Below are 71,306 nucleotides of genomic sequence, written 5' to 3'. Positions count from 1 at the left end.
CAGATTAAATTCTACAGAAGAAAAGACTGGTGGACTTACAATACAACAAGTAGCTGAGTGGTGGTGGCGCACGCCTATAATCTCAGCACTAGGGAGGCAGAGGCAGGTGGATCTCTGTGAGTTCGAGACCTGCCTGGTCTACAGAGCTAGTCCAGGACAGGCTCCAAAGCTACAGAGAAACCTTGTCTCGAAAAATAAAATAAAATAAAATAGGTCTACAAAAAATTAGACCCCAAAAGGTGCAAATTAGGATAGATCAATTACGGACTCTTAATGACTTTCAAAGATTTTTTTTGGAGACATTTCTGATCTATGGGGAAAAAATGGGGTTAAAAAAATTGGGGTAAAAAATGATGAACTGTGTAATTTATTCAAAACCTTAGAGGGTGACAAGGACTTAAATAGTTCCAAGAGAATTACCAACTGAAGCTGTGAGAGAATTGGCCTTGGTAGAAAAGAAAATACAGGATGCACATGTGGATCATGTGGATCCAAAGCTTGACTGCATTTTGATTATTTTGCCCTGTAAGCTTTCCCCTACAGGAATTTTAATGCAGAGGAAAGATATTATGTTGGAATGGATATTTCTACCAAATAAACAGAGTAAAAAATTAAAAACTTACATTGAAAAGATCTCTAGGTTGATTTTAAAAGGAAAATTGAGACTGTCATTTGCCGGAAATAGACCCAGCAGAAATTGTAGTACCTTTAACTAAGGATGACATTGACAAATTGTGAGCAGAAAGTGAACCTTGGCAAAGAGCTTGCAGTAATTTGAGGGGAGAGATTAACAGCAAATATCACAAAAGTGATAGAATTCAAGTTATAAAGAGAGTTGATTGGATCCTGCCTCATATTATATGGGAAATACCCATATCTGGAACCCCTACATTTTATACACATTAAAACAAACAAGGAAAGGCAGGTTACAAATCAGAAGATTTAAGTAAAATGGTTCAAAGTCCTTATAATTCGGTTCAAAAATTGGCATTGTATGCTATTCTGATGGTATTAATGGATTTTTCAGAACCTCTCGACATAGTTACTGACTCTCAGCATGCTGAGTGATCTTACATATTAAGACTGCAGAATTTATCCCTGATGAGTCAGAATTAACTTCGTTATTTATTTATTCAGTTACAAGAAATAACCAGGAATAGGAATCATCTCTTATTTATAACTCCTATCTGATCCCATACGAGTCTGCCAGGCCCTCTATCACAAGGTAATGATGAGATTGATGAACTATTGATAGGAAATGGGCTGGAGGCCTCAGAATTTCATAAAAACATCATGTCAATAGTAAGGGTTTAAAAAAAGGTTTTTCCATAACCTGGCAACAAACCAAGGAAATTATAAGGAAATGTCCTACTTGTTCTTTTTACAATCAGACTCCACTACCATCAGGATGTAACCCAAAGTGTACTCAGAGGAATGAAATCTGGCAGATGGATGTGTTTCATTTTGCAGAATTTGAAAAACTGAAATATGTACACCACACCATTGATACTTATTCAGGATTTTGGTGGGCAACTGCTCTGAGTTCTGAAAAGGCTGATTCTATAATCACACATTTGCTAGAACTTATGGCCATCATGGATATACCTGTCCAAATTAAAACTAACAGTGCTCCAGCATATGTCTCTGGTAAAATGAAACAGTTTTTTGCTTATTACAATATAAAGCATATTACAGGTATACCACACAATCCTTCAGGCCAAGCAATCATAGAAAGATCAAACAGAACTCTAAAGGATATGCTAAATAAACAGTAATGGGTAACTAAACCCCTCAGAAATAGATTACATAATGCTCTATTAACTTTGAATTTTCTCAATGCTAATGAGAAAGGAACAACAGCTGTGGAGAGACATTGGATAACAGAAAAAAACTACAGAATTAAATCAGCCTATATACTTTAAAGACATGCTGACCTCAGAATGGAAACCAGGATATGTGGTACATTGGTGACAAGGTTTTGCTTTTGTTTCTACAGGAGAAGAAAAGCTATGGATACCATCAAAATTGATAAAGGACTACAGGCGGTGGTGGCTCACACCTTTAATCCCAGCTCTCGGGAGGCAGAGCCAGGTGGGTCTCTGTGAGTTCAAGGCCAGCCTGGGCTACCAAGTGAGTTCCAGGAAAGACACAAAGCTACACAGAGAAACCCTGTCTCGAAAAACCAAAAGAATTAATTAATTAATTAATTAATAATAAATTGATAAAGGTTCAATTTTAACAAGAGAGACCTCTTGATTAAATGAGGTGATCATTCATCAGCCAACATGATCATCCAATTTAAATTAACTCATACCACTAACAATTTCTTTTCACTTGGTCAAATATAACTTACAAAAAGGGAGCCTCACAAAAGTTAGGGTTGGGGGAGGGTTTTTGTTTTTGTCTTTCAGGAGAATGAAGGCTAAGGAATCTGAAGAATACTGGACAAATGAGACATCTGAAGAAAAAGGACAAATCATCCAGAAAAAAAATGTCCCAAGAAAAAGAGTAAATTGGCCTATTGGTATATCACATATAAAATTTCATAAATCTTCCTAAATATTTGTTTCTGCTCTTCTTTACAGACACTTAACACAAATGGTCTTTATGTAGTCCCAGTTCAATTAAAAGTTAAAGCTGGCTTTGGAGATGGAAAATGGATCTCTCCTTCTCTAAACCCAAGCATGTTTGTTAAAACAAAATGCAGCCAGGCAGTGGTGGCACATGCCTTTAATCCCAATACTCAGGAGGCAGAGGCAGGTGGATCTCTGTGAGTTTGAGGCCAGCTTGGTCTACAGAGTGCAATCCAGGACAGGCACCAAACTACACAGAGAAACCCTGTCTTGAAAAACCAAAAAAAAGAAAATGCAAAATCTCTGTATCATGTCAGAAGAGCCATCTGATATGGGACAGAAGAAAACTAAAATTAAGAGACTATTCTATTGCCACTAATCTCATAATTCTTTAGTTCTCTTTTGATTCTTTAAAACTTTTCTTAAGGTATAAATTTTGTATCAAAATTTATAAGGTTATATATATATATATATATATATATATATATATATATATATATTTAATTTTTTGTCATGATATTAATGGTCTTATAGGGTACTAACTAATTCTAGAAAAAAGGCTTCATCTAGCTGCCTGTACCTGTTTTCATGTTTGAGTCTTCATCAGTTTTCTGCAGGGAATCATGACCAAGCCTAACAGTGACTTTGAAGTCTCCAAAAAGATGATGGGACCCACAACAATGATTTCACATGGACAATAATAATACCACTAAGCTGACAAACACCACCCAAAGATCGACTTTGGACTACACACTGCTCAGGACAATTTGAAGATCACTAGGTGAGATGATCCAGCCTCACAGACTACTAGAGCAAGGACTGGAGACAAGCCCTGCACTTTTGCATTATGCAGAGACTAGACAACAAATGATACCGATACCTCTCCCAGAACTTGACAATTAACCCATAATTTTTCTTTTCAGGATCCCTTAAAGATGCCTTTGCCCCCAGACAGCAGGAAGTAATTTTAAGACCATGATGTACACGTTCCCAAGAGGTGGGGTGGCTGGTTTTTGGTCACTCTAAGGGTTTTGAATAATTGTCATTGTTTAGGATGATTGGTTACAAGTTGTTATTGTTAATGGTCAGGAAAAAGGCTAAACCAATAAATTTAAATTCAGGATTCTTATTTGAAAAAAAGAATATAGATAAGAGGTAGATTATTGAATCTACTCTGAAATAAAAAAGAGAGACTATAGCTATGATAAGATAAAAAGGTTTTAAAAGGCAACTATAAGTTTTAAATATTTTACATTGGATTGGATTTTTATATATTGTATACAAGTTTGTATTTTGCTACAAATTTGAGATTGATTTATATAGATATAAGATAAAAAGGTAAATTATTGAATCTACTTTTAGAAGGTAACTGCTAGTTTTAAATATACATTGGATTGTTTTTTATATTGTATACAAATTATGTATATTAATATAAATTTGTGATTAATTTTGTTAGAATATATTGTACATTTACTTCTAATGATGTTCAAGTATTGTACCTATACAGCTCATTTAACAATGTAATGTAATTTGCTAGTCTTTGAAAGTTATTATTGCCAAATATTTAGTATATAAAGAAGTGAAAGTTAGTAGTTAGTCATTACAATTAAACTTATAGTCATATTAGGTATGTTTTCAAGGTCAAACAGATATATTTTAGATAGAAAGTTCATCTTCAAACACTTCAGAGATTTACAGAATATGGCATTTAAGATGTCTTAATAACATAGATTTTTTTTTCTTTTTTTTTAATGACAATGAGACATGTCTGCTCCTGGCAGCACCAATCTAGTTAAGAGAAGATGATGGGCATTAAAGAAACTCCACATGGAGTTCACTTTCATTATGGCAAAGGTTAGCCACTAGGCAAGAAAGTGCCCTTGCCTTGACTGCTGGCAGTATGCTGTCCAAAATGGACAAGGAGGACACAAAACAAAGGACTGCTGATCCTTACCAAGACAAGGTAGGAAAGCTCCTTAGAAAATCCTGCTTCACAAATGAGTCTATCAGATATGACAAGCCTGTAGGCTGAAGATGAGCCCCAATGTTGCAGAGAAACCTCAGGTGACTGTCCAGGCAGCTGGCTGTTTCTGTCATAACTCACATTTTCTGGAAGTCACTTGTTTGCACTTCCTGTCTTACTAGGTATTATTATTTCCTTCTTGGGTCTCTGAGGGAGTTGAAGATTAGTTAGTTACAGTTTTCCTTGTTAAGAAGTTCAGAAAAGAAACTCACTAAAGAGGTGTAAAGTGCATAAGTTTGAAAGACATCAAAAGATAGTTTGGGTTATGCAAATTAGGATGGAAGGTAAATTAGATACAATTCTTTAGATTCACAAAAATAGGACAAATAATGGAATATTTTCTCTGAATTTGTCAAATGCAAAATAGACTAGACATTGTTGATATATTTATTGCTTGTATATATTGTATATAGTTATTGTACTTATTGTATATAGTTTTTCTTATATTAGTTATAATTTTTTATTTTAGATTTTTAAAAAGGGGGAAATGTGATGATATTTTCTCTGTGCACTCCAATAAAGCTTATCTGAGGATCAGAGGAAAAAGCCAGCCACTATATTAAATATAGAAGTCAGGCAATGGTAGGACACACCTTGAATTCTAGCATTGGGGAGGCAGAGATCCATCTGGATCTCTGTGAGTTCAAGGCCACACTGGTGTAGCAAGAATCTTAAAAGTTTTTATTAATAAAATCAAACCTGGAGCCAGGTATTGGGGTGAACGCTGGAAGATCAGAGAAGCAGAACAAGACACAGCTTCCTCACCTCGCCAGTTCCTCTGTTGGTTTTGTTTCCTCAGACTGCAAGCTTCTAAGTACTCATCCAGAATGAATCTCAGCTGAACTGTGCTGCTCCAGGCCTAAAAGCTTAACCATCCAAATGCTTAACCAGCCGAATGCTGCTAGTTTCTGGTCTTCTCACCTTATATATCTTTCTCTTTCTGCCATCACTCCTTGGAATTAAAGGCGAGTGTCTCCATGCTGGCTGTATCCTTGAACACAGAGATCTGCCTATCTCTGCCTCCCAAGTGCTGGGATTAAAGGCGTGCACCACCACCGCCCAGCTTCTGCTATGGCTTGCTCTGACCCATTTTCTAGCCACCATTTTTAGCTTTGTTCTAGTGGCTGTCTGTTCTCTGACCCCAGATAAATTTATTAGAGTGCACAATATTTTGGGAAACACAATACCACCACACACTGAGGAACAGAGACAGGCATGGTAACACACATCTTTAATCCTAGCACTAACCATAAAGAACTGGAGGTCTGTACAGACAAGCAGAAAGTGATGTAGCTGGACAGAGAGAAGTGAGATACAGAACAGAAAGACATATAGGTGTAGTTAGAGTTTTCCTGCCTGGCCCACAGTCAGGACAAATCTCTCTTACCCGCCAGTCCCACAGTTGCTCAGACCCAACCAAGAAAGCACACAGAAACTTACATTGTTTAGAAACTGTATGGCCGTGGCAGGCTTCTTGTTATCTGCTTCTTCTATCTTAAATTAACCCATTTCTGTTAGTCTATAGTTTGCCACATGGCTTGTGGCTTACCAGTGTCTTTACATGTTGCTTTTCATGGCGGCAGCTGGCGGTGTCTCACCCCAGCCTTTCACCTCCCAGAATTCTCTTCTCTCTTGTATCATAGGTGTGGGTATACAGGAAGTAGGTCTCTTTGGAGACTGAGGTGTCTGTAATGTGAGGTTGGCTGTGGCATTTCCTATTCCTCTGATCTCTCAGGTTTTTAACCCAATATCTGGCTCTGGGTTTTTTGTTTGTTTGTTTGTTTGTTTTATTAATAAGACCATTAAGTAATTCGTGTTACAACCACCTCCAGTTTTTCTTTGGGTGTGCTGTCAGGGTGTGCACTTTGGGGGTATGACTGTTTGAAAATCTCCAATGTCATTCCTCAGGAACCATCCACTTTGTTTATTTTTATATATTTACTTAGTTTGTGTTCATGCATGTGTGTCACCCATATGCCAAAGTGTGCGTGTATGTATGTGTTAAGGTCAAAGGACAACTTGTGGAATTCATTCTTTCTTTTTTGACTAGGCATTGAACTTAGTTCATTGGGCTTTGAGGCAGGTTCTTTTTTCCCTCTTGTTTTTTAACCTGTGAGCCTTCTCACTGGCTCCACCTTGTTTCTCAGGCTAGATTTTGTCAAGTAGACTAGGCTGGCTGGCCAGTTAACCCTGGGATCCATCAGTCTCTGCCTCCCTAGTGCTGGGATTACCAACATATGCCACCATACTCACAATTTGTTTCTTATGTTTTTAATTTTATTTACTGGGGATGGAGTACATTCAGGCCATGGCAGAAGACAACTGTGGGAGAGAGTTCACTTGTTGCACCCTATAAGGTCCCTAGGATAAATTCCCAGGTCATCAGGTTTGATAGCTAGGGCCCTGTCCATAAAACCATCTCACTGGGCTCCATAAGCACTGCTTTTGTTTTGCTGTTTTGTTTTCTTAAAGCATGGGTTCTGGGCATGCAACTCAGACCTCTAGGCTTGCAAGGCAAGTGTTTTGCCAGTGGGGCTATTCTTCTAGCCCTGCTTGTTGTTTTTGTTTTGTTTTGCTTTTAATTAATTTAAAATTTAATTGTATTTTAATTGAAATAAAATTGCATCACTTCCCCCTCCTTTTCCTCCCTCTGTCTCCTCACACATACATTCTTTCCATGTCTCCTTCCTCCACTCTCAAGTTGATAGCTTCCTTTTTCTTGATTATTATCGTTGCATGCACACACATGTGTATGTGTGCACAAATATATAAATACAACCTACTGAATCCACTTTTATCAATTGTAGGTTTATATAGTGGGGGCTAGCCACTCTTCATTAGACAAACAACAAGCTGGCTCATCCCTGGAAGAAACTACTTCTCCCTTTCCCAGCAGTCATTAGTTGCATGCAGTTCTTTGGGGTGGACTCCACAAATTTCCCTTTTCTACATTAGCATGTCCATTGATGCTGCCACTGTTCAGTCTTCTTTGTGAAGCCATCCCTAGTAGACACTGCTCCACACCTGACTTCCTGGTGTTCTGGCTCTTACAACTTTCTGCCCCGATCTTCCTCAATATTTCCTGAGCCATAGATGCAGAAGCTGTGATGTAGGTATGTTCATTGCAGCTGGGCTCCCCCTGGTCCATTGTGTCTGGTTGTGGTTTCCTGTGATCATCTCAATTTGCTGTAAAGAGAGGTTTCTTTGATGAGGAGTGGTAGCTACACTTCTCCAGAAAAGGTGGCTAAAGAGCCTGTTGGTTTTTGTTGTTAAGGTCTTGCTATGTAGCCCCAGCTGGCCTTGATTTGAGACAAACTTCCAGCCTCAGCCTCTCAAGTACTATGATTACAGAAGTGTACCACCCTGCCCCTGATCCCCTTACGGTTCTTGTTTCTCTCTCTCTGAAGCTTGGTCAGTAAGATGACAGGCACACTGAATACGGCATGCTGAGTATTAATAGGGTCAACATTTCAATAGCTGGTTTGGTTGCAATGGCTCTGCTGTGTGCTCAGGGCAGAGGGAGCTGCCAGAAGCCCCTGTTAAGTGGATTCTGGTCTGTCTTGATGCCCAGTGCGGCTGACCCCCAACTTGGCTACCAAGGAGTGCTGCTGTGGCCTAACTCTCTGAGAAGCCTTTCTGCCAATGTCTAAGCCCAAGCTTAACTTGCTTCCCCAGGTGTGCTGTCCTCTCAGAACCTGAGGTGGGAGGAGATCATGCTGAGTTAGTATTCTAAAGCAGCAAAGCCAGTTCTCTGTATGTCAGTGTCTTCCCCATGAGCCTCTTATTCTCTGTGTGTGGCTTTTTCTTAGAATATTGGATTTCTTGCTGATCATTTCCTTACCAATGATAAAGTCTTGAGCTTTGAGCCCAACAGATCTAGGGTTGAATTCTCACTCTGTGTGACTTAATCACTTGAGTCTCAGTTTCCTCAACAGTAAATGGAAATAAAAGAATGCATATGAAGATCAGCAGGGGTGGGTGTGTGTGGCTCAGGGTTTGCCTGGCATGCTCAGTGGGGAGATGGCCCTGGGTATATCACCACTACAAAACGAGAAAATCAGAAGAAACCAGGAAGGTGTGATAACCAGATGTAGTGCTACAACCCAGATTGAGCCATGGGACAAAACAAAAGGATGTTAGTAGGAAAACAGATGAAATACAAAAAAAAAAAAAAAAAAAAAAAAAAAAAAAAAAAAAAAAAAAAAAAGTGTAATTTAGATGTAGTATAATATCAATATTAATTTATTTTGGTAAATGTACTTTGGTTATGATGCCAGGTGCTAATCTTAGCGGAAGCTGGGTGGAGTCTAGATGGGTTCTCTTTGTGTTACCTGCAACATAAATATCCAACGTAAATGGGCAGAGGCAATTATGCATATAAAGCTCTGAACTCAGTATCCGGATCTAGTTAATTTCTTTTAAATGTAAGCTATTACTTTTGTCACAATGATGACCTTATTTATTTCATACAACAACCCCTAGGAGATAGCTCAGTCGTCAGCCTTAGGTGGCAAGCTTAGAGGGTAAGCCGCAACAAATAGCAGGATCCAAATTCAAACCCCACCACAATTTAACTCTGATACCTACGCTCTCACACACACTCTCTGCTTCCCACTACTCAGAGCCATCGTTATGACTGTAACGAGAGGTGATAAATAATAAGTAAGAAAGGAAAAAAGGGTACTACACAGAGAATTTAGACCCGGAAATTCTTGAGCTCGAGTGCTACTGCTGCTGCAGACCCTGGGAAGTTACTGAACCCCGAGAAGCCTCTCTTTAATTGCTTATTTGGAAGGGAATGCTCATGCATAACTGAGCTGGTAAGGGGATAACACATAAGAGAGCCTCAGTCATTGCTAGTCCTTCCAGCAATGTCGTCACTGCATTCAGCAACTGTAGAGCTGCAGGAACACAACTCAGAGCTAACTCTGACCCCACCATTTATTTTCTCATCCCCCAGACAAGTCTCATTACATCTCTCAGTATCAGCTGTTTGAGTGTAAGCAAGTCCCTGCTTCATGGGCTGGGTGGGGAAAGTTCTTGCTATGCAAACATGAAGAGTGGCGTTTGATCTTCAGAACCCACATTAAAAAGCTGATCTAGGCAGTGTGCATTTGTAATCTCAGTGCTGGGGAGGCCAGCTCAGTCTGATGGCCAGGTAAGAGGCCTGTCCCAAAAACAAGATGTTTAGTAGCTGAAGAAGGACATCTGAGGTTAACATCTAGCCACACACATGTACATACACAGTAGGCTAACCTGTCCATACATGAACATGCACACTAATGAGCATGATGCGCGCACACACACACACACACACACACACACACACACACACACACACACACATCTTTGCTTTAGGGTATTTCTGAGGATACCAAGGGATATATCTGAGAAAAACCCTCAATGCATGGCATGTGCTAAGTTCTCAATGAATGACAGATACCATATAACAAATATTTCAGAATATTTTTCTGGGAACATAGTCAGGCTGTACCTCTTGGCCTCTTAGAGGTGTGTGACATGTCTTTGTTATAGATATACAACAGGTAGGAACACCACTAGCCAGTCTCAGTGGGTTATAAAGAGAAAAAAAGAAGATATGAGGTTGCAAGGGGTTTGGGGGGGCAGTTCTGGAAGAAATTGGCGGAGGATGGGAGTGTGGGTGGGTATGATCAAAGTACATTATATACATATATGAAATTATCAAAGAATAGATAAATAAAAATGTTAAACTGGCATGGGTCATGTCCAGGCAGTCCTTACTGTCACTGGAGGGGACATGCTGACTCCTCTTGCCCACTGGACATAATGACCACAAACAAGATGGCACTGCTCCCTTAGTCAGAATCCCTTTGTGACCACATGAGCACAACATAGAAATGAAGTAAACTCTTACGTTAACAGCTGGTTATTGCTTGTATTGTAGCAAAACCTTGCTTGCTCTGACATGTACAGTAGTTGAACTTAATAACAATTAAAATTTTTTTTACCTCCTATAATTCCAAAATGAAGCTTTAAAAGTAATAGATCTGTCATCCTAACAAGACTGTGGCTTATGTCCATTTCATGAGATCAAGTACATTTACCTAAAGTCACACACTGGAAGCAACTGAGTCCGAACTTGAGCCCAGTCTGCTTATTTACAGCATGGCTCCCAGCCACAAGCTGCAACATTTGAGGTGGAGTCAGGTTGGCAGGTTGGACCTTTGAGAGATGTCTGGGAAGGGAGCTGTGCTCAAGGGAAGTGGTGACAAGGCCGGCTTCTTTGTTCTCTTCCCATCTCTGCCTCTTACATCTTGCTTTGCTTTTTCATAATCTTACTATCTGAAACCTCGCACCAACCGTGTAAGTGATGTGGATGTTTTCAGGAAACATGTGCTTGATGTGGATGTTTTCAGGAAACATGTGCTGGGCACATGATCTTGGCTTAAGCTCTAGCGCTTTGTAAGATCTGATGGTTTTTTTCCAGCCAGACAGACACTTCTCTGCCCTGAACTCTATTGAGTGTTGTGTCTTCTCTGTGAGTTTACTTTACAGTCTTACCTGATTTCTATCTTGTTCTTTCTGTAGCCCCAAATAATGCTATTTATTGTTACAAATTTTATTTGAAGTGGGTTAGTAAAACCAACCTCCTATGTCTAACCCAAAAGACAGAAAGAAATAATTTAAAAGTCTTTTGCCAACACTGTAGTGTGGACCCAGATTATCAAGTTTCTAGTATTTTAATTATGTATTCAACAGCAGACATTTATTGAGCATGTGCTGTATACTGGGTTGGGGACTGAAGATAATAGGAGTCTGAAGATAATAGGAGATAATGCTGTTGTATACGCTGTCAAGAAAGCAGTATACTATCATAGGGTAGAACATGTGATGACATTCGAAGAACCTGGATTCCACTCTGTGTTTTGGCATTTGTTTTTACCCTGAAGATCCATGATAATGGTATCAGTGTTCCCCTCAAAGTATCACTGTGAGGTTTAAATAAGGTGATGCCTGGAAAGTACAGTTCCTGGTGGATGGTGGGGCCATTGTGATGAACCTCATTCCAAGCATAGTGGGAGCTCTAGAAACGCTTTGCTGAAAGGATAGAGAGATGTATGGAAAAAGGAAGGATCTAGCCAGATGGACTTTGATAAGAGAGAAGGTGAGGCTGCTGAGTTTAGCCCCAATCTCCTTCAACTATAGAAAGTCCCCAAGGGTCTGGAGATCTTGAAGCCACCAAGGTGTTTTGGTCCCATCATATAGTATTATGAGGCGTGCTTCTAGCTAGCAGTCCTCACATGGACAAGCAAGCATTAACATCAGCACAATAGTGAGAAGCCAGCATGTGTAATGGCTAATGCAGAACATAGGGACAGACAACCCTGCAGGGCACTGACTTCCTCTGTATGCTCAAGTTGGAATTTGCTCTAGGCTCTAATTCTAGAAAACAAGTTCCCAGACTGGGGTGATAGTTCAGTGTTACACTATGTGACTATTACGTGCAAGTCTTTGAGTCCCAGCACCAAAATATAAAAATTAAAATGGAAGCCAGATTCGATAGCCCACACCTTTAATCCCAGTACTTGGATGGCAGAGGCAGGCGGATCTCTGTAAATTCAAGGCCAGTCTTATCCACTTAGTGAGTTTCAGGACAGCCAGGGCTACACAGAGAGACCCTATCTCAAAATAAGTAAATAAATAAAATAAGATAAAAACAGAGGTTGGAGCTGCAGCTCAGTTGGTAGAGTACCTGTCTCACACGTACAGGGTTCTATCCCAGTAGGTACAGCAGCACTCACCTGCAATCCCAGCACTATGATGTAGAAACGAGAGTCCATGGTCATCTTTGGCTCGATAACAAGTTTGAGGCCAGGCTAAGTGAAAGCAGATCCTGTCTCAAAAAAATAAAACCTAAAATAATCTTCAGTCTGGGGATGGCTCGGTAAAGTACTTGTCACACAAGCATGAGGTCTATCATCCATGTAAAAACCAAGCAGTTGTAGCAGCTGCCTGTGATCTCAACACTTGGAAGAGATAGGGAGTCCTTTATCGAAATTGGTAAACTCTGGGTTCAATTGAGAGACTGCCTCGGTACATACAGTGGAGAGTAATTAAGGAAGACAACCAAACGTCAATTTCAGGCTTCCATGTGCTTGGTCACACATATGTGCTCATACACACGCACATGCTTAAAAAGAAGAAAACAACAACAAAACAAACAAATAAATAAATAAAATGCTCAAAACCTGGCTTCTATTCAGCGGTGAGGCATATGTGGGTAGCTGTGATAGAGTCAGGCAGATCCAGGTTTTAGGATTTTTTGTTTTGTTTTATTGGGAGGGGTCACTCTTGCCACAGCATGCAAGTAGAGGTCAGAGGACAGTTCTGTGGTGTTGATTCTATCCTCCATCCTTACACGGGTCTGGAGATGGAACTCAAGTCATCAGACTTGTGAGTTTACACCGATCCATCTCACCAGACCCAGACCCAGGCTTGCATCCTGGCACATCACCTTCCCTCTGGTTAAATAAGACCCTCTCAGCTTAGATTCCTTAGCTACCAAGCAGAGATGATACCCTGGTGAGTTATCCTTATCCTCAGTTGACAGATTGGGAGATCCAGGCCCAAAGCTGGTGAAGGGTTGAGCTAGCACAGTCTCTAGCAATGCCTGTTTGGTTCATAGCCCTCCACTTTGAATGCCTCTATATTTGGGAAGACACAGGGAAGGGACTAGCCTAGTTTAAAAAAAAAACAATTTGAATAATTAAATTTGACAGCAAAAAGCTCAATATTGGAAATACATTTCACCACGCCATTGCTGAATCTGTTTAATGTATTTTGAACCAACTTAGCTCATCTAGTTAGGAAATCCATCAGGAGTTTAAAACTTAAAACTGGCAGCAAAGAGTTACAGGGGCCTGTGTCATGCTTCTCATGAGGGTGGGAGTGAAGCCACCCTCACCTCTGAACTCACCCAGGGTCCTTGGAAGTCCAGAACAGCAGATAGAAGACACCAAGGCACTGAAGGCCTGAAGAAAGCTTGTGTCTGAAGCCATTTATTTTCATAACAAGGACTTTTCATCTTCAAAGCTCTTTACAAGCCATAATTAATCTTCACAACACCTAAGTGAGCTGGGTGCACAGCATCACCTAGGTTTTATAGACCAACGTAGCCCAGAGGAGGTTTTGGGCTGGTGAATGACCCCTGGACACCTGACTCAGAAGGAGCGATTAAGCTGCCCCACCTCAGCCTGGCAGGCAGATCCGGTATTTCCCAACCCCATTCCAGAACTTCTCTATTAATCTTTGGAAAGTGTTTCCTGATGCCAAAGCAGGCCCTGGATGGAGGAGAAGACCTGGAGACAGGTACAAACAAAAATGCAAGCCCTGGTGTTATCACTATTTACACATGGCCAACTTTATTGCTGTTATACATTGTTAGCCTGATTTAAATCACAATAAATAAGAACACTCATATTTCTATATGCACACTGAGCATTTCCAAGGCTCTTTCCCACACAATATCTCAGGTGATCTTTATGACAGTCATTTTGGTTCAGGTGTGTTTATTGGACTCTTATTCTGTACCAGGTTGAAGATATAGCAGAGATGAAGGCAGATGGAAGCTTGCTTTCAAGGCATGGTTCTTAGTAGTGGTGGGAGAAATGCCATTTTCTCTGACATACCCCTTTTTGAGACAGGGTCTCATGAAGCCTGGGCTAGCCTCAAACTTAACCATGTAGCCAGAAATGACCTCAATTTCATCTTCCTGCTGCCCCCTCCTGAGAGCTGGCATTACAGGCCTATTACAGGACTTCTTCCTGTCCTCCTCCTCCTCTCTTTCTCCTCCTCCTCTCTTCCTCCTCCTCCTCTTCTAATGGATATTGGATCAGAGGCTTAAGGCCATACAGTGAGCCCACAGAGGAAGCCCATTTCTATCCCAGATTCATTTGATTGTGCAGCTTGTGTTCAGCCAAGTACAAAGATGCTCATTGCATCCCTGTTACAATGACAACGACCTGGGAGAAAACCAGGGTTCCCACAGGGAAAGCAACAGACAACATGGGAAGTATATGAAAAATACCACACCAGTCAAGGGGACTGGCTTGTGTTTACCTATGTAAGAAAAAAAAAAAATGAAGAACATGCGATTGTGTCCACAAATTTTTCAAACTGCTGAAAACAATGCTATGTGCTGTATTTAAATATATGTGAGTAAAGGCACAGAAGAATGATTGAAAGTCTACACTTTAGGTACACAGAACCGATGCTTTGGAAGTAAGGTCGGGGCTATGAATTAAAACCAGACCAAAACCTTGGGGCTAGGTGGGGACAGCAGGTGCCATAAGCCAAGGGCTTGGCTGACAGACTCAGTACACAATCAATGCCGGTAAAGCACACTCTGCTCTTTTGCAGGCTATGTTTTCTGCCTTCAATCTCAGTGTTGAAATTGCCTTTCGAACTTGAACCAGCCAAAAAAAAATTCTAAATGAAAAACAGGAATAAAAAGAGCAAAGTCTGAAACCAACTTGAGAAGTGAACAGTGTGTTTGGGCTGCACATGGGTGCCGAGAGCGTGTGACAGCCTTCATGGAGCAGGCCCTTCCTCGGCCAGGCCTGGCTGCTGGGCCAGCTCCGCCACCATGTCCCAGAAGCTGTGGGGCAGCAATGGAAGTCATGTTTGGAGGTTTCCCACAGAAGCTTGTTTACCGACTCCTCAGAGCCCGCTTGCCTGCTTCCTCGTTGGTTTCCTGCCACGGCACGATCGATTCTTACAGATACATTTCTCTAGAAGTCGAGTGGTGCCAGGCAACCCGTGCCAAAGCAGTCTCATTTCCATGTGTGGTCTGGGTGGATTGGGGGAGGCTACAGGCAGAACCGCTCCGATTTCAGCAGCATGCTTGGAAGAGTGTCTCACCCACCTGAGCCTCCCTAGAGTGGTCATCTGACCTAGTCCTTCCCCTGCTGGAACCCAGGGCACCACATTACCTGCAATAAATACAGACTGGGAACTCAGCCATGTGCAGGGCCACCAGGGATCTGTCTTGGGCGCTATGATCCCTTCCCACTGCTCTCCTGAGCATTTGCATCTCCATAATGCAACTGTCCTTTCGGTATTGCTTGGGCCAACTGGGATGCTCGGCCTTGCCTTGTCCCCACAGCTAGTCCAGACTCAGCTGGAGAGTCCAACTGAACCCAACAGCCCTACCTTCCCTTTCTCTGCTCCACCCAACTGGAAAGAATCAACAACACCCCCCTCAACCCCCTATGAGTTCTTATGTGCACCGTGCTTATGACAGGAACTTGAGACAGGATGTTTCTTAAAATTCAAAATGTTCAGTTTAAAAAAAAAATAGAAAAAAACAAATACCATATTTGGTTTATTTTTTGAGACAAGGTCTCACTATGTAGCCCAGGTTGGCACCAAACTGAAAATATACCACCACCCCACTAATTTCTCCACAGTCTCACCAGAAAAATATGCTATTTTCTGTGTTTTGTGTATCTTTTGGGGAGAAATGTTTATTCAAGTCCTCACTTTTTAATTAGTCTTTTCTTTCATTTTTAACTAAACTTCTGGTTGCAAGTACTGGGGGGTTGAGCCTGGGGCTTCACGCACACCAGGCAATTGTTCTATTGCTGAGCTACATTTTCTAGTCTATTATTATTATTAATTATTACTACTACTATTTTATGTGCACATGTGTGTGGATATGGCAGGGGGCACACCCTTGTGTGTGCATGTGCAGAATCCAGAGGGTCAGTGTCAGTGTCTTTCTCTTTTGCTCCCCACCTTGCTTTTTGAGACAAGGCCCCTCATTGACCCTGAAGCTTGAAAAGTAGTTGAACCAGCTGGCTATCAAAATGGGTTCCCCAGCACTGGGGTCACAAGCACATACCAGGAGGCCCCATATTACATGTATGCTGGGCATTCAAATTCAGATCCCCTACTAGCAGATCAAGCACTTCCCTCCCCAGGCCATCTCCCCAGCCCTTACTTTGATATAGTGTGCTTCTAAGTTGACCAGGTTGGCCTTGAACTCATTCTATTGCTCAAGGCAGACCTGGAACTTTCCATTCTCCTGCCTTTGCTTCTCAATGAGGCTTGTACCACCAGGTCTGACACAGCAAAATGTACAGATCACAGAGAATAAGAACAGTGAGTCTATAGTGAACACATTCCCTTTCCTGCCTCGCTTCCCTTTTTCTCATGCTCTGGCTGAGCTCAGGGAAATAGATGTGAGACAGAGAAAGTCCAGCCTGAGACAGAAGGCTCCTAGTCTAATAACAGAGACACAGAGCAAAGCACATCCAATCCAGCCTAACACGTGCAGTGATGGATGTGGGGAAGAGCACCATGTGGGCATGTAATTCTCTCTCTCTCTCTCTCTCACACACACACACACACACACACACACACACACACACACACAAAGAGAGAGAGAGAGAGCTCAATCATGTACACCCTCTGAGCCCTCAGCCCTAAGAGTCCTCCTCAGCTGAGCCTTTCTTCCAGATGGGTATGGAGACCATCTGTGGTGCCAAAAACAGGCATGGAACCTGGCGGACGTGGTGAGGCAGGCTGGTAACCGTTCGTTTTCACCTGGTCCTCATGCTGCTGAGACATTAGAGCATCTCCATGCTTAGCCACCTGCTGCCAGCTGTGCAGTCTGGAAAAAAGAGGCAGGGAGACAGAATATTTGTGATTCTCTCTAATCTTTTGCCCAGTCACTCAGCCATCACTGGCCAGCCCTGACTTGTCCTGTGTAAGACCTGCCTGTGTGCAGGCAAGGTCCAGTCTGAGACAGGAGGTTCCTAGTCTACTAAGGGAGACACACAACAAGGCACCTCCAATCCAGTCTCACACGTGTAGTAGGCACCATGTGGGCATGTAATTCCATTTTGGCTCAGGAAAGCCTGGACCAGGAGGTATTTCCAGAACTGAGTTGTGAGAGTCAGCATGAAGGTCAATAGAGTCTAGCTAAGCAAGAATGAAGAGAAGACACTATCTACAAAAAGATACAACAGGTGGAAAGACCTAGAAGCTTACAAGAGCCTGTCAGATCCAGAAAGCTGTGTTCAATATGGCTATGGCTGTGTGTGTGTGTGTGTGTGTGTGTGTGTGTGTGTGTGTGTGTGTGTTTGGAGTAGGGATAGGAAGTGAGGCTAGAGAGAAAGGCAAGAGCCAGGTCACAACAGAAAGTCAAAATGAAGCTAAACACCAAGGCCTTGGTCTACAGGATGAGGGTCACTAAGGACTCTCACCACAGTGTTTGAGCGTCTAGTTGTGTTCTCAAATGACCCCATTGCTTTAAGCAAAAATAGGAGGGGGAGCAGAAGGCTGTGGGGTGCCTGCCTCTCCGAGGACCACAGGAGCCAGCCAGTCACCCGAGACATACAGTCCTTTCTCCATGTAGACCTTCAGAGCTTGAGGAAAGGCAGCCCCAAGCTGGCCATTATGGCCCCTGAATATAGTCTTGCCTTCTAGGCATCTGACTTGATCATAGAGGGTGTGAAGAAGGGACATAACCCACCCCTCTGGCGGGAAGGGTCCAGAAGTAGAGCCCTGTCACCCATCTGGTAACCATGTGTCTAGAGGAGTGAAGCAACCCCCAGTGGCCCTTCTACTCAGTTTTTGGGATGCTGCCTGAGTGTTGTCCTGTTGGGAAGGCCTTCACATCTGCTTCTGACTCACAGCAGGTACCAGGCTCCTGTCCTGCACCATTGCCTTCTGGCTATGTAAGTGTGGCATGTCACTACACCTCTTGGTTGCATTCCTCACATGTAACACAAAGTTCTGGTATTCACCCTGGGGACCTGGGATGTTTCCCCAAAGATAATGTAAGGGTTTGGCTTAAAGTCAGACATTTATGGGCACCATCACCCTTGTATTCTCTAGTGGCCCTGGGTAGGCATCCAGTGGACTAAGTCTCCCCACTATGCTGTGGGGAAGCCACCACAAGTAAAGGACTTCCCACAGTGTCTTGTAGGCACACAAGCTCACAGTAGCACTTTGTATGTATGTAGCAAGCCTGCTACAGCACCTTGTTATTTGAGTTTCTCACAAGAATTTCAGTTTTGGAACTCACCACTGAAGCCAGGACCCCTATATCCTGAGAACCAGTATAGGTACAAGTTGGCTCCAGCTTTGACAGAACACAATTTAAATTATACTACTACCAACTGTTGTTAGCCCATTTGTGATAGCCCAGATCTTGAGCTGTAGAGGCTGGCTAGACTCCTGCCATGGATAAACAGACTTCAGTTCATGCCACAGTCCTACCCACCCCACACCCAACATCAACCACCACTCCCCTACCTCCCCAACCATGCTGGACTAAAGCTGAGGTTTATCACACTGTTTTGGGCCTAAGATCCCTCCCTTGGATGTCCCAGCCTCTGACTTTTCCACTACCCTTGTTCTGAGGATCCAGCATGCCTTGAGCCAAGATTCAGTATGTCTTGGAAAGATTCTGAGGGTCAAGGCCAGCTGTGCCCTCTTACTGCTCTGTACCTTAAGAGCAGGACCTGCTCCAGCTTTCACTTTCTGCCCTGTCTTCAAACCATAGCTGTGAACAGCATCTCCACTGTTGTAAACTGCCGGGGAGCTCGAGCCAGTCTCCTTGACTTTTCCCTCAGCACGGGCAGTAGTTGAGAAGTGTGACAACTAGCACTGCACAATCGATCCTACCGAGTCTATTTGAGGAGTGAGATGTGGGTTGTGTTCAGTGAATTAGTCCGCTAAGCTTCACACCTGAGGATGCTGAAAGCAACATTTACTCAGTCAACAACCCCCATCCTGTCTCTGTGCCAGAGAGGGCTGCCGAGGGAAGCACGCCGAAATCACTGCTGCTTATCGGCAAGCAGACGAGTTACTGGATTTTCCTAGGTAGATGATGTAAGCAAACTTCATGTCTCTGAGAGAAGAGCCAAGAGGAAAATTATTTCTCCTCTTCCAACAATTCCATATGATGCTTCCAGGTCTGGCAAAAGCATTCCCTCTGTTTAGAACCACCGAGTAGTTGCTTTCCAAAAGAATTCTAAAGTAGCAAACAGCCCTGTGGGAAAAAAGTACAATGTCCTTCCTGAAGGCAGAGACCAACTCACCAGCTGAAGGGAAGGGCAGGACACGACTGACCTTCACAGTGTACCATGCTGACATTTGCAAGGGTCTCTATCCTCTTGCTTACCATGATTTTTCTCTGGTGAAATTCTAGCACTGGTGGAGATTGTCTTTAAGAAGGAAGACCTAGCGGGCAGTGGTGTGCACACCTTCAGTTTCAGCACTCTGGAGGCAGAGGCAGGTGGATCTCTGTGAGTTCAATGCCAGCCTGGTCTACAGAGTGAGTTCCAGGACAGCCAGGGCTACACAAAGAAACCCTGACCAAAAAAAAACCAAACAACAACAACAAAAAAAACAAAAACAAAAAGGAGGAGGAAGACAAGGAGGAGGAGGACAAGGAGGAGGAGGAGGACAAGGAGGAGGAGGAGGACAAGGAGGAGGAGGACAAGGAGGAGGGGGAGGACAAGGAGGAGGAGGAGGACAAGGAGGAGGAGGACAAGGAGGAGGGGGACAAGGAGGAGGGGGAGGACAAGGAGGAGGGGGACAAGGAGGAGGGGGACAAGGAGGAGGAGGACAAGGAGGAGGGGGACAAGGAGGAGGGGGAGGACAAGGAGGAGGGGGACAAGGAGGAGGGGGAGGACAAGGAGGAGGAGGAGGACAAGGAGGAGGAGGAGGACAAGGAGGAGGGGGAGGACAAGGAGGAGGAGGAGGATAAGGAGGAGGGGGAGGACAAGGAGGAGGGGGAGGACAAGGAGGAGGGGGAGGATAAGGAGGAGGAGGGGGACAAGGAGGAGGGGGAGGACAAGGAGGAGGGGGACAAGGAGGAGGGGGAGGACAAGGAGGAGGAGGAGGACAAGGAGGAGGAGGAGGACAAGGAGGAGGGGGAGGACAAGGAGGAGGGGGAGGATAAGGAGGAGGAGGAGGACAAGGAGGAGGGGAGGACAAGGAGGAGGGGGAGGATAAGGAGGAGGAGGAGGACAAGGAGGAGGGGGAGGACAAGGAGGAGGGGGAGGACAAGGAGGAGGGGGAGGACAAGGAGGAGGGGGAGGACAAGGAGGAGGGGGACAAGGAGGAGGAGGGGGACAAGGAGGAGGAGGAGGACAAGGAGGAGGAGGAGGAGGACAAGGAGGAGGGGGAGGACCTCAGGTGGGGTGTGGTGGTTCAGGTATGTAACCCCAGAACTCAAGAGGTAAAAGCAAAAGAATCAGAAGTTCAAGACCATCCTTGGCTACATTTTAAGTTCAGAGATATCCTGAGCTTTGTGAAAGGTAAGGTGCGAGGTGGGGAATGAGAGAGGGAGGAAGGGAGGAAGACAGGTCCCACAGTGACAGCCATTTCAGAATAGGATCTTATGGTCCCAGCCAGACTGCTCAACAAGTAAAAGCTCCTACCAGGCTGAGTTTGATCCTCAGAACCCAAGTAAAGGTGGATGAGAGAACCGACTCCACAAGGTTATCCACCGACCTCTGCATGCACACCATGCCGTGCACTCCTAGAATGCACATTATGTGCACATACATACAGTGAGAACAATAATAGCTTTAAATAATCTTGTGGGGCTGAAGACTTAACTCAGTGGTGGAGACCTTGTTCAATTCCATCTCTACCTAGCACCAGAAGAAATAAATCAGCATATTTTCCCCCAATACCTTTGTTTTTTCTCTCTACCAAGGTAATACATGTCTATTTTTAACCATTCTAATGTTACTGGAATGTTTAAAAAATAAAAGTCACAGGTATTGCCCTCCCCAAAAATAACAGCTGCTAACAATATGGGACATATTCTTCCAGTCTTTTGCTATGAAAATATTAATAATGCACAGAAAAATTATAATGCTTGTTAGTATTCAAACACACTTTTTTAAAATTTAATACTGCATTGAGGATGTCTTTCACAGCATACTTACATAACCCACCTCCTTTATTTTAAGGGAATTAATTTATTATTTACGTGTATGTGTGTGTGTGTGTGTGTGTGTGTGTGTGTGTGTGTGTGTGTGTTGGGATGAATGTGCATGCATGTGTGTACAGGTGCATGTAAAGGTCAGAGGTTGACTTGGGGTGTTCTCAATCACTCTCTTCCTTATTTTAAGACATGGTTTCTCGCTGAACCCAGACTCACCAATGTGACTAGATGGGCTGGCCAGCAAGCCCCAGGGGTCCCTCCTGTCTCTGCCTTTGCAGCCCTGGTGCTGAGGATCCGAACTCAGGTCCTCATGGTTGTGAAACCTGAGCTTTACCAATTGAGCCATCTCCACAAGCCCCTAAGCCTGGTTGTTTGGCTTTTGCTTTTTGAAGTTCTGGGGACATAGGGCTTCACACCTGCTAAGCAAACCCTCTACTCCTGGGCTGTGTCCACAGCCTTGCTTTACTGTTCTCAAGAAGCGCCCGCTAACCCATTGTGTGGATGGAGACCGTTCTCACCGTTCCTCTTGGGTGAATATTCGGGACACTGCCTAATTTTCCTTGTCAACAAACACCATTAGAAGGATTTTTTCCTTAGGATTTGTTTTTTTTTTTTTTTTATTTTACGTTTATGAGAGTTTTGCATACATGTGTGTTTGTGCACCACATGACTGCAGTGCCTGTGGAGGCCAGAAAATGGGTCTGATCCTCTGGAACTGGAGTTAGCTGACATGTGAGTGCTGGGAACAAACCAGAGTTCTCCACAAGAACAATAAGTGCTCTTAATCACTGAACAATCTCTCCATCCCCCAACTGGGGAGATATTTGACCCTTGTCTCTTCACCCCAAATGTTCTTCACTTAAAGAGCTTAATGTAATTTCTATTAAGGAGCTCCATAAATGGCTATTCAAGATGATCCCCTGCTAACTCTCCAGTTTCTGGGAGATGCAAGGGTCGCATCTGTGTGTTCAGGAGACTATCTCAGAGCCTCATTCACTGCCTGGAACTCACTAGATTTCAATAGATCATTTTTCTTAAGCAACTAAAGGAACCAACTGCTAGATGGATCTTACGTTCCTGATTGTAGGGCACATTCCTAAAAGGAAAAATGTTACATCAAAGGATATGTGTGTTAGAGGTGGTTGGGTTTTTTTGTTGTTGTTATTTTTGGTGGTGGTGGTGGTGGTGGTGGTGGTGGTGGTGGTGGTGGTGGTGGTTTGTTTTTTGTTTTTCAAGGGATATTTTCACTGTGTAGCTCGAGTTGTCCTGGAACTTACTCTGTAGACCAAGTTGTCCTCTATCTGCCTGCCTCTGCCTCCTAAGTGCTGGAATTAAAGGCATGCACCACCACTGCCCAGCCCTTGTTTTGTTCTTTAGCTCTCAACTTGTCTTTTGAAAACAGTGAGCCAGCATGAGGGGACTGGAGAACTGATCACATACCTCAAGAAAGACAATTTGGGGAACAGGAGGATACAGAGACCTAGTCCATCTGGTCCCATACTGGGTGCTGAGAAACCAGGGATGACTCTTCTGCACCTTGCCTTTGGAGAGTTCTCATCTGCTCCCCAGAGAAAAAGAAGAGCACACATGCCCTGCTCCAGCTGGGGAAGACAGCCCCTCCCCAGCCCAGGCGTGGCTGCCCACTCTTTGCTATATCCCACCTTGTCTCTGGCTCCTGGGCCTCCTAGCTCCCTGTCAGCTAGCAGTTAAATAGCCTCAATGTGGACACCCCTGCCGTCTCCTCAAAGGCAGAGCAGGAGCAACACCCATCCTGACTAAATGCTGGAAGGAATGCCTTACCTGCACAGGGTTGGACGCTCTGGCCCTAAGCCAGGTTTGGTGTGAGCAGGAGCTGGAGGGGCTTGGAATTTGACCCAGAGGTCCTCTCTGCTCCCGTACTGAGTGTAGTCTGGTTACCTGAAGGATCGATTAATGTAGTTTCATATGTATATGTGTACCAAGAATGGAAGTTCTAGATGCAAAAACACCTTTTGTCCTATTCTACAGGCATCGACCCTAGTGGCTGAATGCAATGGGAAAATGAGTCTCTGTTTTAGTGGCAGGCAGCTGGGGTACATTTAAGCTGTACCCCTTCACTCATTCGTAACTTTGAGCTGGAAGATTATTACATGCTAGACCCTCCTTGGGACTCTAGCAGCTAAAGTTTCTTTGTATCTGACACTCTCCTGAACTTTATATTTTAGGAAGAAGAGTCAGGGAGTTAGAAAGATGGCTCAGTGAGTGGGTAAAGGTGCTTGCTGACAGTCTGATTCCCAGAATCCATGTGTCTTAGTTAGGGTTTCAATTGCTATGAAGAGACACTATGACCACGGCCACTTTTTTTTTTTTTTTTTTTTTAGCTGAGGATTGAATCCCGGGCCTTGCACTTGCTAGGCAAGCGCTCTACCACTGAGCTAAATCCCCAACCCCAAACACGGCAACTTTTATAAAGGAAAATACTTAATTTGGGTAGCTTATAGTTTCACAGGTTTAGTCCATTATCATCATGGCTGGAAAACACGGTGGCATGTAGGCAGGCAAGGTGCTGGAGAAGGAGCTGAGAGTTCTACATCTTGATCTTTGGGAAACAGGAAGTGAACTGTGACAATGGGCACACCTTGAGCACAGGAGAATTCAAAGCCCACCCCCACAGTGACACACTTCATTCAACAAGACCACACTTAGTCAACAAGGCCACACCTCCAAATAGTGCCACTCCCTTTGGAAGCCATTTTCTTTCAAGCCACCACACCATGTAAAGGTAGGAGAGAACCAAATTCCACAAAATTATCCTCTGATTCCCACATGTACATCATGATATTACCCTCTCCAAACATGTTTTAATTTAAAAAAAATGAAAAAAGAAGCAAACCATCAGTGCATAAATAAATAAATGTACCAAATGGCATCCATGAGAAATATTTTGAATGGGTACAGAGTTACAAGCAGAGGGATATTAAGGACATTGGGAACTCAGAGCAGGGAGCATTTGATTCTAAAAGGAAGGATGGGGAAGATTTCCAAGAACACATGATGTGTGGGCTGTGCCTTGAAACCCTGAGCATAGCACAGGCACACTGAGGTGCTTACTATGAATTTGTTAAAGCAAGAAGGACCTGGAGATGCTCTTTAGTCAGTGTTACATGAAGCCCTGGGTTCACTCACCAGTACCATATAAACCAGCATGGATGATTTACACATGCCTATAATCCCAGCACTAGGAACACGAGGCAAGCAAATAGACAGAAGTTCAATGTCAGCCTTAGCAAATAGACAGAAGTCCAATGTCAGCCTTAGCTACACAAAGAGTTCCAGCCAAACAAAGGCTACATAAGACCCCATGAAAAGAAAAAAAAGTAAGTCTTTATCCTAACACTTTGGAGGATGAGGCCGGAGACTCTAAAGTTCAAGGCCAGGGGCCAGGAAGATGGCTTATTGAGTAAAAGTGCCTACCTCCAAACATGGTGGTGACCTAAATTCAATCCTTGGGACCCACGTGATAGAAGGAAAGAACCAACTCCTCAAATTATCCCCTGATTTTTACATGTGTACTTGGCATGTGTATAACTCCACAAATGCCCTACAACACAGAAAGAAAGAAAGAAAGAAAGAAAGAAAGAAAGAAAGAAAGAAAGAAAGAAAGAAAGAAAGAAAGAGAAAGAAAGAAAAGGAGAGAGAAAGAGAGAGGGAGGGAGGGAGGAAGGAAACCAGGAATGGTGGCATATGCTTATCCCAGTACTTGAGAGGCAGAAACAGTCTGAGTTCCAAGCCAGCTCGAGCTACATATTAAGTCCAAGTCAGCCAGAGTTACACAGTGAGACCCAGTCTCAAAAAAGATATTTTACTTATATATACATGCACACATATATAAAAATTCAACTGCAAGGCCCATCTGGATTACTTAGAAAGTTTGAGGCCAGCCTGAGCTACGTGTTAGGGCATGCTCTTCATTCAACCAGGCACAGAAAGGTGTTATGTCTTTCCAACATACTGACCTTTCTCCTGGCCTGTCTCTCTCTTTCTTTCCCCAGGGGAGCATTTGAATTTCCTGTTGTCACACCTTCAGTCTTTGTTCTTTCTACCAGATCATTCATTCATCAGCAAACATTTCTTGAGACTTCTCTGTGCTGGGTGTTGTGCTCAGGGATGCATGCACCAAGGTAGATGAGACTTGACACCTGGTCTTAGGGAGTTCAGCATCTAAAGAACAATGTAGACATGTAACACAGTGCATCATGAAAGGGCACATGTTGACATACCTACCTATGCACTGGGGTCTTCTGATTGAAAGTGATTTAACTAGTTTCTCTAGATACGGAAGAATGGACTAGAGTCTGAGGCTCTGTTTTAGAAAGTTTAAAAAGGGGGGTGAGAGGGTTGAAGAGATAGCTTTAGTGGTTAGGAGCATAGTTTGCTCTTCCAGAGGACCTGAGTTCAGTTCCCAGTGCCCCATGACAGGTGGCTCATAACCTCCTATAACTCTAGTTCTGGGGATCCAGTGCATCTGGTCTATACAGATAGCTGCATACATACACAAACCTACATACAGTCATACACAAATATACATATAATTTTAGAAGATTTTTTAAAAGAGGAGACCTGAGGGTACAGATAATGGTACAGTACTTGCCTAGCATGTGTGAGACCCTGGGTTTGGTCCCTGACACCATCCAAAGAGAGTGGGAAAAGACTGCATCAGAGTTCATCAACTGTATGAAGCAAAAAGGGTATTATATGGGCAAGATGAATGGGGACAGTGGCCCATGGCTCCCTAAAATGCAACGCTTTCAGGGAGCTGAGTAGCAAGGGTCAGGTGAGACACTCACAACTGTAAAGTGTCTTCAGGACCACCTTAAGGGATCTGGACTTTGTTCCAATGTCAATAGGCAGTTGCTTAGCAGAGGTCTATGGATAAAGGAGAGGGACTTTGATTGCAGGAAGTGCCAGGCCACCAGTTCCAGTCAGATGACTTTGAAAAATAATGTGCCTCAGTGTCTTCACCTATGACATGGGGCTGACAATGGTGGACACCTCATAGTGTGGCAAAGGGAGATACTCTAAGCCTTAAGGTCTAAGGAAAGCCCCTTGTAAGGAAACTTCACAGAAGGTAAAGCTTGGGGTAACAGATGTGATTATTACAAATTAAATGTGACATCACAGAGGACAAGAGTGATGTTAGGTGTATGTACAGTGCTGGGAGGAACTGTCACATTGTCCCTCAAAACTGGACCAAGTGGGTCTTGTCCTCGCCCAGAAGCCCTCACCTACCTGTGAACTGGAGGACAGACAACCCAGGTGATGGGAAGGATGGCTCCCTAAGCGTCTCAGCCATAAACCTTGGACCAGGGATGGGCATCTTTGATGTGCAGCTACAAAGGTCTGGCTGTGCCTGCCTGGGATAGCCACTTCTGCACAGGTGCTGATACCCCAAGCCATTCTCAAAGATACCTTTAAAAAAAGGATCATGGAATGTCTAGCTGTGTCTGCAAGGTCTCAAAGGCCAGTTTTGGGTAAGTCTGGTTAATGTGGCCACAGAACAAACTTAGGACTTAAAGCAGCCACACCTATGTCAGGAAGGATTTCTCCTAAGGAGTGATGTTAGGCTGGGGCCAGAGGTCTGAGGAGTGAACAGGCAGCCAAGATGGAGGCTGGGTAAGGGAAAGCATGTGACTGGCAGAACTGAAGGCAGAAGTAAAGAAGATGGAGGAGATGATACTGGAGGGAAGGCAGAGGTAACTTCCAGATGTGCTTTCCCAGACAGAGTCACCATAAAGATCTGACTCAGTGGTCAGAGTCCCTCGGGACTAGAAAGTAAATTTCTATAGCTTGTACATTGTGCATACTGTTACATTATACAAGAGCTCAGATCTGAGAACAGTGTATGTTATAAATTGCAGTGTTATCATTATTATGTGTATGATCAGAAACAAAATGATTAATTATAGAAGCAAAGACTTCTTATAATTTTCTACTATCATTCTGCAGCATGAAAATACCAATTTAGTATATCTTTGGTTTGTTTTGCATTAGAATATCAGAATAGGGACATACCTTTTATCCCAATACTGAGGAGGCAAAGACAGAGTTCAGTGTTGTTTGGTCTGCAGAGTGGGTCCAGATCAGCCAGGACTACATACTGAGATCCTGTCTCGAAACAAACAAATGAATGAATTGCTGTTTGAGGGCTAGTGAGATGATGTCTCAACCATTAAGAGCACTGTTGCTTGTGAGGATGACCTGAGTTTAGTTCCTAGAATCCAACATGTTGGTTCACAACAATCTGTAACTCCAGTTCCTTAGGATCCAAACCTTCTTCTGACCTCCAAAAGTGCCAGGCATGATTGTGCACATACATACATGCAGGCAAAACATTCATACACAACAACAACAACAAAAATTTAAGCTATGGTTTTATAAAGGATTGCTATTTCAGGGAAGGAGAGATTGCTGAGTGGGTAAAAGCACTTACTCTGCAAGCATAAGGACCCGGGTTCAAATCCCCATCACATATATAAAAAGGCAGGCTTGGTCATGTGTACCTATAACCTCAAAGTTGGAGAATGGAGATAGGCAGACCCCAAGAGCTCACTGGCCAGGCTGCCCAGCCAGTTGGTGAGCTGCTGATTCAAGTAGCGGAATCTTGTCTCAAAAATATAAAACTGAAGAAGTGACTCAGTGGTTAAGAGCATTGGCTGTTCTTCCTGAAGACCCAGGTTTGGTTCCCAGCACCCACATGGAAGGTCACAGTACCAGATGATCTGATGCCCTCTTCTGGCCTTTGTGGGTACCATGCACACATGTGGTACACAAACATTTATGTAAACAAAATACCCATGCACATAAAATTAATTAAAATATAGTAAGGTGGAGAGTAGTTGAGGAAGACACCAGCATCAGCCTCTGGCCTCTTCGTGCATACAACACACACACAAACACACACACACACACACACACACACACACACACACACACACCATCATTTAATGAAATTTAGCTTGGATTTAGGACAGAATGATTTCTCAAGTGACCTTAAAGATACTTCTGTCATTTTGTGCTATGTGCTATGTGAAGCAGTGTTTTCAGCACCAACAATTATAAAATCAAAATATCAATCAACTCTGAGAAATGTTCAAAATGTTTCACATCCTGCAGTATCAAATATTCAACTAAGAACTGATCCTTTAACTAAAAATAAACAAGCATATTCACAGGTGTAATTTTGCTTTCTTCTTTAATAAATGATAAAATTACATATATATTAAAGAACTGTTTTAAAATAAATGTCTTGCTTGGCGGTGGTGGCACATGCCTTTAATTCCAGCACTCAGGAGGCAGAGGCAGGTGGATCTCTGTGAGTTCGGGGCCAGCCTGGACTACCAAGTGAGTTCCAGGAAAGGCGCCAAAGCAACACAAACTCTGTCTCGAAAAACCAAAAAAAAAAAAAAAAAATTGTCTTATGGTTTATTATCAGTTGATGTCTGACTTATACACCTGTGTATACACCTATATACCTGGGACCCCCTAAAAATTTCTCAGGTGAGGGTCAGAGAGTTAGTTCAGGAGATAAAGGTGCTGCTTCCAAGCCTAACAACCTGAGTTTGATCCTCAAGATCAAATATGGAATGAAGGAACTGTCAAATAATGGAAGGAAGGAACTGACTCTAACCTTCATATACTTGCATGCACATACACACAAAAATAATAAATAAAGTTAATAAGTAAATGTGAAATTTTTAATTAAATTTTTCTCATGTGTAAGGGGAGCAGAAAACGTCTTAGAAACCCTTCCTTAGAGCATGCCACTTAAAATGATCACCTCTGTCTGCCACTAACCCTGGGGGCCCAGCCAAGGATATCTTTCCATTGCCCAACCCACAGAGAATGCTCCCCACACAGGGAGGTGTCCTAGGTATAGATATAGTTTGTATATAAGCACAAGCTTTGAGATCAGACAATCTGGCCCTGCAGCCTGGCTTTGAGAGCAGCCAGTTTACACATTTAAGAAAACCACTGCTTCCTGAGCCTCAGCTTTCTTACCTATGAAAGGGAATAGTCGCCAACTCTGAGTAGAAAAGCTGAGCTGGCCAGGCAGTGGTGGTGTACTTGGGAGGCAAAGGTGGCAGATCTCTGTGAGTTCGAGGCCAGCCTGGTCTACAGAGGGAGATTCAGAAGAGAGACTCCCTATCTCGGCAAACAAACAAACATACAAACAAAAAATAGAAAAGCTAAACTGAGCCATGAAATCCCTGAGCTCTTTGCCTGGCTCAGAGCAAACATCAGCAAGTTCACCTGCCATGCCCATGGTCAAAAGCTGGCCATGCAGACAAAGACTGAAGGACGTGGAGACTCCACACCCACCAGTGGAGAACCCACAGGGCACTTGTGAGCAGGGTTTCTTTCAGAGGCCTGGCTGAGAACACTGAAGAGTCTAGATTGGCCAAGCCAAACTCTTCCCGTCCCTAAAATCTATCTTCACTTAAATTTTCTATTCTTTGTGGGCTGTCAAGATGGGTCCAGGGGTGAGGCTGGAAGCTAGCAAACCCCAGGAGGCAAATATCTATGGGACATCACTGCACCAGTCTTTGAGAACTAGTGGCCATTGCCCATGCTAGTTGTGGTTGATCAAATATGATACCTTTGCCCCCACAAGGAAAGTGGAATCTATGAATAAGAAATCATTGGAAAAAGTCATTGCACATATAATTGAATTAAGACCTTGAGATGAGATCATCCTGGATTACACAAGCAAGTCATAAATATGATAACAAGCATCCTTATCAGAGATAGACACAGATGCAGGATGTGAGTGCCATATGAGGATAGAAACCATCCAGGTACAAGCTACACCTAAGACCTTCAGAAGCCTAAGGAACAATTCTTTTTAAAGAACCCTCTCCAGGTGGATCTCCACGTTAGAGACAAGCCTAGTCTACAGAGTGAGTTCCAGGATAGCCAAGGCTACACAGAGAAACCCTATCTCGAAAAACAAAAGGAATCCTCTCTTGGGGCTAGGGTCATAGTTCAGTTGGTAGAGTGCTTGCCTAGCATGCACAAAGCCCTGTGTTTAATTTCCAGCACCCCATATACTGGGCATGGTAACATGTGCCTGCAATGTCAGAGCTCAGGAAGTAGAGGCAGGAGGGATCAAAAGTTCAAGGAAGAGGCCAGGCTGTCAAAATTAAATAGATAAACCTTTCCCTAAACACTCACGGGGTTGAGACAGGAGGATCTCAAATTTGAGAACATCTTGAGCTACATAAAACCAAGAGCTGAGGGTGCAACTCAGTGGTAGATCTTTAAGCTCCACCCCCCTACACACACACACACACACACACACACACACACACACCGAAAAAGGAAGGGAGGATGGGAGAAAATAACTCTCCTTTGGGAAATGGAGCTGTAGGAAAACCCTGGGCTAGAGCCCTAGTTGAGTGAGTTGGGGATGGAGAGGGCATTTGGACATACCCCAAACAGGAAAATTCATTCCCATGTTTTGAGCCCCACATTGTGGTGATAAGCTATAACAGTCCCCATCTCTGCCTACTCTTTGTCATAAGCTTTTTGGAGTGGCCTCACTGCCTCAAAGCTTGCTCCCTTAGGCCCCTGTGCCTAACTGTGGATGCCAGAGCCATGTTACTAAAACACACGATTGTGTCATGTTCTTGTCTGAAGCCTGTACTCTGTTCCAAGTGACAGAAAACCTAACCCAAACTGGCTTGAACAAAAAGGAATTTACTGGCTTGTGAAAACAACAGGGCCAGGGGCTACAGCTGCCTTCATCTTGGCTGGATCTAGGGCTCAAACGATGTCACCGGGGTTCCTTTTGCTTCATTGCACTGCCTTCTGTGGTGCTGGCTTTGGTCTCAGAATCTCCATGGTCCTGAAATGGTGACAGCAGCCCCAAAGCCTAAATCCTGTCAGATTAGAGACCCACAGAAAGGATTTAAGACCTATCCCAGGTCCTCAAGCCAAAGCTCTGGATCAGCTCCCACTGGGTGGAATCACCATCCTCCTCCAGTCACTGTAGCCACTAGAGTAGGGTGCACTGATTGACTTAGGTCTTGGTGACGTGTTCCCTCCTGCATCGTGGAGGTCTTACCTCTACCCAAAGCATTTGGACTGAGGGAAGGAGGAGTAAGACTTGACACAAAAAGCCTCTCCTTTCACTTTTAAGCATTGCAAACGCATTGGAAGCGATACTAAAAACAGTAACAACAAAGTTGAAAAACAGTCAACAATATCTCTCCAGATGTTCTCTGACGTTTATTGGTGGCCCCAGCCAACAGGATCAAGACACAAGTCCTTGGTCTCTACTCAACCACTGATTTGCTAAGCATATTGCTATGTTTGACCATTTGCCTTTGCCCCACATGGGTACTTCTGCCTACATTTTTTTTTCTTTCTCTTCACCCTTATCTGATTAGTCCTGACTTCCTTGAGAATTTACTCAACAGGAGTATTCATCTCCACTTTGGGCCTCAAAACTTCTATTATGATCCTTAACTTGTTGGACTGAACTGACTGCTAATCACTCAATCTCCTCTGCTGGGGCATACACCCCATCAGAGCATGAATTTACTTAACTTTACTTAACAAACATATAAATCCTATTTCAAGAGATGAACACCATTCTTGGCCTTTACAAATGTGAACTGTTTTAAGCTAGGCATGGTGACATATGCTTATAACCCTGTATTCAAGAGGATGAGGAAGGATTGTAAGTATGAGGCCAGATTGAGCTACATAGCAAGGCCCTATAAAATAAACAAATCCTTATGGTAAACATATGCAGTCAGTTCTGTTATTAAATGTGACATAAAGATGAGAAAGTGGGTCACAGAGATATTATAGGTAATTCACCAGTGCATTGCCCATGGAAAGCTCAGGGCTAAGCATAAGGTAGATTTTTTTAATACATATCTTAGGGTTTGGGGTGTGGCTCAATGGTAGAATGCTGCCTAGCATGTACAAGGCCTGAGGTTTGATCCCAGCACTATACAAAACCAAAAATTTTAGTATTTTTCAGGTTGCCTCTCCTCTCCTAGTCATTTCCAATCCCATGGGGGTGTCTAAATCTTTAGAGTCTTCCACTTTCCATGATAACTCATCTTCTGGGGCTTCCGAGACTGAAGACAGAGTGTAGCCAAGGAACATTTGAGGATACAATACAAGCTAGCATCTCTCTGGCTCCGTTACTAGATCCACATGTCCTGAGGAAGGAGCCTCAATAAGCCCCTCCTCCCCATTAGTTTGTGAGATGTATGAGCCTGAGTGACACCAGGTGGCCACCTGCCTCTTTCACTCAGGGCTCCTAATCATCCCCCTAGATTTCCAAAGCCTAGCCTATGGGCCTCATCCCCACAGTCACATGCCTTCCTGGACTCCTGAGGATTCTGGGATTCTGAGACTTCCTGAACACTACCTCCATTTGCCTCTGTCTGAGCAGAGCCACCTGCCTCTCTCCTCCTCACCCCTGGGAGGAGGGGCTGCCTCAAATTCCCTTCCTTCTTCATGGTCCCTTGCTATCTTCATCTCTCTCAGACTTTTTCTACCTGCCCTTCTCGACTGCTTCACCTGAGATGTGTCTCCCTGTTGTCCTTGGCATAGCTGTTGTCTATCTGTCTTTCACCTCAATTTGCTCCATTCTTAGTGACCTGGTATGTCCAGGAATGGAATGTTATATATGGTATGTTAACTGGTATGCCTTAGGAATGGGCCTAGGATCTCTTGTTACCTTAACAAAATGAGAAAACCCTTCAGTAGCAGGGCAGCTTCAGGGCCCCTCCACACATTAGATCCATCCTAAGAGTTACCCACTAGCTCCCATTGCTCCCTGGAGCCCCTTTTCTCAACCCAAGGTGCAAGAACCCTCAGGGCCACATGGGCAGGGTATCTGTCTGCTGCCCCAAAGACCAGGTCTCTGTGGCTTCTCTTAATGAACCAACCTTTAGTGACACATTCATTATTCCTGTTCAGTCTCTCCGAGTCAAAACTGATTAGTTACACTTACCGTCGCAAAGATGTAATGATTTTATTGTTTATCTTCAATTTATTTTGATTAACATCTCAGTTCTTTTCATTGCAAGTGCAATTAGGTGCAATCTAACAGCGACTACTTTAATTTTGTTGAAATTAAGATGAATAAGTGACGGCTTATGGTGCTTTGTTTAACAAATAAATCATAGTTAAGAGGAGTGTATTAGTAATAAATGAAAAAAAAGACAGCTTAATTAAAATGCACGGAGCCAGTCTCTTGATGTACATCCAAAAACCAAATCTGGATTCCAAAAATCAAAAGGAGCCGAGGGTTAGAAAGACCCTTGCTGCCTCTGGATATGGCGATCAGAGGATGACAGACGGGCTGATCCGGTTTTGAAGCTGCTGCTGAGTGTAAAGCAGGCAAAATATGATGGTCCTCCTGAGAAGGTCCCACTTTGTCACCAGGGGAACCTGGGGAAAAGCAGGTGTGGGCTGGGGACGAGAGGCCTCATCACCCCTTAAGAGACCGGGGTAGTCCGCATCCCGATTCTCTTCCGGAGACTACTACAAGCAGGGGACAGATCCCCGCCCCCCCATCTATGTGTACAGGGAGGTCCAAGTCGCCCAGCCTGGGGAGTCCCTGGCCTAGCCCAGACCCCAGGGCAAGTTAGCTCTCCTCCCCGCTGGGCTGAGAGGGACTTCCCCATCTCTTGATTTGGAAACAAAGTGCAGAAAGTCAGCCCTGGAAAGTTTCCCCGTGTGAAGTTTAAAAGCGCTTGTGCGGAAGAGGCCGGCTTTGAAGCAGCTGGCGGGGCCCCTCGGCAGGCTCCTGCGAGTCAGAGGGCCGGCCTCGCCTCAGATCCGCGGTGCCTGCCTCCGCAGGGCTGGGAAATGGGAATTGTTTTTAAGTTGAAAAATTACTTGCGAAGCTAACTCCTTTACCACCGCCTGTCCTTTGTTCTCAGCTGTCTCCTTCTTCACTCTGCCTTCTTTTTCTTTTGCTTCTTCCTTTTAGCGAAAAGGAACCAGCAGGCGTGGGTTCAAACCCTAATACAGGTCGTGCGGGACTTGGGGTCAGGGAGCTCACCTTTCTGGACCTTAGCCATTTATCGGAAAAGGGAAAGTAACTGTGCCCAAAAGGCAGGGATGCCGTGAAGGCTGGCAGACGTTACTGCACGAAGTGCCTGACACCTACTTACCTGGCTCTTGAGGAAGAGCTCCCATGCTCTCTAAAGACCTTTCTGCCTGCTGCTGGCTACCTCTTCCTAGGCAAGTCTCCTCCCCTGGAGCTCATTTGAGTCCTGCTTCCTTCCCAACCCTTTGCATGGAAGCTTTATTTTGTTCCCTTCCTCTCAGTGTGTGTTACTGAGTGTTTGTCTTATGGCAGGCATTGTACCACACCCTGGGGGTCTAGTATGTAAATTAATTCAAGGCAGGCCTACCCCCAGAGAACTTCCAGTCTCAAGCATTCTCTGAGCCTTCCTCATACTGGTCATCAATGCCCTGTATTCCAAAGCGTCTATGATTGGTTTGTGAGGGCAGGAACAATGCCCAACACATAGCCTGTCACACAGCAGATGATCCCCAGCCACTAGTTGTTCAACAGAGCTGTTTGAGGACAGTTCCTGTGTACCTGATTGGATGACAAAGGGAACTAACCCTGGCTATGTGCTCTTGGGAGGATCACTTAGGTAAAGAAAGAGATGACACTTTAAGGTGGACAGTGCTTGAGACAGGGTGGTGGAGGACAAGAGATGGTAATCTTTAAGAAAGACGAAAAGCAAATGGCATGTCTTGCTGGACCTGGCTTCTTCCAGTTCAGAAACAGGAAACTAGGACTAAGTGGTTGGTGATTAATATTAATATGAACACAGGCAGTTCCCATCACTGAGATGCAGTTCCCTACAGAGGTGCAGGATCCATAGGACTGGCTCCCTCAGCGTGGACCAGTTCTCCAGGCCCACTTTCCTCCCCACACTTGGGTTTCTGGCCATGACATTTCTGCCTGTGCCTAGAACACAGCTTTCACCCATTCCTTTAGCATGCCCTGCTCTCTCCCTCAGATCTCAGCTTTGATGACCACACCTCCTTCCAGATCAGTCCCCAGGGTGCTTGTTTCCATCACACTGACTCTGCTGTCACCAGATGTATCCCTGCACTCTAGTCTGCCTCCCCAGCTAGGAGCCAGTGTAGATTGTCGGAAACCACACCTGGCTTGTGAGTTGCCATCCCTTCCACAGAACCTGAATTAAAGCTAGGACAGACCAGAAACCTTCCATAAACTGGCACATTAGACAAACTACTAATAATCTAACTCATACCACCAAAGAGAAAAGTGGTAATTGTTTCTGTTTCCTAGATGAGGAAACAAGCTTGGGATGGTGTGACCTGCCCAAGTAAGCCATCTCGAACTAACATCTGTTTGACTCTGAAGACCACTCCATCTAGGAAGCACCTCTTGGTGCCTAAAGGGCAATCAGAGAGCCTGGTAAGAAGGAACCAACAGATGACACAGCCTGGTATATCAGACCCAGCTCTGGGGCGTGCCAACAAAAATCTGGAGCAGGGGTTAAGAAACCACAGTTAGGATTCAGGAGGGGCTTTGGAGAGCCCAGAAGAAACCCTTGGCGCTCCCTGCTAAATTGGTCTCAGGATGCCCTGGTCGCCAAGCGGCTGCCACGGTGGCTACTGCATTTACTAATGTGTGATTCAGGAGGGGATCCAGAGCCACTGGCACGTCCTGCTTCCATACCCTGTTTCACAAGCCTTCTTCCTTGTTTATTAGCTTGTGTTAAAGATAATGAAACTGCAACTGAGGGGTTAGGGTCCCAGGGCAGGGAAATTACTTGAGTTGGATTTGGGGGACCTCTGTCAAACAGGGACAGGAAAGAACAGCCAAGCAGAGGGAGAAGGGAGTAACGGGGGAGGGGGGCGTAGAAATGAGAGGGAGGGAGAAAACGGTGAGAATGAGCGAGGAGCGAGGGGTAAGAAAGGCAGCCCCACCTTGGGAAAGAGAGGCACAGTGAGAAAGATCTGGGGACACAGGGAGGGTTCCAGGGAGGACAGGAGACACAGAGATAGACAGACACCGGGGATGGATGGAGACAGAGGGAGGCGGGCCGAGCCAAACGGGAAGCGGGGACAGCGAAGCCGGTGACGGGGCCGGGGGGGGGGGGGGGGGGGGGGGGGGGGGCGAAGCCCAGCGGGCGCGGGACGGCAGCAGGCGGGGCGCCCAGGCCAGGACGCTGCGGCGCGGTCGCCTCCTCCTAGAGCTCCCGCTGGCCCGGCCGCCCCCGCAGCCTAATGACCGCAGCGGGTCGGAGCACACTGGAGGCAGCGGTCAGCTGGCAGCGCGGGGCTCTCGGGGATCGCGCGCCGCAGCCAGGGTGGCAGCTCCCGGGGCTCTGTGGGCCCTGATTGATTTGTCAGCCCAGGCGAGCTAGCAGCTTCTCCGACCGCTGCGCCGCACGGGCTACCCGGCCGGCCCCTCAGGCTGGAGCGCCCCGCCAGCCCCAGGAGGGAGCCCCTGGTCCCTCGGTCCGCTCCCCGGCGCCCCTCCCCGGCCCCCTGCGGGCATCACCAGGCCCCGGGGCTGCCCTCCGCCCGATCCCCCCCTTTGGGCACCGTGCCAGCCCTTCCAGTGTTCGCCCTGCTGCTGCCCTCCAGTCCTGCACCACCGCCCCCCGCGCCCCGGCCCTGGCCCGGGGCTGCCCGCAGAGCCGGCCACACCCGCTGCCGAGGGCTCGCCAAGGTAAGAGGAGGCGGGTCGGGAGGGCTGTTCGCAGGACGCTGGGCTGAGCCACCGCGGGCACCGGCAGGTCGGCATAGAAGCTTCGGCTGCCACCCAGCCTGGAACCTGCGAGGGACCTCCAGGGACACGAGATAAATTGTGGATTGAGACCCTGGAAAGAACTGGGTGATAGTTACCAGTCTTCCAGTCCTGGGAGCGGAGGGTCTGGCTTTCGGGTACGGAGCTCTAGGGTCCACCTCTTTTAAGGAATTTTCTTCCTCTCTCACCATCATCTCTCGGTCTCTAAAGTCACCATTTCTGAAGTCTCTTTAGAGACATATTTCTTCTCCTTTCCCTAAGCAAGAAGTGGGTCTCTCTATTCCTTTTCCCAACAAGCATGTTTTCTCTCCCTCCCAGTTTAGAAAGGTTTGTTCCCTCTTTCTCACTCTTCAGTTTAGAAAGAATTTCTCTCTGCCCACAATTTACAACCATCTCTGTTGGCAGCACCCTCCCATACTGAAGGCTAGGCGCTCTTCTCTGTTACCCCTTTACCCTACTTAATTAGATGTGCAGTTGGAGTCTTTAACACGGGGCAGGGGCCTGGTGTTTTTCTAGTGTGGGGGCAACGCAGAGAGACTTGTCACTCAAAGCCGGGTACCAGCCCTCCATCTCCGCCAGAACGGAGGCAGCTGCCCAGTCTCAGTCAGGTGCGCGAGCGTTTGCGTCCAGGGGCCAAGAGGGAGACTTCACCCTCAAACAAAGAATTAAGGCCAAGGAAGCCTGTTCTAGCACCTTCTGAACCTTTGGACAGGGGCTACACCTAGCTTCCCTCCTGCACCCCTTAACTTTAAAGTAGTTTAATGAACACACAGAGAGAAATCATTTGTTTTTCACTGTGTGGTGAGCAGTCTACAAAGAAATAGGAAAGGAAGGAGAGAGCCTTATCTCTGATCCCCGCAATTAGTTCCCTGGGACGAGGGGGGGGCGGGCAACCCGGGAGCCTCAGTTCTTCAGACACAAAAGCATTTAGATCGCTTTAGACCGGTTAATCCTGAGTCTGGCTCGGGTCTCTTTTGTTTCCCAACTCCATTGTGGGTTTTGTGCAGTTTCTCTCTGTTCGAGTGATTGACTAGCCAATGGATGGTAATTATCCAAATGTCCCCTCTGTCCTTTGACTGACTTCTCTGTATTATGGGCAACTGTCATGCATTCTGTCATTCCATATCATATTACACATATTATCATATGAAGTCCTCCCTCCTTTAAAGAAGGGAGCCTCGGCCCAGATGCTGCTGCTTTTAGGAGGGAGCCTCCCCCCCCCCAATAATTTGTGCTGGGCACAGTTTGCAATACAGAGCAAGGAAGTCCGGAGATGGGAGGTTCTGCAGGTAATTTTTTTTCCAGGCTGGGGGTAGGGGTGGTCTCTGGGGTTGAGGTTCTAAGGATTTATGCTGGGAGCTTGGGGCAGGTCTACCAGATGTATTCTTTGGGTCATATCCCTAGAGTGATTTGAATGTATCTGTGGGTTCCCTTATGGAGAAACTTGGAAACAGTTTTCTGGGCCCTGAATATAAGAAATTTTGACACAAATGGCTCCTTTTGGGGTAACTAGATCAGAGTGGCATATTCTCAGGAAATCAGCCCTTAGGATCCTGTGGCCCTTTACTGGACAAGTCCTTGGACTCTTGCCCCAGTTTGCTGTCTAGCAGATTGGGGGTGCAAGAATCAGCTGTATATATTTCAAACCACCACATGCTGATCCTAAAGCTTTGAGAAGGGACCAGCTTTTTGTGCAATGCTTTTGCACAGTAAACTTAGTGCCCCTTGGTGCAATTGTGTGTGCCATCACTTAAGAGGAAGGCAGGATTTATAACAAGGAGGCTTGCACACAGAGACTCTGGGGTCCTCTGAATCTGTGGGCAAGACTAAGCCTTTCTTCCCCTAAATGTGAAAAAGGTGTTTTATTATTGCAATGGATATGAAGTGCTGCCCAGATGTACAGCCTTGCAGTTAATTACCTTGGTTCTTCATCAAATATATGAGCAATAAATTCTCCAGGAAGGAGGTCTTTCTCTGTCTCCGTCTGTCTCTGTCTGTCTGTCTCTGTCTCTGTCTCTGTCTCTGTCTCTGTGTGTGTGTGTGTGTGTGTGTGTGTGTGTGTGTGTGTGTGTAAATGGATGGATAGATGAATGCAGGAGAGAGAGCAACTCACACTCTCTTTTAAGACCACAGAAAGAGACAGACTATTTTATGGGAAGCTTGATATACTGCCAAAGATGCTCTGAATTTTTCAATGATCAAATATACATGATCAAGCTGTGCATGTTAGGGCATGAAGTGTGCCAATGGTCAATGGCTATTGATTAGGCTGTTAAGTATTTCTGCTCAGTTTTAGAAATATAGATAGATCCCAGATGATTTAAAGAATTGGATAACTAAGAAACTAGCATTTGGTTTCTCAGGCAAAGGGAAATGGCTAGTCAATTGAATAACATCCCTACCATTGCTTAACACCATCTGAAAAAAAGAAAAGAAAAAAATTTAGAAAATGGGAATCTCATTAACAGACATGCTCAAGAATGGAATAAAAATATTCCAAATATCTTACTTAGAGTCTGCCAGAGCAATCACTTTAACCTGACCCAGCCTTGTTCACAGGCTCAGAATTTACATCTGCCTGTCTGCCCGTCCATCTGTCTGACACACACACACACACACACACACACACACACACACACACAATTTTGCAACCAGTTTTGACCCACATTGATGCACCAATGAAGAAATGGGGAGGGGCCATTTCTGGGGTAGGATCTAAAGTCCCCCACCCCTTCTGATTAGGAACCACGCTAACTGGCCACATAGATTCCCCCAATTAACTAATTTCACATTAAAGATTTATTTAGAAAGGTGTGGAGGGCTGGAGGATGAAGACTTAAAGATAATCTCTAATTGGTTTGGAAAATTTAGCTCGTGACACCAGAACCCCTCCCCTTTCCTCTTTCATTTCCTCTCTTCCTCCCTTTCCTTCTATGTCTTTCTTCATTTTCTTCTAGACATTAAAAGTGGACTTGAGAGGAAGGAGTTGCCTTGCATCAAACACTTTAGGGAGAGGAGAAGGGAGTGAAAAATGAACTTTCAATTTTTTGTTGTTATATAGCAATCTTATTTATAACCATCCAATTAGCTATTTTGTAAAATAATTATGTTTAGGAAAATAAGCTCTCACCCAGGCTGGAAAACCTAAGTATACAGACAGGATTGATAGTTAGGACTTGTTTTCATACCTCAAAAAGACAGATTTTCAGGTTTTTTGTTTTGTTTTGTTTTGTTTGTTGTTTTTTTTTTGTTTTGTGTTTTTTGTTTTTTGTTTTTTGTTTGTCTGTCTGCAAAACATTCTTTTCCAGATAGGTACCCTCACCAAAGGAGCTCAGACATCCCTATTGACAAATCCCCCCTTGAGACCAAAATTGGCCTCTCTCTCTCTCTCTCTCTCTCTCTCTCAAAAAAAAAAAAAAAAAAAAAAAAAAAAAAAAAAAAAAAAGTTGATCCACCCTGAAATGGATGAATCAGCCCTGATTGGGTGGACATGCCCTTTCACCTCATTGTGTCTGACCTATCACTTAATTAATCTCTCCCAGATGCAGAGCTGTTGACAATACCAACGATAAGCAGTATTTGGAACAAAGCAGGAAGCTTTTAAAAGAACAAGCCACATTGAGGTTTGAGGCTCTTAAAGATGTGTAAATCATCAGCTTTGGATCTGAATGTCAGAAACTGTCCTATGTTTGTGGAAACTTCCTGTGTCTTTCTGTAGCCACTGATGTCTATGCAGATTCATTCTGTGCCTGTCTCTTCTGTTTCTGCCTTGCTTTCTTCTGACTCTCCCTTTCTCTGGATCCATGGCTAGTTTCCTGAGAATTGTCCTTTGCTTCTTAGCCTTGTCTTGGGCTCTTCAGATCCTTTTTATACCATTAGGGCTATCAAGGTGGTCAGCTTCAGAGGCTTTGAGTGACAAAATATTAACTTTGTTGGCTAGTACCTACAAACATTTGTGCTGAAGGCACCTTGGTGACATACAGAAGATAGTTCATTAATTCAACAACTTGCTAATTGCTGCTTGAATTACTATATAGAAAAAATGAAATAGTTTTATAAAAGATAATTTGAGGAATTCATATTTTTATTTGCTGAAAAGATTTTCATAAGCAGATCCTGGAAACTGCTGGTTACTCATCTTTAACTATTCAATTGAGCTTCAGTTAATGGTAATCTGTGGTCTGGGACTCTTAGCCGGGCCTGACTGATGGGAGAGCTTTGTTGGATCTGGTGCAGGTGGCACTGTTTAACAAGCATGGGAGAGAGGGTAATGTATGGCTTCCAAAGAGAAGTAAATGCAGAATAGATCACTCTAATTATGGCTGCCCCCAGAGATGGAGATGTAAGCTGGACTAGTCAACTGATGGGGTCATTTCAAATAGACACATTTGTGCACTGACTTTTTTCTTCTTCCTCCTTTTTTTTTTCTTATTCACTTTTGAGGTGACACAGTGGTTTGAAAGTCAATTTGGATGAGCTCATCTGGCTCCAAACAAGCACAAATTAAAAACTTGAGTCTGCTGACCTATCAGTGTCTGCCTCAAGTGTCTAGGACCCCTTTATCAGAGGCTCAGCTTTATGCTAGTAGAGAACCCTCTGAACATTTCTTCCTACTAGAGATCCCCATAAGCTCATTCCAAACTAGTTTTCATATTTCATTGCAAAGTGTCGTAGATTTTGGTTTTTTGTTTGTTTGTTTGTTTGAATCTCTTTATGCTTGAAAAAAATGAGTCGATAGGAAATCAAAGTGTAAATACTTAAGCAAACAGAATTTCCCATATACCTGCAAGGGCTCTAATGATTTCCATTCATGCAAAGATAAAAAATGGGACATTAGTTGTTTTGATTAATGGAAGAATTAAAAAAATTCTGTGGGGGAGGGCCTCGTGGCTGGGCTTCAGCGGTGGCCTTTGTGGGAAATGACTCATTCTCACTTAAAGAGACAATGGCAACTTCTCTGGACAGCTAATCAGACCTGGGGGATAGTTGGGTTGGAGATGGGGAAGGGTCTGGCTAAGAGCTCTGGATAAGATAGTAGTCATGTTAGCTATTTTCTCTCCCAAACTCATTATTCCAGTTGGAAAAATGTCTGCGCCCATACTAAGGAGAGAAAGTGTCTGGACTCCCAAAGAAAGTGCAATTTGGGTTAAAGACTAGTATGATCTGTAATGGTAAAACCATATCAGAGCTGGGGAGTCCAAAGCAGTGTCCCAGCTAGGGTGACAGAGAGGATGGGCTTGGATTGGGTGCACTAGGTGTGGGATGACTTGCGCAGCAGCACAAATGTCAGAAAGTGGGTACAGTCTCTCTTGGACTTTGATCTTGAGGCAAAACCTCTTTCTGTTCTGTGGAAATATTTACCAAACCCACCTTCAGGCTAGTGAGCCATGGCTGGGCACCCAAATCTATTAATGCTGGTGTATGTGAAGCTCATAAAAGATTTATAGAGAAACTCAAAATGGAGTTTAGGGTGTCTTGCATTCTGAGAGAGAGGAAGAGATGCCTTTGAATAAAGAAAGGCTGGTGGGAAATATTTCCAGTATTAAGTGTGTGAAAGTAGAAGAGATGCCAGCCCCCCCCCAGGTGCTTTATCTACTCCCCCCCCCCCACTGACACGATCCCTACTTTCTCCATTTCTCCAACAGAGTTCTCCTGATTCCTATTTAAGCAACTTTAGTTCCCTGTGTGAGAAAAATTATCCCCCCCCACCGTGTGTGTGTGTGTGTGTGTGTGTGTGTGTGTGTGTGTTTGCGTTTGCGCGCGCGCGCACACACTCACAAATGCATACACACTTCAATCTGAAAGACTTGCTTGCAGAGCAGGGGTTAGCAAAATGTTCTAGGACTGGTTGTTATTCTGGACTAGATTAAAAAGAACTGACCCTCTAGGTAAAATATATAGTTGTAGCACATGAAATACAAGGCTTTTTGTTGCAATATTCACTTTCCTTTTTATTCCAGGGCAGGGTATACCTTTTTGTGGAAATTAGGGGGGGGGATGAAATTAGCTATTGTGTATTTTGTTGCAATTATTCTTTAAGAATAATTTGATCTGACATTTATATTGTTGGCAATGTGATTTGAGGAAGGCCCAGATACAAACTTTCTACACCCTAATCAATGATGGTAAATTGTTTTTGCTGAAGGTGAACAATCTCTGGCCTAGAATTCCTATTTCTCTTACCAATTCCCCGTAATAAAATTGAACATTTTGTCATCACTTTGAGAAACACTGCCAAACACCTTAAAACACATGTCACATGCCAGCAGCCCCTCATTTCCCTCCTCCGGGAGTTTCTACATCTGGAACCATAATCACAGATAAAAACCTTGACAAAACTGCATCTGAGCACATTCCTCTCCACAGCTCTTACTTTCCCATAACATTTAATACAATATTAATACCTGCTACCGAAAGGCAGCAGGGAAGGAAAGGGCTGCCAACCTTCACGTTTCCTGATGCATCATGTCCAAGTCTGAAATTCACACTTGGTGTTTCATTTTAAGTTCAGTGCATTTAACGGGGTGGGGTAGGGTGGGGGATGGTGGCTAGTTCCCCAACCTTCTTAGCTGCTGCCCAGGAAGGCAGTTTGTTCAGATAGCTTCAGGGAGGAGAAGGAATCGGGCTCCTAGTTGACCAAAGCAATGAGCCTGTTTTATAAAGAGCTATCCCTGAGCAGATTAGCGGCTACAGACAACCTCCCCCATCAATATAAAGCAGTCTCCCGCTTTCCAGAACAAGGCCTGCAAGCCTGGGGATGGAGGGCATTATCGAAGGTGCAAGGCTTTTCTACCATTCCTGTGACCCCAACTCCGCCTTTTCCTGGTGCTGCCTCCTCTCCACATTCCTTTGCCTGGCGGGGGGAAATCATCATTTCACTTCTTTGCTCCATAAGCAAGAAGCAGAGGTTAGAAAGAGGCAAAAGCGCAGGAAGTGTTCCCAAATGGGGTCTCCTGGGAGAACGTGGGGGTAACATGGAGACTGATTTTCAGATGATGGTGGATTTGTTCAGTTGATGCTCTCAAAACAGACTAGGCCTCCTCCTTGTTAAAATGTAAAGCATCCAGATTTCTGAAATGAGTAACCAGCCTCAGTAACAGTAACGAGAGAGAGAGAGAGAGAGAGAGAGAGAGAGAGAGAGAGAGATGTTTTTCCTGAGCAAGATCCACTTTAGTTAGCAAGGAGTGTAATTTGCTGAATGGTATAAGCAAGCATAGAGAAGTTATGCTTTACACAGGGGACAGACAGAGTCAACAGTGGCGGGCTATTGGCCCTGTGACTGTGGCCAACCAACAGATTTAAGAAAACAGTTCTTTAGGCTGTGAGGCTGGAAAGAAATGTTGGCATAGCCTCTTTCCCCTCGACAGTTGTTATTCGAAAGGTTTCTGGAACCCTAAACCCCAGCTCCATCCTCAGAACTTGAGGCAATCTTTTAGTAGAACCCTAGCCGGGAACCCCAGGCAGTAAAGTCGGGGCCAAGGGGGCGGTTCCCCTGCTCCAAGCCTTTCCGGGATGGCGCCCCAGTCCGGGGTTTGCTCTCTCTCTCTTTCCCTCCTGGGAGACTCCAAAGGCTGCAGAAATCTGGGCGCCCGCTCGCTCGCTTGTCAAAAAGCAAACTGTCTTCACATACTCCAAGAGTAACATCTCTGCCTAGGAAAAGGAAAGGAAGAAGCAAAATAAATAAAACCAGTTAATGTTGTAGTTAACTTGCAAATCAAGTAAATCTGTTGGTGCCGTATTTGAGAAATAAACCACGAGAGCGTCACAGCAAACACACACTTCTGAACGTCTTCATTTTGATTTAATGGTATATCAGCGTCAACTATCGCTTCCTCTGCTGGTACACTCGGCCTGATGCCGCGGGAGGAGGGTGCCCATGTTTATCACCGAGTGAGATGTCTAATTACACCTTGTCAATCACCGGCTATGAAGACATAAAACCAGCGCGCACAATGAAATAGTTGCCTGCAGCGTCAATTAGTTGGCGATTCCGAGGGTATTTGCGTGGCCCTGGTTTGGCCGTCTCTAATAACGGGACGAAGCGCCGGGAACAGCTAGCAGATCAATCACTCTGGTTCCGCTGCGGCCCGCGCCCTCCTCCCTTCCACCCCTTTTCGGGCCTGGCCTCACTTTCTCCCTGAGCAGGGCACTTCCTCCCTCCGCGGTCTCGGCTCGGTGGCGCCGCCAACCCCGGGAGCCCCGGGAAGTTTGTGCGCCGCATCTCCGCAGTCAGCAGCCGGTAGCCCCGCAGCCTTTGGGGAGCGCCGGGGCTGGTGGCCCTTTTGTTGGAGAAGGCGTAGAAGGAGAGCTTTTGTTCTGAGTTAGTCACGGTGGCCGGCTGGAGGCTGCTACCTCATTATGCGCCGGGTCTGCTAGTCTGCCGGGAAGCAGATGGCAGGGAGGTAGGCAGTGGCGACAGTGGCCAGACCTGAATCCCGTTCACCTGTCACCTTCCACAAAACTCAGGGTACCGGGACCTGAGAATGCTTTACCCTTGACCGGAGGAGGGGGTCAAGAGGCCGCCCTTCCATGCATCTGTGAATCTTCCAGTTACCTGTGCTTGCTTGATTACCCCCACCCCACCCCCTGCCTCTCCCTTGGCTGTGGCTCCTCGCACTGTGTAAATGTCACTCACGTGTCAGGATCTGTGTTTACAGCCTGTTCCTTGCCTTGCTTAGTCTCCGAGGACAGGGTAAAGCAGTTGAACGACGTCCCCCAGTGATTAGCAAAGTTAGCGGCCTCTGAACTCAGGGCCGGGGTGCCCAGATGCCGCCCCGCTGCGGGAGATGCGCTTGAGCCTCAATAAACTGACGTTTTCGCGTCCCAGCCGGATGCAGAGGGATAAATAGAGAAGCGCCCTGGGTGGCGGTCCCAACCGCCAGAAAGTTCAGGCCAAGGATTGATGGGGACTGCTGGTCAGAAAGGTAGGTACCGAATGATATACATCTCTTTGTGGGTATAGTTCCTTGTCCCCTGGGTAGTTCTTAAAAAGAGTCACCAAGTACCCCCTCCCAAGCTACGAAGCAGCCCTTTGAGTCAATCCAGCACCAAGGATACACATTCCAAGCTTGTCATAAAAGTTTCCTACCCTTTGAGGGACATCCTGATGAGCCCTGGTGATTCCCAGATTTAATTTTCACTTCCTACTTCTTTGAAAAAAGTGTCCCAGATGCCCCAGTATAACGTCCCTGTATATTCCTAGAGGTGGGCCAGGGTCTATGCAATCATTGAATTTGACCGTCTGAGAACATGTACATTTCTGTCTTTAGATTGATAGTCTTTCCCTCAAGTTAGGGCGTCTTTATACATACACTGTGTACTTGCAAACATATAATTTGAAGAGTTTTTGCAAATATGCCTGATAGGAGCTCATTGAAGATTAAGTAGGCTTGCCTGAGTACACAAGTGTTAGTGTGTGTTCAGATGTCTCCTTGGATATGATGTGCTCCAGATGTCTCCTTGGATATGATGTGCACCTGTAGACATCCGTGTACATTAGTACTGGCTATGGTTTTGCCAACAAAGATAAAATTCGTGCAGGCTGTATTTTTGCCAAAAGAGATGAACATGGTACAAACTTGAGCACCACAAGTGTAACACTTATTCATGTGCAAAAGTTTTGAACAGTATGAGGATAGTGTGACTTCATGCTGCCCCAACTATGTGCCCTGTCAGATAAACTGCAGAGGTCCTGGCTTCCCTTTGGTTGTGCCAGGCTGACATTTCAGACTCCCACCCCCACCCCCGATACAGGGAACGAAAGTAATTTGTAAAATGGACACTGAGGAAGAGTTCTGTAACTGACTTGCCCTTTTTCTTTTTTTCCACTCAAAATCACTTTTTTTTTTTACATCCCGAATCCCTGTTCACCAGACATCTGGCCATTGCCCTCAGTTCAGCCAAGAGACTTAGTCCGGCATGGCAGTTGGGATTTGCTGGGCAGGCCATGTTATTGTTGGTCCTTGTGCAACCAGGTGGCTGGGTGGACCCAGATATCATAGGGTGTGTGTGTGGAGGGGGGCTGCTGTGCTCGTGGAAGGGAGTGCCCCATAGGAAGAGAATGGTTCTGTGGTCTTTAAGAACTGCCAAGTGTATCCCAGAGTGAGAAGGTTTTGAATAGGAAAGGAAAAGGAGGGAGCAATTAAGGAATTTGCTGAGTGCCTACTATGTTCCAGGCATTTTCCATTCATTTCTTTCTTTCATCAGACTCAGACACCCAAAAGGAGGGGACCTTCTTGTTTCCCATTGAGAAAATCAAATAGTGTTAATGGAGGTTGAATCACTTTCTTGGGATCACACTGCACATACAAGGGAGAGCAATGGACTCCCTGCTTCATTTTTGATTTCATAAAGATTTTCCTAAAGACTTCTACTCTTCCAGACTGGAGAGGCTTGGGGAAAATCCAGGAGCAACATGCGTGACGGTACAGTCCCTAGCTCGCTTGGAGAGAGGATTTGCTGCTGGTCCTCTACCCGTAGGAGTCATTGATCCCGCGTTTCTTGCGCCTGGCCCCCAGGAGGCCTGCGCCCGCCGCCCACATAGTCGGGAGAGCAGTGCCCCAGACCAAAGTGGAGCCGCGCGGGAAGCAGCCTAAGGCTCTCGAAACTGTATTCTGGGCCTGTCTTCTCTGCCCCTCCACCCCCGGTTCCAAAGGCAAAAGAGGAGAATGGAGACCTCCTCACGCATCCGTTGGCTGCGTTTTCTTAGGATAGAGAAGGCAGGAAAGGTTTAATTTTCCTTCCAGATGAAACACAGGAAACTGTTCGTAGCTTAGAAACTCCAAACCCCGCGCTCTCCCTTCTCCCTCCCTCCTCCAGCTTCGCCCACCAGCTCCCACCACCTCCTCTCGGCGTTCTTTTCCTCTTCTAGTCTCTCCCCTCCCTCTGGGTCTCCCGCCTTCCCGGAGCACGCGCTGCCAAGGCCTGGAGCGCCGGGTGGCCAATGGCACCGCGGCAGGACGTGATGTCAGGCGCGGCTGTAGAAAAGGCGCGGAGGCTTGCGCTGGCGCGGACTGCAGAACCAGGGCTGAGCTCGGCGTGCGCTGGGAGAGCGTAGCGCGCGGCTGGGCCGGCGGCCGACAGCTCCTCCTCCCACTCTGCTCCTCCTCCTTTTTCTCTTCCTCCACCTCCTCCTCCGCCTCCTCCGCCTCCTCCTCCTCTTCCTCCTCCTCCTCTTCAATTCTCCCGGTGGCTCGGCTCAGCTCGCAGGCTTCGCAGAGACCCCTACTCCAGTTCGCCTTTGGTTGGGAACACACCCCGAGGGGAAAGAGACATTCAGGCATCTGGGCCGCCCCAGGCACCTCGCTGTTCCAGGGTGAACCCCGACTGCAGCCGCCGCCTCTCGAGGCAGAGTTTGCGCCCCTGATTTGCGCCCTCAGCGCCAGAGCCTAGCGAGCGATGCCCGCGGCGTAAAAGCGCCCGCAGCGGGCGCCGACCTCTGCCCTGGTCTCCCGCCCCCACCTCACCCTCTGCCCTTGTGACCCTGGCTTCGGCGCCGCCGCCCAGGCGCCCCACGATGTAGCTGCCCCCACGCCTCGGCGGGAGGCGTCCTGGCCCGCGGGGGCCCGGGGCCCGGAGCCTGGCCTGGGGGCGCAGCCGAGCTCGGGCGGGGCCGGGGCCGCGGTGGCAATGCACCGGGTCGCTTAACGCCGGGAGCGCCAGGCAGCTGAGGCGAAGGGCAAGCCCTTCCTCGGGGCAGCCGCGTCCCCGGTCCCGCCGCGATGCTGTTCCACAGTCTGTCGGGCCCCGAGGTGCACGGGGTCATCGACGAGATGGACCGCAGGGCCAAGAGCGAGGCTCCGGCCATCAGCTCCGCGATCGACCGCGGCGACACGGAGACGGTAGGCGTGCAGCTGTGGAGTTGGGGCTGGGAGCTGGGAGCTGGCGGGGCCGGCCAGCGCCTCTGCTCCCCGAACTTTAGGGAGAGTCCTTCGAGACGCATGGGACCGAGGCTGGGGATCCTCGAATAGGGTGCGAGGCCCCGGGCGCCAGGCTCAGCGGAAAACTGGCTGCTGGGGCGAAGGAGGGCGTCAAGGTTGAAACCCAGATCAGGCCCCCGAGGGTGGAGGAGAACGTTGCTCTAGAAGTGGAAGCCCAAGGCCACTCTCTTCTCCCCTCGCCGGGCGCTTGGGTCCTCAGTCCTGATTCTTCACCACTGCTGCTGCGGCTGCCGCTGGCGCCTCAGGAAAAGAGAGGACCGGTGGGAGCCCCGTGGCTCTAGCTAGTTTGCGTCGCTTTCAGTCTCCTGGCAGTTGGGCTCTCTCCCTAGCTCAGTTTCAGGGCCTTGAGATTTCTGGACTAGCAATTTTCGTTGATCGCGTCCCGGTGCTCCTAGCTGGCCAAATTTGGCCAGGCAATGGTTCGGAGTTCAGGCTCCGGCCTGGCTTCTGCGGAAGGAGACTCCATTAGGTTCTCGGTACCTGGCTCCGCCGTCCCGGCCCCAAATAGCCTCTCCCCCGGGCCAGACTAGTAGACGCTGCCTAGGCAGCGGCTGCAGAGTGACCTTTAGAGACCGAGGAGGTGGGAAGCCTGGCCCAAGCTTCTCCCTTCTAGAGCGAGAGCCACAACTCAGTGACCTCCCAATTTCCCCTGAGCAGTCCTTCTTTCTGGATAAACCCCCGCTCCTCAATTTGGTCAGGAAAAGATTCGGATTGGACCTGCCTTGCACCCTCTTGGAAGGTAGCCCTATATCCCACTTAACCTTCTCCCAAGACCCAGCTGGTGGTGTAGTAGAAGAGCCAGAAGTTGCTGGACCTGTCCTGACTGAACCTTTGGTTTAAGGATCCAGGGACTACTGAGGCTTGGGGCCAGGAACCCTGCTGCCTTTCTGAAGAGGAGTGTGACTTTTAATACTCACCTTACTTTACCCCTTAGCTCTTTACTGGAGCCCAGCGCTTTTAATAAACAGTTTGAGGAGTTCCCTTGGAGAGCTTTGGGGAAGAGGCCCTTTAGCCCAGTACTTAAAAGCTGCGGGGACATTCCAGGGGCAAGGGCACGAATAGGGAGTCCTAAAGCCTAAGAACAACTTAGAACTGGAAACTGAAGCTGAGCTCTGTAGCTTGGACCTTTAGCTGCTCTGATCCGGCCTGTTAGATGGAGAAAATGGGCTGTCCTTCCAAACTTCCCTGTAGGCGAATTTCAAGGCTAAACTGGGCCAAGGAAGGAGTTCAGGGCGATTTTCTTGGTGGGAGCACAGCTGTAGGCTGCCGCTTACAGTGTTCTACCTTCTCCTTCGGTAGACCATGCCATCCATCAGCAGTGACCGAGCCGCGTTGTGTGCTGGCTGTGGGGGCAAGATCTCTGACAGATACTACCTGCTGGCAGTGGACAAGCAGTGGCACATGCGCTGCCTCAAGTGCTGTGAATGTAAGCTCAACCTGGACTCAGAACTCACCTGCTTCAGCAAGGACGGCAGCATCTACTGTAAAGAAGACTACTACAGGTAGATTCCACCCAGACCCCGCGGCCTCGGCCTGAACCTCCTTCCATTCCCTTTTCTTCCGCTCCAGTAGAGGTTGCCTTACCCGAGACCCTCATTCTCCAAGCCAGCATCCACCAAATTTGGTAACAGCTTTCTACATTAGCAATTTTGGGCACTCTTGGAAAGAATCATGACGCACAGGAACAGAAAAGCTGAAGTGGCCCTCCTCTCTGAATTTAGGGTGCATAAAAACTCAGCTTGGGTGTGTGTGGGGGGGTCTTCACACTCCCTTCCCTTCTGAAGTTTCTTGACTCAACCAGAAGGGTTAGAAGGAAACACCCAAAAACTCTGGCAGCCTGGCTGATGTGAAACAACTTGAGGGAGAGACAGGATAGTGCAGCAGTCTGAGTCTTTAGGGGTGGGGGTGGCGAGAAAAGTTGGCCAGGGCTAAAGAGGGAGAACCAAGGCCCCTCTTCTCCCGCCAGCTGTAGAGTTAGGGTCTATTTATGTATTCTCTCTGTGTGTCTCCGTCTCTATGTCTCTTTCCCCATCTCTGTTTCTTCCAAATTACAGCGGTGTGTAGGATTCCCAGGTGCTGGTCTGGAGGGCAGGGGCAAAGGTTGAGGAAGGGGTAAGTGAGGGAGTTTCTCCCCATTCTAAGTAAAGTCTTTCCTAAGACTTGCTCAGATTCCGAGTAAAGTAGAATTTTTTTTGTGGGTGTGAAAATGGTCAAGGGAAACTATTTCAGATAGGGCCAGGCCTGGGTTAAAATCTAGTTCCCTCTCTACTAATCCTCTCAGTGAAGCCTAGGCTGTCCATCTTGAGGAGGGGATCCCCTCCCCAATGGCAGCAGCACCTGGAAGAGTACAGGGATATGGGGGGGTACCCAACCATTTGTCCCCACAGCCCCTCCCTCCATGGTCCCCACAGGCGGTTCTCTGTGCAGCGCTGCGCCCGCTGCCACCTGGGCATCTCGGCCTCAGAGATGGTGATGCGTGCTCGGGACTTGGTTTATCATCTTAATTGCTTCACATGCACCACGTGTAACAAGATGCTGACCACCGGCGACCACTTCGGCATGAAGGACAGCCTGGTCTATTGCCGCTTGCACTTCGAGGCACTGCTGCAGGGCGAATACCCAGCACACTTCAACCATGCCGACGTGGCGGCGGCAGCAGCGGCAGCCGCCGCGGCTAAGAGTGCAGGATTGGGCGCAGCCGGGGCTAACCCACTGGGTCTTCCCTACTACAACGGCGTGGGCACTGTGCAGAAAGGGAGGCCGAGAAAGCGCAAGAGTCCGGGACCCGGGGCGGATCTGGCAGCTTACAATGCCGGTGAGTGCAAGACTGTATGAAAGCCTTGGCCGCGTCGGGGAAGGATTTCAGTAAGTTGGCTTACAGCAGGTACTCTGGCCCCCGGCTTTCCAGGCCCTAAGCTCTAGGATGTCTGGTAGGAGGAACTTTAGCCCTCTGGTTTCTGGTCGGTTCTCCTTCGACTAAAGCGCTGGGTGAGAATGCAGTAGTTCGTTGGTGACCCAGGTGCAGGACCTTGTCGCTAGGAAATTGTATTTTGGAAACGCCTTTGGTTTGCCTAACGCGCTTTGCTGTGCAGAAAGTGCGCGGTAAGCCAGGCGGCGCCGACACCAAACAGTCTCAGAGTGGCAGCGCGGCTGAGGTAGGGAGACTACCAGAGCTAGGCTGTGAGGGTCCCAAGAGAAAAAGCTGGCTGTGGCCAAGGGCACCTTTGGGTTTGGCTTGCAGCCCGGTCATATGGAATGTCCCCAGGGCGGCAGGCTTAGAGCTGTTATACTAGCAAAGGCTATGGATCCTTCTGTCCAGCCGGATCCTGGGGCACAGGCAGGTCTCTGAGATTTCCCTGCCCCTCGTAGCAAGCAGCTCACGCCGCCGCCGCTGCTGAAGAAACAGGAGTAGGCGAGTCCTCACAGTGGGCTGCAGGGGTCTCCATTCGCAGCATTTCTTTGAAGTTCCGGCCTTTCCAGAGAGCTCAGTCGTACTCTCTCACCGTCCCGGCTCTGGACAGTGGTGGAGGTTCTAAGGCCCCACAACATCTGCCCAAGGTCCTCAGGGCCCGGGAAGGTTTAGAACTCGCCTGACTCCCGAACTAATTTATCTGCAGCTTTTTCCCTCTTAAGTTTGTAACAACAAATCGGATGCTGAGATCTCTTTTCTTCCTCCTTTTCCCTCTAGTCTGAATCACAAGATGGGGAGGAGTGCAAAACCAAATCAAACCCCAGGCTGGAGAGAGCCTGCGGTGGGGAAGGAAGAAGTCCGGGCCCTTAGGATTTTAAATAGTCTGAACTGCTTAGGGAAGGAAGGGACAAGTGAAGTAGGTCCTTTTTCCGTTCCAACGAAATTGCTGGATAGAGGGTACTGGGACCGATTAGGGAGGGGGAAATCAACTCCCGGTTAGAAAAGTGGTAAAGTGGTGGTTGGTTCAGCGATGTAAAATTTGTCCAAAGTACTGCTATAGATGCCGTTTCTTTAGAGCTTACATCCCCAAAATAAAGAGTGGATCCGGCTCAGGCCGGTTTCTACACAAACCCAGCGGCCTCTATCAGGCGCGTCAGCTCCCCTAAGAAAGCGTGTGGGTCTGCTCCAGGGTACCTGATGTGTGGGTAGTAGTCTGATTTTTTTGGACACATAAGGTTAGCACCGGTTGTGATTGTGCAAAAAGAGTGAGAGGTTTAGAGATTCAATTTTGCTTTTTGTTGCTCAGCCTTATCCTTCCCAGGAGGCAGCCGGAAGACGTGGCTGGTAGCCGGGCTACGGAGAGGCCCCTCGGCTAGCCTACATTTTTCTCTTTGGCCCCCACATTCTTTCCTGTCCGTCCCTTCCGTACTTTCTTTCTGCCTCTGTGTTTCTCGGTTTGTCTGTTCCTCTTGTGTTTGTGGGCCTTGGCCCTCTTGGACTCTCAGTCCAGGGAGGAGCGGCACTCGGCCCACAGGCGGTGGCTGTGTGGCTCACTTATTCGGGGCTCCCGGGACTAAGTTGGAAAGAGAGGGTAACTCTCTTTGCCTGCCGGGTCCAGCCAGGCTTCCCCAGATCTGTCTCTTGCCTCCTTCCTCTTCTCCAGGCGGGGAGGAGAGAAATGGCTGCAGCGTGCGCCGTGGGGCAACTGGGGCTGGAACGCGGGACTCGGTGGGTGAGGCTGTGGGCTGTTCGTGTGGAAGGGGAACGCATGCTTCTGGTTGCTTGTGTAAGCGCCCCGCACCCAGGGGCCAGACACACGGACACTTTGCAAACCCGCGCTCTGGGAGACTGTCTTGCCGAGGGAGGTGGAGCTGGGCGTTTTGTGGGAAGGGGCACAGCGGGAGTCCGGGGGCCCCCGAGGCCCTGGTAGGGCGACTTAGGCTTTGGTCAGCAGGATCGGAAAGTCCTTCCGGGGCGGGAGCCGCGGCCGCCCTCCTCCCTCAGTCCCTCTGGTCCTGGCGTGTTGCTCCCGCCTCAGAGGGGGTGTGGGGGGGGGGGACACAGATCTCCTCGAACCCGGAGCAAGGCTGCTGGTCGGCCGGGGCGCGCAATCCATGGCCAAAGCCCGCGAGGGGCCCCGGACGTGCACTTTGCGGCGCGGTTGGCGCACTAAGGCCGCTGGAGTCGAGAGCATATCCGTTGGTCGGCCCGGCCTCCCCAAGCCCCAGCTGTGTGTGGGGTGTGTGTGTGTGTGTGTGTGTGTGTGTGTGTGTGTCTAGCGGCGTAATTGTGTGGTGTGTGTGTGTGTGTGTGTGTGTGTGTGTGTCTAGCGGCGTAATTACTGATTTGATTCCAATCCATTATTTAGACAATTGAACCTACAGTCTCGTCTTTAGTAAAATGAGGCGAAGTCAGATTTGATTACAGGTTCAGTCCCAGCGACAAGAGCTCGAAACCCGATGGGTTAATAACAGATCACGAGTAAATTATTCATGATTTTACGAGCTCTTTAGCTCCATTGAATCGGCCTAATTGAGAGGAAGAAAAAGGGGGGGAGCCCTGGTTCTCCCCTCCTCTCAGCCCCTCGCTCCTCACCAGACCCGATCTTGGGGAATCCCTACACGGCCCCGGGCTTTAGGGGTGCGAGTGAGGGGGGTCGGAGCACCAGCGCCTCCTCTGCGGTCTTGGCTCTTACAGTTCCAACCCCAGCGTACACCGCCTGCAGGGCCTTGGCCTGGCCACCTTGGTCCGTTCCTCAGCTCTTCCTAGCAGGCGCGACTTCCTAGCCAATGGCCGCTTGGAAAAGTCTTTTCCTTAGGGTCCTTGTCTCCTTGAACCCCAAGATTAGTTCTGTCACCACATATCCCACTTATTTCCGGGACTCCCCATTCACGGCCCCCACGCCCCCCCCCCAGTCGCCACTGCTTTTTCCTCTACCTCCCTACTCCTTTCCCTTGGCTCTGTCCATCTTGCCCCCTCCCCCTTCCATTCTCTAGCTTTCTACCTCTGTCTCTCTGCGCTCTCTCTCCTTTCGATACCACCTTCCCCCACAGTAGGCCGTGCTCAGGGCACCTCCCTTGGGCCTACAGGGCGCCAGGGTCCCCACGGAGCTCATTAACAGCAGTGAGGCCCAGGTGGGGGCTGGGTAGAGGGATGATCCCAGAGATTCCCCACGGGGGAGGCCTGCCCCACCCCGGCAGAACTGAGGACTTGGAGAAAGAAGAGGTTCCATTCCCTGAGGGGGTTTAGTGCTGCTAGCTAGCGGGAGTCACGGTCTGATCCCTTTTAAATTCTTCACTCTTGTTCTGAGTGGGAACACTGGTTGGAGAAGGAAGGGGCATCGGATGCTTTGGTACACATGGATACAAACCCCCGATATAGTGTCGCCCCTGGCTTACAGCTTCAAACTTAGAAGTTAGACCCAAATAGTCTGAGTTTTTCAGAGGCAGTGGCATTTGGGGCAAGGGGAGAGGGAGGTCCCCGGAGAGTGTGTCTTAGGTCGTGTTGTCAGGATAGCTACTTAATTCTGAATTTTGGGCAAAATATTAGAAATGTTCCGAGCAGCATATAAACCTTAGATAAAATTTTATGATATTTTGGTCCCCTGCAATCTTTGGGACATAGGATAATCAAAAACTATCTTTTGTTTATCAGAAATTCAAATCTAACTGGGCACTATTTACATTTATTTGCTAATTTTGACACCTCTATTCTAGGCATGCACTATGGTGAAAGATACCTTCCTGGTTTCTTAAGGAGGGTGACTTGGGATGAAATAGGAGTTACTGAGGGATCCTGTATGTGCTGAGTAGTTACTGATGCTCAAAGTTTCTAACCCCTTCCCAACCAAGAGCCCTCCCCAGGCCCCAGTAAAACCCCTCGGGATGGGGCAGGCTCCCCTGGAAGTGTTCACTCAGGAAATGGGGCGGGGACTCCAGTGTCGACTCTTGGCTCGGCCTTCACTAGTGTGTGAGCGACTCCCTTGCCTTGCCTTCAGTTTTCTCACGTCCAAAATGGGGACAGTGACATGTAGAAAGCCAGAGTGTAAGGTGTGCATCTAATGTGTGTTGCTCTCCTTCTTCAGCTCCTTCCCCTTCCAGTAAGAGTCTACCTCCTGTGCTCTCCCTGAGGTGGCCAAACTTCTACTAACTCCCTTGAACCCCATCTGCTTCTACAAAACTGGTAACAGCCTGCAGGACAGTGCTGAAGATTAAATTAGAAGATGCAGTTCTAACAGTAGCAGTGTTGGGGGCCCAGAGCCACACAGTCCTTTGGGGAGGAAGAGTTGATGGAAGCTGTCAGTCAGCAACTTCTGGGTGCTAGTGCCCTTTAGTGCTAAGGGTTTTCCTTAGTGGGTGCTTGGGAAACAAGAGCGCAGGTCTGTAACAAACCTATCAGAGGCTCAGAGACTGTGGGCTTCCTTTTGTGAGCCACAGTCTCAACAGCTGTGAGAAGAGTGGCTTTAAGTGCCAGCAGCTGTGCCTTTGCAAAGACAGCCTTTTAGGGGCCAGCAAGCCAGCTCAGTGGGTCAAGGGGCTTGCTGCCAATTCTGTAGAACCCAAGTTCAACCCCGAGAACCCCCCCAACACACAAAATAAATACACATGAAAGAGAAAGAGAAAGCCTTTAAGTGCAGCATATGAAATCCCAAAAGCTATCAACAAGTCTCCACTGATGTCCTTCCCATTACTCTTGCAACAGGATGGTTTCTGAGTGTTTTGTTTTCCAAGAACTGTGTTTGAATCCACTGTTTTCCAGGCAGGTCATATTTTCAGAGAGCTTCATTTTCTCCATATTGAAAATGGGGACATTTTCCCCATTTAACGTTGTATGGGCACACAACTGGGTTCCCAGACTAGATGTATTTGTCAGTGATCGGTGAGGGTGTGGACTCAGAACTGGAGGACCAGGCAGAGTCAGGAAATTCACCTGTGGCTTCTGCGCCCCTTTCCTAGCGTTGAGCTGTAACGAGAACGATGCGGAACACCTGGATCGGGACCAGCCCTACCCTAGCAGCCAAAAGACGAAGCGCATGCGCACCTCCTTCAAGCACCACCAGCTTCGGACAATGAAGTCTTACTTTGCAATTAACCACAATCCCGATGCCAAGGACTTGAAGCAGCTCGCGCAGAAGACCGGTCTCACCAAGAGAGTTCTCCAGGTCAGCTGGGCCGGGGTGGGGGCCAGAGCCTGAGGCAGAGCCTCACACCCAGCAGGACTTTAGAAGAACCTTCTTCCTGTTTGCCTTCAGCCTTCTTTTTCTACCTTGGTAGTCTGTCTTAGAATGTCAACCTTTTTGCTTGCTGTCACATATTCCCTATTTTCATCCTCTTTTTTCTCTGTGTGGCCCTCTGTCTCCATACTTGATTTATTTGTTTATTTGTGATTGTAAACCATTCTTAGTCATCATCTATTACTCAAAGTTCTCGAACTTGCTCATGTTTTAAGAGTTTCAAGTATTTCCGATCAATCCAGAGCCCTCCTTTGTCTCCACCTACTACCTAAAAAGAGACGGTGGTTAGTGCCTCAAGTCGCTCCTCTCTTTCCTTTAGCCTCGGTTCATTCTTTTCTTTATTGGGTTTTCTTCTGGCAGCTCTAATTTGTCTTCTGGACTGTAGTTGTTGTTTGTTTGTTTGTTTTATGTTGTCTGTCTCTCAGACTTTCCAGGAAGCAAGATTTGGTGGTGGTGTGTATGCCTATAGACCTGCTGTGTGGAGTGGCTTGGCAACCGCCTTGGAGGATGGGGGGAAGCGACTTGGTGCTTGTGGGTCCAATGGAATTGGGCTTACGTAAGGGCACTTTTTTGATAGACAGGATTTGGAACTTTTGAGGGATCTCCACACCCCTAAAGATGCTGAGAACTCTAGCCTGGGGCCCAAACTTGTGGTGCCATGTTGGAACAACCAATTTCAAATTTTCTGCTCTTCTGAAATTCATCCCCAGAGCTAGCCAAATGTCTTAAGTCTCCTGAACCTCAGTTTATTCTATGTAAAATGCACACAAGAAGTTACCCACCCATGCCACAGGTGGGAGGTGCTGCTGAGGTGTTGTGGGTGACTACTGAATTAACATGCTCTATGCTCAGTGGATGCTAGCTAAAAATAACATTAAGTTGGTGATGTGATCAACTCTATGAACAGTCCTGGTTGTTAGACCTGTTTGTTTCCCCTGATACAAGGCAGAACACCACCCCCCCCCCCCCCCCCGCGCCAAGAGAGTTCAACCAAAACCCCAAACAAACAAAAATCTGAGAGACTATGTAACCTGAATGTGGTGTCTCAGTGAGGACAGGGCCTGGGATTGAAGTCCAGGCCACAGGGTTATCCACCCTTCAGCCTCAGGTCCTGGGATTGAAAGCCGAGAGGCTGACAAATCAGAAGGGCTGCATAGCTTAAGAGAGTTCAGTGAATCGGGCAGAAAGGAAAACAAAACTTGTGGGGTGGTGGTGGTGGTGGTGGGCTGTGCTTGAGATTTGTGCTGTAGGAGCACAGATCTCAGAGATCTGCAGCTCATGACAGAGCCTAGAGCCCAGCACCCCTTCAGCTTCGGGCTCCAGGACTAGGTGATTATAGCAAGGGAGCTGCAGAAAGCTCAAAGGCATCCTGCTACTCTCCAAGTCCTCCCACTGTTTGGGCTTGGGCCTTTTGTTCCCAGCAGTCATGGTTCAAGTTCCTTTGATCATTTCCTTCAGACTTTTTGGTCTTGGGGCTAGGACAGGGGACCCTCCTTTCTGTTCCCTCTCCTTTAGTTCAGGGTCAGCCTGAACTGAGGACCCAAGACTTTTCTCTGGTTAGTAACTTCACTCTTTCCAGATTCTTTGTGGGGTAGTGGGAAAAAGGGGAGATCTGGAGTTCAGAAAAACATGGACTCAGAAAGATCCCCTGGTTTATTTCACCTGCTGTGTGTCTTGGACAAATCAGTTCCTTCTCTGAGCCATAGCTTTTTCATCTGTAAAAAGGTCACCAAGTAGGGAACATCTCTCTTCCAGCTGTCTAGACTAAATGGAAGTTCACAGTTCAGTCTTAATACAGAGGAGTCTGACATGCTGGCCTCTGGAGGCCAGAGGCAAGCTCCTTGGCTTAGGGACACGTGGAATCCACAGCTTAGCTGTCTCTTACTCCTACTCTATCTCCTGGCACTAGGTGCTGGGGCAACTGGATGAACTGGCCATGAAGCCATTCACCTGTTGGATACAGAAAGACAAGTTTCCCCTGAGTGTAATCAGTGTGTGTGTGGGGGGGCACCTTTGTTTCTTTGAGCCCTCTGGTTCCCATTTACAAAATGGTCATTGTCCTGTCTGGCATTGGACAACTTCAGGATAGAGGCAGACACACTGGGAGGGAGTTTCACAGGTGACTTGCCTTTAATCTTTTGTTTCATTTCTTACAGTCACAGGATCCACACTGGGATCTTGTACATGCTAGGCAAGTGCTCTACCGCTGAGCTATGAAGGAGAGGCCACCTCAGCCCAGAGAGGTGGAGAAATTCCCCAAAGCCTCACAGCAATTCAGTGACAGACTGAGGCTGCACTGAGAGCTCTTGAGTTCTATCCAGTGTTTGTTGGTTTTAGTTCCTTGAAGAAACCTTTTTTAAAAAGTTTACAAAATAATAGAACTACCATTCAAATCCATATGCCAAATATGGGAGCAGGGCCGCTGTGAAAACGCAGGCCAGCGATTCATCATTCTGAGGCTATGTGGCCAGGGTTAAGGATGGAGCTTGAAGGGATCCATCCACACCTTAGTTCTGCCTCTTCTGGCTGTGCCTTAGTCCCCTCACCTATAAACTAGCACTAATAGTTCAAGCCTACCTCACAGGATTATTACAAGGACCATGAGTGAAGACGGAGCACTTAGAGAGCTCTGCTCAGATAGTGTCTGGCTTTATTACAGAGTAAGAATGCCTACCATTATCATCTTCATGAATTGTAACACCAGAGGCTATAATCGGGTTGATATTTGTTTCCAAAGCAGGGTTTTTTTTTGTTTTTTGTTTTTTTGTTGTTGTTGTTGTTATTATTGTTGTTTTTGAGACATGCTCTAGTTCAGATTGGCCTTGAACATGATATATAGCTAGGATGACCTTGAACTCCTGGTCCCTCCTTCCTCTACCTGTAGGCATGTGATACCTCATCTTGTTTATACTGTGCTGGGGATCAAGCTAAGGTTTAATGTATGCTAGGCAAGTATTCTGTAGGTCCCCAGATTTTTGGGGTGTTCTTTCTTATTTTGTAGTTCAAGCTGGCTTGGTACTCACTCTATAGCCCCCAGACTGGCCTCATGGCAATCCTCTTTACTCAGCTTCCTGCATACTAAGAGGCTGTAATTCTTCACCCCTTCTCTTTTGTTGTAAGACATTTTCTTCAGAGCTTGGTGGAGTGGCTGTATCATGCTTCCCCAGCCTACCTGGTTGACACTGGATACAACCATTGATGTGCTAAAAAATGTCATGGTATCTTTGGGTATGAGGCTTCACCTTTTGGATTGATTCCTTAGTGTTCCAGGGTATTTGCTGGGGTTGTCCAGTGGGTCTCCTTTTGTCATCCAGGCTGTCCTGGAACTCATGATCTTGAAGTCCCCTTGCTTTTACCTCCCAAGCGCTGGGATTGCTGGCAGACACCATCACACCTGTCTCTCCCAGTCTTTATGATGAAAGCAATCCAGGGAAGGAGGTTAATGAGCAGAAAACAGCTCCTCCAACAGTTGGAGCCTGGACAAGGGCCACACACCACAATGGTGTATCATCACTCTCCTCGGACTTCTCAGCATCCATTCTGTGCCAGGCTGAGGCACTCATTCTCAGTGGTATTATTTGTGTCCCCAGAGTGTAACCCCAGAGCTACTGTGTGTAGAGTGGAGCTTAAGGCAGCTGACCAGCTAGGGCTCTGGCTTTAGGAAGATGGGTAGGTGGAACAGATCATTTATGTCCTACTCACAGCTGCCCTGAGATCCCAGCCCATCCAAACCATAAGAAGTCACAGAGATGTGGCCTGTTCCAACCCTCTTTCTGTACAAGAAGGAAACTGAGGCAGGCCCAGAGGAAAGGGACTAGTTGAAGTTCACGTGGGTGGTCAATGGCAGAGCCAGGTCTGGAATGCTTGTTCTACTGCCCAAGTTGCTTCATCCGTCCATCTGTCCATCCATCCATCCATCCATCCATCCATCCATCCATCCATCCATCCACTTGCTGTCCTATTCAGGGTCACATGGTAGGGAGAGCATGGACTTTTTTAGGGCAAACAGTCCTGCTTTCAATCAACTTAGCCACTGTATGATCATAGGTAAGTAACTTTTAAATCTATAAAATGGGACTAGTAATAGAAACCCCATGTCTGGCTTGTCTCAGGCTTTAACCAAGGAGGGTACAGGATGGCAAGGTGCTAACACAAGTCATGTTAGCATCATTATTTCTCATGTGAGCCCCAGCAGCAGCATTTAATCTTCATTTTCTCTGTCATAGACTTAGGGTTGGACAGGATCCCTGCCCTCAACATTCTTTGGGGAGGGGACTTTTTGAAATGCCTACAGTTGGATTTTGGTGAATCCCCACCCGGAGTAGCTAGGTTTAGAGTTGACTTTAGATTTCCATTGAGCAGATTCCTAGTGCCTGGGATCCTGTAAATCCAAGAAGGCAGCTGTGAAGATGGTGTCACTGTTTACACATGAGCTGTTGGGGCAACGCGCCTGGGAAATAGGGAGCAGGAGGCAGCTGAGGGCTTCCAGCCTTCCTAAGGTCCTGGATCCCCTGAGGATGAACAGTGAGCCCACTCCCAGGACCCAAAGGGCTCCACTCCAGCTCCTGCCCACATGTGCAGGCCAGGACAGTGGCTGGCCTTTCTCATTGCTTGACCTTCATGTGACTGTGAGGAAGTTTCTCTTAGGCCTGTCTCCATCCATTTATTCCCCAGTTTCCCCCTATACCACACGAACAGTCTCCCACTGAAGACTCTTGAGAGCCAGCAGGGCAGGACCTGTCTAGATGGGCAATGCTAAGGGTGGTCTTTGAAGCCTCACATTGATCTGCTAGCCCCCTTCCCCGCCAAAGGACGGATAAGCTTCCTTTAGGCAGACAGCTGAGAAATGTGCTTTCTCCTTGAGGGGAATCCCTTCTAGGGAGCCAGCTTGGTTCCCCACTTCATAGGAAACATCTCTCTCCTTCCTGCTAGACTGAGCTGCTGCCAATTGAGCCTGAATTGTGTCAGGATGTCTGAGGGGGCTTGAGGCCACAGGCTTCTTGCTGCTGGGGTGGTCCTGGGGGTGAAGTCAGGAGCTGGCTCATCCCACCCCTGCCAGAGACACTGGGAAGACAGGCAGAGGCAGACACATCTGGAAACACGCAACTGGACAGCCTGGAGCCTTCAGAACCCCCAAGGCCCTTTGTTTTATGGGGAAGCATCTGGCCAGGGGTTCTCTTATGCAGAAGGAAATGAAGGGGCCCTGCCTTTTGGACTTTATTCCTTTGGGAGGAATAACTACCCTAATCCCCAATAGTGGCCTGGATTTCCTGCAACTCCTCTTAAGCACGGCATGGGCTCCTGGGTACCTCAGGGTCTCTGCATTGCTATAGTCAGAGGGTCGGTGAGAATGTAGGTGAGTTTTGTGGGCATCTTTACTGACATGTACAGGTAGGGGTGTGTGTGTGTGTGTGTGTGTGTGTGTGTGTGTGTGTGTGTGAGAGAGAGGAGAGAGAGAGAGAGAGAGAGAGAGAGAGAGAGAGAGAGAGAGAGAGAGAGATGTACTCCAGAAAAAGTGAAAGTAAACCTTCAGTCTGTCTCCCTGGTATTTTCTGCACTCCAGGGCTTCTCCTGCTGAGAGCAAGTGGGGTTCTGGCTACCTTTTTCCTAGTTATTCACTGTTGTTTCATTTCCATGTTCTTCATGCCAGTCTAGTATTTATGAAGACTGACTTTGAAACACTTAAAAACATTGTACTCATATGAACCTGTGGAGCAGACTGTCCACCCCCAATCTTTCAACTTTATATGGCTCAGTCTGGTTTGTATTTTCAATGACAGATGGGACAAGAGCCATGTATTTAAAGAGTTTTCGTGGTTACATTGAAAACTACAAGGAAACTGATAAAATGAATTTTAGTATTATTGTTTAATCCACTATGTCCAAATTAGTTTATCTCAATATGAAATCAATAATCTTTTCCCTTTTTTCTTTGTTTCTTGCTTGCTTGCTTGCTTGCTAAGTCTTCAAGTCTCTTGCATGCTATCCTTTCTACACTGGCCACATTTGCGTGGTGGCATTTTAAGGTTTCAGTCTCAGTACCATGACAAGAGGCTCAGCTCAGAAATTTCCTGGCAGGAAGAGCGACCCAATCATAGCCACCAGGGAAAATAAAATTTAATTTTATTTTGCAAGCAGAAAATGTGGCCCGGACTTTCTAGACCTCGGGGATGGGGAGTGGGTGTGGTGGGTGGAGGGGGTTAGTAGAATTGAGCAGCCCAGGGTTGCTTTCCCAATCCCTCCTGCCTTCCCTAATCAGTCCTGCTCTGTGGGCCCACACAGGTCTGGTTTCAGAATGCCCGGGCCAAGTTCAGACGCAACCTTTTACGGCAGGAAAACACGGGCGTGGACAAGACATCAGATGCCACGCTGCAGACAGGGACGCCGTCGGGGCCCGCCTCGGAGCTGTCCAACGCCTCACTCAGCCCCTCCAGCACCCCCACCACCCTCACAGACTTGACTAGCCCCACCCTGCCGACTGTGACGTCAGTCTTAACTTCTGTGCCTGGCAACCTGGAGGGCCACGAGCCCCACAGCCCTTCACAAACGACTCTTACCAACCTTTTCTAATGAATCGCCACCCCCTTCTCCCCGAGGCCCCACAATTTCTTTAAAAAAGAAATTATCTCTAGTTGAATTCCAAGTGTATTTTAAAAATAGAGGCTTTGAGCAACTAACTAACCACGTTTTAGGATCTCGCCTGGAAACAGAGGGGAAAAAAGAATTGTGCATCGGGCTAACGCATCAGTGTGTGCTGAGGAATTACTTGGGAGATATATGTGCAACACAACATTTGTGTCCCTGTACAGTTTTGTGGACTGAGCAAGGAAAACAACAAATAATTTAAGTTGGCTGAGAGCTTCCGTATTTTCAAAGACTGCCACGTGCCTTAGGATACTGTTTTATCTCCATACTTTGGATGAATTGTTCGGGTTTTTTTTCCCCCTCTTTTTTCTCTCTGTATATTTATGACCAGAGCAAAATGTAAAAAAGGAAAAAAACAACAAAAAAAAAAAAACAAAAAAAGTTTGTTACTTTGAATAGCCCTAAAAAGAAAAAGAAAAAAAAAAATAAGGAAAAAAACAACCCCCCCTTCTTCAGTTGCTTTCTTGTTTTAGAATTTTAAGGTGGAAGTCTGTTCGGATATCAGAATTTGTAAAATCTAACCAGTAATAAAATCACTTATGGAAAAGACTTGGTGCTGGTACTGTTTCGTGAATGAGGATGGAGAGCTTTTCTGAAGCCTAGACCAATTCTTCACCTCCCTAATGTTCTTGGCATCCTTTCTCTGTGTCAAGGTTTGGACTGGTTGACGACACTGCGAAGACATTGTGGTCTTATACTTAAAGACAACATCAGAGAGAGACAAGCCATCATGCTAATGCTGTGACTTGGGGGGGGGGTGTGAAGAGACTGTTAACATCTACATATTCATTCATTCATTCATTCATTCATTCTACCTGTGGGCACTAGAAGTCAGAGGCCCTTGCACTGTCTCTTCTGCCCCTGGCAGGGATGAGAATGTACTCAGGGCTGTGGGAGATCTCTTGAAAATGTACAGATTTCCCCTGGGAAAAGTGTATGCTGTCATTCAAGAGCAACCTAAGCCCTAGTGCTCCTAATCTCTGTCTGTCTCTGTCTCTCTCTCTCCTCCCTCTTCTCACACAGATTTTTTTTTAAATTTCCCTAAGAGTTGGGACTGGAGAAATGTTCTAATGGTTAAGAGCACTGGCTGCTCTCATAGGGGACCAGCATTTGCTTCCCAGCACCCACATCAGCCAGTTAACAACCTCCTTTAACTCCAGCTCCAGGGAATCCAATACTTCTGGCCTCCCTGGGAACTTGCCCTCATATGAACATATTTACACTCTCACACACATCCATGTAACTTAAAAATAGTAAAAGGCACTGGAGAGATGGCTCAGTGGTTTGGAGTACTTGCTGCTCTTCAGAGAACCTGAATTTGGTTCCCAGCACCATGTGGTGGCTCACAACCATCTGTAACTCCAGTTCTCATGGATCTGATGCCCTCTTCTGACCCCAATCTGCACCAGGCACATATGTGGTTCAGACATAGATGTATGCAAAACAAAAAAATAAAATGATTAAATCTAATACAAATTTTAAAAAATAACATCTTCACTCAGGAGGCAGAAGCAGGTAGATCTCTGAGTTTGAGGCCAGCCTGGTCTACTGAGTGAGTTCCAGGACAGCCAGGGCTGTTACACACAGAAACCCTGTCTCGAAAAACAAAACAAAACAAAAAACTCACAAAAACAAAAAAATAACATCTTTACAAAAGCAAACAAATTTAATTTTCCTACAATAGTTTTAGGGAACTTAAAAAACCCAGAGAAGAACACCCAAAAGGACCAAGGTTTAGAGCCAGATCAAACGAACCTAGGATCTGGACCACTGAGCCATGTGAGCTGAGGGAAGCTTCTCCACCTCTTTGGGTCTCAGTTTCTTCTGCTGTAAAATACAAAGTATGACTCTTGGATGGTGGTTGAAGAAGGGCGGAGTAAGGTGTGTTCAAGGCCCAGAAGGGGTGTGGTTATGGTGAGTTCTTAGTTTAGTACCTTTTATTGAATGCCAGGTGGCAGGAGAGGAGGTGGGCAGCAGGGATGAATTGCCTGTGACTTCAGAACACGTGTATGCAGTGGAGTAGATGAGCATTTCCAAGGCTCATTCCTCTCTCTGACTCTCTGGATGTCAGCAGTCACCTCATTCGCTCAATAGCCCACTAGCTGGAAGACCCAGAGGGACATTGTAGCAGGGGAAGACTGAGCAAGTCTGGGGGCTCTCTTTCCTCCTTCTGTTGCCATGGTGGGGAAAGAGCAGAGGGAGGAGGCAGCAATGACCAAGGCTAGAAGCCTGGGCTGAACTGTTTGGATACAAGTTTTAAAAATCAAAGGCATGAAACCCTGCCTCAAAAAAGAAACAAAAACCAACCAAACAAACAAAAACAAAAACAAAGGCACATACATCAATATTGTTACCATTATTTAATAGCCAGTAAATAGGAATCTGGTGATGTTTATGAAAACTTCTAGAAATAGAGCATGCACTCATCTGAACAAAACAGGTGATTAATGTTTTCCATGTGAACATACCCATGTTGCTGCTACCCCAGCCAAAACATGGAACATTATTACACCCTGAGTCTCCATTGGTCCCTTCCCTGACCACCTCTTCCTGATAGTACCCATTCCCACTTCTCAGACTTGAGATTAGTTTTTTTTCCAGAGCTGAGGACTGAACCCAGGGCCTTGCACTTGCTAGGCAAGCGCTGTACCACTGAGCTAAATCCTCAACCTCGAGATTAGTTTTTTTATTATTAAAATATGAATTTATTAATAAATAAATATAGTACTCCTATGGGTATTTTGCCTGCATGTATGTCTGTGTAACATGTGCATGACAGAGAGGTCAAAAGAGGGTATTGGATCCCCTGGGACTGGAGTTATAGATAGTTGTAAGATGCCCTGTGGGTGCTGGGAATTGAACTCAGGTCCAGCCAATGCTCTTAACCACTGAGCTATCTCTCCAGCCCTTTAATTAGTTTTATGTGGTTTTGATCAACAAGGGAGACTCAGCAAGATTATTTCACTTGCTTGTGGTCCCATAGCCAGTCCCAGACCCTACAAGCTTCAGACTTAAGAATATACATTTTCATGGTCACGCATGCAGGCAAGAGCAGGGAGTGGCAAGGGGCATTCTTTACCTCTTTTACTTGTGCATTCTCTACCAGGACTGCATGAGGATGCCAGCAGAGGGCCTGGCCAATGGACCCCCAAGGTTACATACCCAGATACATTCTCAGAGGACCCTAGAGAGAAAACCCACCAACTAAGGTGTTTCTACCCAGACAGCACCTCATGAAGACTCAGACCAGATGCTTGCAGACATAAACAGGCCCAGACGCTCCCATGTAGACTCAGCCAGACACCAGACCACCCCACACAGGGGGACCTGCACCCAACCCCAGACGTGCATACACGTGAATGCAAGAAGTACTCATACACCCCCGCATAGCCCTGCTGTGCCCCTTGCTCAGGCCTGGGCAGAGCCGAGCCTGATTACTATCTCGTCTGTCAGCACTGCCACCCAGATGGATAGGGGCTGGGAACGGTGCCCCGGGGTCCCCCGCCCTGCTACAGGAGCATGTTTAGAAGACAGGTCTGCTATTGGGCCAGAGATGGGGACCCTGGAGTCAGATGTGGGAGGAGTTCCTCTCAAGATCCAGAATCAAAGAGGCGGCGGCGGGGGCGGGGCATGGGGGGTTGGGGGATGGGTAACCTGCAAGGCTACTAGAATGGAAAGACAGTGATAGAGATATACAGGGTGGAGCAGAGATGCAGAGCAGGAGGGAAAGAGACACTCATGGGCGGCAGGCAGGGAAAGGGTAGCACCATGAAGAGATGGAGCCAAAGTGACAGAGGGAGACCACAGGAAAGACAGGGAGACAAAAAGATTGAGACAGAGAAGGGCAGACTCAGAAATGGAGGGAGATCCCAGCACAGGCTCAGAGGCTGAATGAGGCCATTCCAAGGGATAGAACAGAAGACGTGAGTCCCTAGGGCTGTTGAAGAGATACCCAGAGAATGAGAAATGGAACCTAGGTCAGAGCAAGAAGAGGCAGGAGAAGCAGGTGGTACCTGGGTTAACACCATGGCCCATGTGGCAGCCTCTGCCTGTGGATCATACATTTTGTGAATATGGGGTTGTCCTGAGATCCACATACAGGTTTATCACAGGCAGTCTGCAGGGGCCAAAGACTCCATCAAGGACCTATCCTACTCTATTAGTCCCTGTCCACAGAGTAGGGAGGTCCAGGATAGATGGAAGAGCAATCTTCTTAGCCCTGAGGACCATGAGTAAGGCACTTCACTACTTTGGCCCTTCCTACCTTCATCTGTGGTTAGGATATTTATAGAGCTCTCTGTGACAGAACATGCACTCTCTTTGTCAGTGGTTGGCTAAATTCTAGGGAGGCCACAGGGGAGATGGAACCTAGCAGATGAAGGCTCAGAGTAGACAGGAGATGGATGATGGGGAAGGCCCTGGGCAGTGGGTTGTTCATTCATGGACAGAACCACCCTGAGGCCTGTGGGAAAGCTTCTCTGCCTGCTAGGGTCGGGAAAGAGTGAGGCACAGCACTGGAAGCTGGGGCAGAACCCTGGGGAGGCAATGAGACTGGAGTAGCTTCACAACCTACCCCCTTCTGGTCTAAAATGCTGGGTTCTGTCAACAGGCCCTGCCCCTCTCAGTTTCATGCTGAAGTTCCTGATATGGCTTGCAGGTATAACTGGGTATCTCCAGGCTCCCTCATCAGCTGAAGGCCTACCAAGGGCATCCCTATGCTACCAGAGCACCAGGACTCCAGGAGCAAGCAGGCCTTCAAAATGTCTCTTCCATCTCCCTATATACCTTCATTCTCTCTTTGGCACAGTGACTAGGGACCCAGACATGGAGATGATTTGACTCAAATGTCTCCTTTGGGCTCCTAGGCTCTCTGGAAGACAAATGAAGCAACAGCCAGGTACTGACCAGCTTGAGAGAAGCTTGCCATTCCCTTTCATAGACCAGAAAGTTGAGCAGCAACATACAACTTGGGGTCTGTTGGATATTCACAGCTTAGATGACTACATCCCCTACCACACCAGGTACCATGGCTGGGGCATGTGGGCAGTTCAAACTCTTTCTGGCATCTTGTAGAAGCAGAGGAGGTGCCAGGGGAGCAGGGGATGGGTTTTCAAGGTGGAGAGCTGTAAGAGGCTGTTTTCTCAGGATGCATGGGGGGACTTACTGAGTTTCAGGATCAGGCAACAGACTTCAAGTGCTTAAGGTGGCTGGAGGCCAGAGGAGGGTGCAGAAGCACTGCATGGACGGAGCTGCACAGGAGAGTTTCAGCTACACTGCTCCTAACAACTGCTCTTGCAGCTTTCCCAAATAGCCAGAGTAGAAATGCAGCTCAACTAGCAGATTGCCGGCATAACATGTACCAAGCCCTGGATTATTGGTGAAATTATTAAGACCTCTCCACGTAGTTAAAAGGGAGGTTTATTTTGTGGGGTAGCTTACAAATGAAGGGATAGGTTGCAGGGTCTGGGAAAGGTATGGCGTAGTCCAGCAGTGTTCTCTGGAGAACTCTGCTTGTTCTACCTCCAGCATCCAGGGTCCTGGAACTAAGAGAAGCCTCTCCTCTTGATCCTGGGTCTTCAGTGTCCTCTCTCAGCCCCGCCTTGTAGTTGTGACCATTACTGAAGCCTCAATGGGGGTTGGAACTTCCAAGCCAAGGCTGGAATGGCTACCCACTACATCTCCCCCTTTTGTCTAAATAAGAAGGTTCTAACCTAATACAAGACTATATACAAAGAAATGATTATCAAATATTGTCCAGGAGTAATGAGGGATAATGACCTAGATAAGTTGGAACTACAATCAATGCAAACAATATCAAGCAATAAACACATACTAAAATCCAGGGAAGTCTAGAGCGTGGGTAGGTGGCATGTTACAAAGATCATTCCAAAAGGTGTCCTATCCTAAAGAACCTGAGTCTAATACTTAATATATTCTATCTAAGATATTATATATGTATATATACTAAGTTGTAACTATAACTGCTAATCTCCAACCTCATCAAAGACCTGAGAAGGAATATAGTAATACCTGAGAAATGGAAGATGGATGCAAGCAACTTTCAGGAGTCTTGCAAGAGCAGAGACAGCTGGCAGCCTGGACAGTCACCTAATGTTTCTCAGCATCATTGGTGCATTCAAATTGGCTACAGGCCTAGAGTATCTGACAGACCATTTTCAGAAGCAGGAATTCTGAAAGACCATCTTACCCTGTCTTGGCAAAGTACAGTGGTTGCTTTCCTTGTGTCCTGCTTGTCCAGAAAGGACAGCATTCATACTGTCAGCAGTTGAGGCAAGGGCAGTTCTTTGCCCAGTAGGCCATTTTGTGCCAAGAAGACAAACTTCCAAATAGAAATGTCTTAGAAGCCAACATTCTCTTGGTGCTGCCAGGAGCAATTGTGTCCCACGTCAACAGAGTTCTAAGTTATTTAAATGTCATATTCTCTAGGTCCATGAAGTGTTTGAAGATCACCTGTCCATCCGACCTATGTATTTATAAATCTGGATAACCTAACTAACATAATTATAGAGATGGCAAGTATAGGTGACAATAAATCTATAAGTCTCATCTACCTAAACTACCTAAGGACTAAGGCTTCATGTAAACAAGGCAAACAGTCTTTAAGCAAATGTACAGTAAAAGGACAATGACTTTAACATTGTGACAATACACAAAATATCTCTAACAGAGGTAGGAATGTATAGTGCAATGTGCAATATGATAATAATCCAATATATATATATATATATATATATATATATATATATATATCAGTATTCAGAATATCTTAAATAGAAGTAGAACATACATACAGTATGACAGATATAAATTTACATTTATATCAATATACAAATATTTCAAATAAGAGTAAAAATATGTGTACAATATAACAAACATAGTTCTGTATTTGTATCAATATACAAATTATCTTAAACAGGAATATAAAAAGTTTATATTTGTATCAACATATAAGAATTCGTAACAGTGCAAATCACAGTGCAAATTATCTAAGGCTGCTATTTTACTAAATTTGTTTACTAATGTATCATAATATCTTATACCTATCCATTCCATTTCTTCTTCCCCCCCTTTTTTTTGAGACATATTTTCTTTCCCTAAGGAGAGTACTGAGTTTAATAGTTTCTTCCACCCCCAACCCTAGAAACATCATCCATAACCCTGAGAAATATGAAACCTTAGGGATAAGGGGCATCGTT

The 71,306-nt window shown here is 46.6% G+C and overlaps 1 protein-coding gene and 1 long non-coding RNA gene across 3 annotated transcripts; one reads left to right on the top strand and one right to left on the bottom strand.

The window, feature by feature from the left end:
* Positions 1-16,999: 16,999 nt before the first annotated feature.
* LOC118581514 lies at positions 17,000-37,687 on the bottom strand. The gene is made up of 4 exons (XR_004944709.1): positions 37,460-37,687; positions 27,602-27,694; positions 25,546-25,750; positions 17,000-17,251 (listed from the first exon to the last, which is right to left on the bottom strand). It is a non-coding gene; the product is annotated as an uncharacterized LOC118581514 (long non-coding RNA).
* Positions 36,721-64,411, top strand: Lhx2 (LIM homeobox 2). 2 transcript variants are annotated; one of them, XM_036183705.1, is made up of 5 exons: positions 36,721-37,283; positions 50,600-50,802; positions 51,712-52,115; positions 57,167-57,372; positions 63,727-64,411. In XM_036183705.1, exons 2-5 carry the CDS (start codon positions 50,603-50,605, stop codon positions 64,012-64,014), a joined length of 1,098 nt encoding a protein of 365 aa, XP_036039598.1. In that variant the 5' UTR covers positions 36,721-37,283; positions 50,600-50,602; the 3' UTR covers positions 64,015-64,411. The 2 variants fall into 2 exon arrangements, with proteins under 2 accessions (XP_036039598.1, XP_036039597.1); XM_036183704.1 differs by lacking the exon at positions 36,721-37,283 and adding an exon at positions 48,488-49,201.
* The last annotated feature ends 6,895 nt before the right edge of the window (positions 64,412-71,306 follow it).

This window comes from Onychomys torridus, chromosome 4 (assembly GCF_903995425.1).
Source record: "Onychomys torridus chromosome 4, mOncTor1.1, whole genome shotgun sequence".
NCBI lineage: Eukaryota > Metazoa > Chordata > Mammalia > Rodentia > Cricetidae > Onychomys > Onychomys torridus.
The sequence above is the reverse complement of the archived record's forward strand: the minus strand, read 5'-3'. Positions and strand labels throughout refer to the sequence as shown.

Excerpts from the sequence above, each read along its gene's own strand:
- Lhx2 (XM_036183704.1), top strand. The coding sequence starts at position 49,082 with ATGCTGTTCCACAGTCTGTCGGGCCCCGAGGTGCACGGGGTCATCGAC. Across the intron at positions 49,202-50,599 it reads ACCGCGGCGACACGGAGACG|ACCATGCCATCCATCAGCAG; the intron begins GTAGGCGTGCAG and ends CTCCTTCGGTAG. Across the intron at positions 57,373-63,726 it reads TCACCAAGAGAGTTCTCCAG|GTCTGGTTTCAGAATGCCCG; the intron begins GTCAGCTGGGCC and ends GGGCCCACACAG.